This window comes from Perca fluviatilis, chromosome 14, assembly GCF_010015445.1.
Source record: "Perca fluviatilis chromosome 14, GENO_Pfluv_1.0, whole genome shotgun sequence".
In the NCBI taxonomy this organism is placed as follows: domain Eukaryota; kingdom Metazoa; phylum Chordata; class Actinopteri; order Perciformes; family Percidae; genus Perca; species Perca fluviatilis.
Window position 1 is genome coordinate 31996953 of NC_053125.1, and position 72089 is coordinate 32069041.

The 72089-nt window shown below is 39.6% G+C and overlaps 2 protein-coding genes and 2 long non-coding RNA genes across 7 annotated transcripts; all 4 read left to right on the forward strand.

The window, feature by feature from the left end:
• The first annotated feature begins 1308 nt into the window (after positions 1-1308).
• LOC120572827 (low affinity immunoglobulin gamma Fc region receptor II-like) lies at positions 1309-49488 on the forward strand. Of its 2 annotated transcripts, XM_039822299.1 has the most exons (7): positions 1381-1536; positions 21747-21859; positions 43618-43653; positions 47823-48086; positions 48166-48408; positions 48481-48621; positions 48734-49488. In XM_039822299.1, the coding sequence occupies exons 2-7, from the start codon at positions 21829-21831 to the stop codon at positions 48844-48846; spliced, it is 828 nt and encodes a 275-aa protein (XP_039678233.1). In that variant the 5' UTR covers positions 1381-1536; positions 21747-21828; the 3' UTR covers positions 48847-49488. The 2 variants fall into 2 exon arrangements, with proteins under 2 accessions (XP_039678232.1, XP_039678233.1); XM_039822298.1 differs by lacking the exon at positions 21747-21859 and having other exon boundaries at positions 1309-1536.
• Positions 13200-14084, forward strand: LOC120572978. Its single transcript, XR_005641551.1, has 3 exons — positions 13200-13318; positions 13828-13937; positions 14040-14084. It is a non-coding gene; the product is annotated as an uncharacterized LOC120572978 (long non-coding RNA).
• On the forward strand, positions 33672-38801 carry LOC120572969. Its single transcript, XR_005641538.1, has 3 exons — positions 33672-33902; positions 37747-37804; positions 38260-38801. It is a non-coding gene; the product is annotated as an uncharacterized LOC120572969 (long non-coding RNA).
• Positions 49489-53830: 4342 nt separating the features above from the next.
• On the forward strand, positions 53831-58484 carry LOC120572761 (G2/M phase-specific E3 ubiquitin-protein ligase-like). Of its 3 annotated transcripts, XM_039822181.1 has the most exons (13): positions 53831-53854; positions 53954-54049; positions 54650-54766; positions 54865-54916; positions 54995-55042; positions 55126-55251; positions 55339-55509; positions 55601-56043; positions 56192-56502; positions 56874-57052; positions 57293-57465; positions 57555-57769; positions 58133-58484. In XM_039822181.1, the coding sequence occupies exons 3-13, from the start codon at positions 54717-54719 to the stop codon at positions 58375-58377; spliced, it is 2013 nt and encodes a 670-aa protein (XP_039678115.1). In that variant the 5' UTR covers positions 53831-53854; positions 53954-54049; positions 54650-54716; the 3' UTR covers positions 58378-58484. The 3 variants fall into 3 exon arrangements, with proteins under 3 accessions (XP_039678115.1, XP_039678117.1, XP_039678116.1); XM_039822183.1 differs by lacking the exon at positions 57555-57769 and having other exon boundaries at positions 58133-58353; XM_039822182.1 differs by lacking the exon at positions 53831-53854 and having other exon boundaries at positions 53871-54049.
• Positions 58485-72089: the final 13605 nt, after the last annotated feature.

Here is a 72089-nt window from a genome sequence, read left to right on the forward strand (position 1 = left end):
AACTGTGACTATAAAGAAGGTGAAGCAGGAAAGAGGAAGCAGCAGCCATCTTTACTGGTCAGACAAAAGCACAGTCAGAGCACTGACTGACCTCAGTCTACTTCATTAACTCTTTCCTCTCTGCACTGTTACACTATTTGTTTTCTTATTAGGTTACGGAAGTACTTTGACTTGTTAGATGGTCATTGGTAAATTATATATGTATTAGATATGCAGCTATATTTGGTTCCTAACACTTAATTGTGTATGTAGATATATCTGTGTTCATCTTTATGTCTGATTCTGTCTTCTTGTAAGAGAGTTTGGGTTTCCTAGGATGGTGAAGACATGTCCCGCCTTACTCTGCCTCTGATTGGCTTACCCTGGTATGTTTACCCTAACAATAACCAATCTCACTCCTCATGCCTGAATATAACCAATCCAACCGATGAAGTACTAGCCAATCAGAGGCCGAGTGGGGCGGGACATTCCTTAGCCGTCCTAGGAAACAATTTTGCTTCCAGTAAAGTGTTCTGTGTGTGAGTCGGGGTTTTTGTACGTATGTGCGTTCACATGTTTTAAAAAAGAATCTAGTCTCAGTGAGTCACTCTGAAAGGATGCAGTTGTGACCTTCATGACTTCAGTCTCCTCTTCTCTCTCTGTGGACCATCTGGATAAAACAGTTGGAATCAGCTCTCAGTTCATCTTTATTTTATTTCTTTATTATGAAGCTGAAGACTGTATTATGTATGTAGTTGTGTCTGAATGGATGTGTGTGTTTTAGTTTAACATATTTGTCTTGTTAGAACCAGTTCAGCTTCATGGGTGTGTCTTTGGCAGAAGAACCTAAATGTGACTCGACATGTTTTGCATTCAGACAGAATAACTTTGGAACTGATCCAACATAAAACAGAAACATGTTTACTTGCAGACAACTGCTGATCTGACAGGAAACAGATGCACATAACTGTATGTAACATATAAATGAACTCTTTTCAGATATTGATGCATTAATGCAGTTCTGTTTCTGTCTGTCCACTGGGCCTTTTGTCCCTCCAGGGGTGGAGCTGATTTGATTACCCTGCTGACTTCCCGTAAATGAAAGCCTTTCCAGTGAAATGCTCCTCTGGAGAACAGGGTGAAAGCTGCCTCCTGCTGGCTGTCTGACTGCATTACATCATGCTTTCTTTCTTCTCAAAGCCTCAGCACATGATTGGCTCAATGTATGCATCATCAGGTCATCTTTAGTTATTAACACTGGATGCTTTATTGTATATTGCACATGTGTTTTCTTATGTATGTGAGAGAATGACTGTCCCAGGGTTGTAAAGGTAACATCTACCTTAACCCTCCTGTTATCCTCAAATGTACTAACATCTGTTATCAAGGATAACAGGAGGATTAATTAGCTCAGGCCCCACCCACCCAGCACGCTAGGTGACACAAATCAAACACACATGCTGCCATGTTACTTCACCAACAGGTGCATGCTGGTTGTGGCTAACATGCTAAATGCTAACATGCTGATGGATGACCCTCCACTTCACGTTCAGACAGGTGAGTTCAACAACACGCTCTCTGTGATGGATGGTACTGTTCAGAAGAAGGTTGCTAGGAAACGTAGCGTTGTGTGTGTGCCCATATGCACTAAGAACAGACACTCTTTCTGCTGTGTCTGCAGCAGTTGTGGAGTTTATATTGTTTATATATCTATGTTGTTGTCATGCGGCTTAAAGGTATTGAGTAGGATTTTCTTTTTCCGGGTGGATCATCAAAATAACTGGTCCTCCTAGTTGTCAATCAGTCTGGTGATATGTATATGTAAGGCCGTCGTACGTGCTCGTCGCTAGGTAGTTTTCGCTTTCTGCGCATGAGCACTTTCAGGTGTAGGCCTATATGTGTGGTGAGCTACGTTTCAGCCGTTAATGGAAGCGCGCCGTTCTCACCGTTTTCCAGCCCTGGCACAAGTCACGCACCGCGCACACACGGTAAACTAGTGATGGGACGTTTGACACCGAGGCACCGCAGCTTGTATCACTCCCACAAAGCACACTGGTTCGAAACCCAGTGTTGGAGCTTGTATCGAATTAAAATAAGCACGTGACTGATGACGTCCGAAGCTTCGAACGTCACTGAAACTCCGGATGGGTTTGCTGGATTCATGTCGCTGCGTGCGTACCAACGGCCCGTTAGACTTCACTGGAACAACGCAGGTTTATGAGTGTGGCTTGCAATTTATTTGATTAGCCTATTAATGGAAATTAGCCTACTTACATACCTGTACGTAATTCTACATAGCGGGAGAAGGTGGCATTGTTGCTGCAGTTTATTGAATCCATATTTAACCTAATTAAACATACTTACATTCAAATCTTGATCACAGTAGTTTATATATAGTTTATATATTATAATGGTATATCACATCATATAACATTCAAACATAGGTTTTATATTTTTAATTCCGTCATGTCATGTTCATGTCATTTAATTCAAGTTCAGTCATGTCATGCCATATGCATGTGTCCATTCTGTCTCTCCTATGTTCATGTTGAAAGCTTCGTTGGGCTGTGTCAAGTTGATAGCCGCTGTCATTTCTGCTGACCACCAGATGTCACCGTGTTGTCTTCGATGCTTTGATGCTTCGGATCATTTTGCGATACAATCAGGAAGAAGCTTCAGAGGCTTCACAAGGCTTCGTTCGCCCATCACTACGGTAAACATCTCAATTTGTGAAAAAGTGCAAATCTTTTGGAAAGTAGGCTTGTATGAGCCATGCCGACAGCAACTTGTAAACCGTGCACTCTCGTGCACACGTTTAATAGGCGTTCCCTCTCGGGAGCAGGCAGAGGGTTGCGCATGTGCATTTTTTCAAAAAGTACAGAGGGCGGTTCTTTTCTAAAATTCGGGAAAATCCTCCACAATACCTTTTTAATAATCTTAATAATAATGTTTGTAGCACCCACTGTGTGTGTGTCATTTTAGTTGAACTCTCTGAGTTTGGTCTCTGTTGTGTTTTCTGCTGCAGAGTGTTTCTGAAATGAATGAATGAATCGAAATGAATTATCTGTTGGTTTGGACACTCTGTGATGTGTGTGTGTGTTGACATGTTAAAGCACTTTATTTTGTCCCCCCAAACATTACTGTAATATAGTGACGGTTACATTTTAAAATACCTAAATGAAAGAGCCAGCCAACAGAGTGAACTGTGAGCTGAACTGAACATGTGTAAAGAAAGAGAAGGTGCTGTGCTGCCACCTGCTGGCTGTCTGACTCACCTGATATGATGCTTTCATCCTAAGGGAGTTTTACAATGTGCATGTCATTCCCACTCTCAGCAGTGATAGGGAGCTGCCGTTGAAGGTATATATGAAGCTAACATGATATTCAGGGGAAAATAGATTGTAGACGTACAGAAGCACAGATATCTTCTGGCCCGGGACTGAAAGAGTTAATAAAACATAGTTTTGTATCTGTGGTGATAATAGGCCTGTACTATGAATCCAGATCAACATGCCCTGGATTTATTTCAGTTACCCGGCTTCACCTAACATAACAGCCACGGTCCTGCATAAGCTGTGTAACAGCGGCGCACGTGTTCACATAAAAGAGGCGGTGTTTGCACCGTATGGCCAATCGCAAACATGGACAAAACTACTAGAACCGCATATTTTACACAAGAAGAGCAGACCACAATCTTACAAAAATACGAGGAATACCAACATAATCCAGGCAAAAAGACAACACAGTCGCTGCTGCCAAATCAAGGAGGGAAAGCTGGCAGAAAATAGCAGACGCTGTAAGTTACATAACTTATAGATATCACTGTCCCAGGAGCATGACCATAATTACACTTGTGCATTCCGTAATGTTAAACAGAGTTAAACTTTTGTTGCTGTATTATTTTATTTGCAACAGTGGCAAAAGATCATGGGAGCAAATAAAAAATAAATATAAAAACATAATTCAAACCGGTAAGTAGCAGTAGGCAATACTTGCACATATTTTAAGGCCAACAAGTACGAGGCTGAATTGCCTGAGTCAGTCTCTTTTTGTAGGATATTGGTATACATAGGGGCTATAGAACAATGAAATAGCTTGCAGCCAACAGGAAGGAAATGAGGCAGAAGAAGACTAGAGGGGGCCCTCCTCCACAGGGCTTCACTCCTGCTGAGGAGCTGGCCCTCTCCACCAATCAGGGTCGGCCCCTGGTGGAAGGGGGCATTTCTTGAGACCCTGGTGGCAGCAGCTCGGAAACCCAGGCATATGTACAGGGTATGTTTCAAGTAATCTACGTGACCAAGTTCATTCAACAATTATTTATGAATATTGTAGGAGTGAAATGTATTACTGTTGTCTGCAGTGACAGGATATACAGTGGTGTTGCTGCCACCACCCACTGTCGTCCCACTGTGCCATACAGAGGTAACATTAAAACTAATAGTCCTACACCAGTATGTTTGCCATATATGGTTGCTGAACATGGATCACATAGGCCATTTACTTTCTCAGGTGGAGGTCCTAGATGATCACACTGTGTCTGCCTGCTCAGAGAGAGCTTTGGGGGTACACGTTTGAGTTTTTTTTACCACTTGCAACACAGATGGTGAGAGTGTGTGAACGTGTGGCTGTGATTGTAGTGTCTGTAATGACTGACTAATGGTGGTGGTCAGAACATGAGACACAAGTCCTTACACTGACATTATTTTTCTGTGTTCCTAGGAAAGAGAAAAAATATGAGGAGATATTTTGGTCAATATTCTTTTCAACTTTGTGGTCTTTTTCTACGTTTTTGTGGCTTGTGCCAAAGATTTTTTGTTGTGCCTTTGAAACCTTTGTTTGGGTTTTCAACAATTTTTTTTGTTTTACAACTCTTATAGAAGTGAATAAAATATCCAAATTCAATGAAAGTAGTTAAATGATCATTCATTTAAATTGTGAAGAGCTGCAAGAGCATTGTAGGGTACCATCCATGTTGCTTTTTTTTGGTTTGAAATTTTTTGAATTTCATATGCAATAGTGAACATCATGGGGCCTATATTATTTTTAAAATAATATCCACGCACCAAGCTCCACGGGATCTTCTAAGAACGCTGATGCCATTATCATCAAGAATAAATGGGTCAGTGGGCTGTGCTTTTATACTGGTTGATGTCTAATCTCCAACATAACCTCACGAGTAGGTTAGGTGTTCAGCATAAGTTACCATGGCGATTTAACCTGGTAACAAGTGATCCACAGTTGTGATACACAAAACCCTGGGTTGAACCTGAAGTTACCTCGTTAACCCAAATCTTCCTTCGTAGTACAGGCCTCAGTAGGATTTTGGATTTGTTGCAGCGCCCCTGTTTTCTACCATTAAGTGAAGGAGGAAGTTCTCGCATCTATTTCTTTCTATCTTTCTTTTATTTGGAACAGAAAATATAAAAAAACAAGAAGTGTGTTGCAACATACAAAAGGAAAAATGTAATATGTAACAAGTTACAAACAAACGGACAAAGCAGACTTATTTTTCACACTCATTTTTCAGCTCTAAATAGTACCTCTATATATTATGTTTTCTTATATCTTTTGACGAGTAAGGACATAAAAATTGATTCATCCTCTGTATGCATCTGCATCATTTGTCTTTGATCATTAAGATTTACACTAATGTAGAAAAAAATTGTGTTAAAGCCTGAAAATCAGTCGGTGTTCATTGTGGGAGTGTTTTGATTTGGTTTACTGATCCACCGTTTGTGGATCTACTGATCGCCGTGGATTACTTTTTTTTCGTGTAATTGGATTACGGCAAAATACAGATCTTTTATCTTAATGTGTCGTAACGTTTTATGATGTGATTGCGCTTCGTTTCTGTGTTTGGAGAAGCACCTCAACAGACTGGAGGTCCAACACTGATTGTTCACTGTTACATTTTAGTTAAATTTAGGTGTCAGGGTATCCCGCCACCATCTGTCTATTGTGTTCCAAGACAGCCGTGCCGCGATTGGATTTCATAAGGGCAAATTGTTAAGTTGTTACAATGTAATTTAAAATCTGCTTTATTATTATTATCATGCTTATTGTGTTTCCACAACAATGTTAGTGAGTAAATCTACTGAAATGGCCACCACACCATAACAGAGGAGTGGGATGTATAAGATGAGAAAGCAGAGGTTAAATCATGTATGTCATGGCTGTAAAAAGTCATAGAGAAATTATCACCGGTAAGGGGAGGGTCAAGTCTATTTTTACCAAAGATCCCAAAACTTCTCCAGTGGCCCCTGAAATAAATAACGAACAGTCCCTAAAGAATGCAAATGGACTCCCAATTTGAGTCGTTTGTCCTTTTGTACCTATAGCTGCATGAGGCTCACTTATCTTTAATATCATGAATGTAGCGAGGTGTGAGGGTCTCTGGGGACCAGTGATTGGCCGGCTGGACTCCACTGGTTGGTCTGGTGTGATGGTGTTCAGGTCTACCTCAATGAGGAGTAGAGGACTTGTGGGTCTGCTGCAGTGTTGCCAACTCCTCAGTAAGGAAAGTCGCTATTGGCTGTCCTAAAAGTCGCTAGAAGTCGCTAGATGACGTCATACGCTCATTTGCATACAGCTTAGTGGTTGTGTCAGCAAGGTAGATAGAAAAAAAATAGAAATCTTTAGCCAAATAATCACAAATTCAATGCAGGAATTTATTTTACCTTATAATTATTACTTAGGTAGCCTATCTTTGAAGTGAAAAAAGAAAAAGAAAAAAATAAATTCTACAATGGGATTGGAGAAAGATTGATAAATAATTCTCAAAAAGGCTGGGTTGCCCAGGGCCAGGCCAGCTCAGGCGCATTCTCTCCGTCACGTCCCGCTGTCTCTCCTACACCGGCACCCGCCTGTGAGTGCTTTCAGATGGGGGAGGGGCCCACGGCGGCACTCGCTGCTCGTTGAGAAGAGTAAGAACAAGTCTCCAATAACACCACAAAAAGTCGCTAGATTTCTCGCAAAAAGTCGCTAAGGGGGTCTGAAAAGTCGCTAAATATAGCGACAAAGTCGCAAAGTTGGCAACACTGGTCTGCTGGAGGCTCTGACTTACTTTATTATTAGACCCCTCATACAAGGGCGTAAATCCCAGGGGGGTCGGGGGGGTCACGACCCCCCCCCATCTAAGGGTTGTCCCCCCATAGAAATATCATTAAAACAATGCTGAGTATTGTAAATAACATAATGATGTACACTTAAATATCTGTGTAAGCAGTAAAACAATACAAACCCCAAAAAGTGCTTTTTAAGTTTAAAAACATTTTGAGTCCCCCCTCCCTTGCCTCAGAGTGGTTTGGTCCACTGCATGCTTTAGGACAGGGGTCATCAACTAGATTTTTCCAAGGGCCAGAATTTTTCTACGCAGACACTCTGGGGGCCGGACTTTCAAATAAAGAAAATAAAATTAATTTAAACCTAATACGCCTATTTTTGTTCGCAATTTTCACTTTCTTACTGAATTAATGCTATATTTCTTTAGATGTATTAGTGTGAGCAAACTCCTAAAAAACATGGAAACTCCATAATGATAACTGGCTCTTTAACTAGAAAAAGATCTCAGACTAGGAGGCAGTTCACTGAGGAGTGATGGTTAAAGTCTGCAATTATGGAAACATTATTGTAGTATGCAGCATCCTGATTGGTGGAAAATGCTTGCAGAAAGAAACAGTGCTTGTCAGGTAAGAATGTCACTGTCAAAGAGGCTGAAGCATGGAGAAGTCCAGCTTTAATGATGAATGACTGATAAGCAGGCTATGCACTCGTCATGTATGCCTCATTTGCAATGAAAAGATGCTGTTGCAAAGTAATACAACCAGCATCATCATCATCATCAAGAATGAAGAACAGGAACATAACGATTGCGTCATTCACGTGCATATTAAGTAGCCACATGTATTTGTTTTGGTCTTATTATACCTCCATATATTTACCGCTCCAGCGGAGAGTTTGGTTTGTTCAGCCTCCACTGAGGTTTACAAGACTTTGTCCAAATTTCCAGATTCCCGGCAAACTAAGATAAACAGTTAGACTAAAAACCGACACACTCTTAGAAGGGTTGTGTTAAAAAATGACACAAAAGAAATGTTGTTACACATTTTACACATTTTGTGCAAATATCAACATAAAATGTGTAAAAAGCGTAAAAATATCTTAACACAGTGCATGTGTTGGACAATTTAACACAATTGATGTGTTATTTTCAGTCCAACAACAGCCTCACCAAAAACAAGTATCTCAGTAACTGTGTTGGTCCTGTTTTTAAATTAAATTGTAGGCCTGTTTTTATGTTACTCAATTAAATTGTAGGCCTATATCAACTATAAAAGCCAAATGACATGTCCAGTTATTGGTCTTTTCCTTACCCTCATCATAATCTTCATCAAATCACCAATAATATTTCAAGATTTATTTGGCCAACATGCATTAGTTTACAAAATTTGAAAAGAGGTGTATCCTAATGTAATTAAACTGATATTTCTCAATTGTGAGTATGGTATTAGTATAGAAACTAGGCCTATATAAATGATGGGCATTGATAACCCCTAACCACACAAAACATAGTTATAATTTAGACATAAACTAGCAAATAAAATCCTAAAAGTAGAAAAATGAAATAAATGAAAATACACAACAATTAAAATGCAGATAATGACAAAGCCACAACATGAATCTAATCCTGCCCAGCAACGGACGGTATTAGTGCAGCCGGAACAGAAAAAAAACTTTCTTCGCCACAGAGACGAAGACAAAGGAGACAAGATGGAGGCTGCATCGCCTGGTATGTTGTCAGACACGCCGGTAGGTATCCATTACTAGTTCATCTTAATGTAATTTTTCATGTAATGAAAAATATGTCAACGTTATGAAATATGGAATATATGAGGATTTTGGAGTAAGGACCATACAGTTGGTTAGGCAGAAGGTAATCGCTAAATTTAGCTAGCTAACGTTAGCTAGAGAGCCAATGCTAATGCGACCATTCTTGTTAAGTTAGAATTGTTTTTCTTGGTAACGTAACTGTTAGCTAGCTATTTTATTGACATATCAAGTCAATCTGATCATATTTAATTGAGTTTTTATTCAAAGTGTTGTTAATGTTAGTTGTTGGCTGGATTCTCCATTCCACGCAAATCTCATATTCAAGTAAGTTAACATTTAGCTACGCAGGGTTCAATTCCAAATTAGCTTTCTAGCGGGAGGGGCGGGAAAACTGCCATCTTTAGCGTTTCGGGCTTTCCTGATGGAGTTGTATGTATTTTTAAAGTCGATGGTCTCCTCTATAAAACACATCTGGTGTAATGTATTATGTAGGTTAGCTAGTTTCTGACATTTAACTGGCTGGCTGTTCCAAATGTCTCGAGCTAGCTAGCTAATTATACGCGTACCTTGGCTAAATACAGTAACTTAAAGTAATGTTAACTAGCTAATATTCCTGCGGCAGGCTTTAAAAAGCCACACCCGACTGGGGTGTGGCTGTTTAACGTTAACAGTTTAAACAGTTTAAAGTGTCACTGTTTAGTTTTTGCTGAAATCACACGGGTCCAGAGCATGACGCTGCCAGGGACTTCTCACCCAAGCTATAACGCTAACAAGTGTTAAGGTAAATTCGGCATGTATAACGTTATAATACACCAACTAACTAAATACTATTTTAAAGTAACTATCGCACGATAACCTTTACGTTTGTTCAGCATTAACTGTAACATAAAGTAACGTTACTTAAGTTACACCAAACGTCCATTGTGGTTTTAAAGTTTATTTTTGCTGTATTTATTATCAAAAAATTACACCACGTAAAATTAGTTTTGCGAAAGTGGCGCAAGTTACCAGCTCTATTTATAAAGTCGGCATGAAACGTGGTAACGTTAATATAATAACGTTAGGTTAGAAGTTAGCGGTTCAAAAGCGACTCATAACACAGCCATTAATGTGAACGTTAGCTAACGTCTGATAACATCAAGTTGCTGCAGTTGCTCTGCCGTTATCGGAAACCCCGTAACAAGTGGTGCACCTAACAGTTGAGTTGTTACTTTATTTCGCATCTATGAGCCATATGCCCGTTGTATGCTTGTAGCTCCGCTGTGTGTTATTTTAACCAGTAACGTTATTATGTTGAACGCTGGAAACAGTGTGTGTGTGTGTGTGTGTGTCTCGTTAGCCCCAAATATCTCATAAAGCTGGGGAATATTGCACGCTAGTCAATGGAGTGCCCATGCCTTGTGTTACTGCCACAAAACAGGAAGAATTTCTGAGTATGATGTCGCCTCTGCCTTCTCTTATCAGACTTATTAAGCTACCAGCAGTTCTGTGTGAGGTAAAAACTAAGCTTAAGCTACAGTTAGCAGTGTTCTGATATTTATATATTGCGCAGCTGATATGAAATATACATTGGATATAGATGTGAATGTCTGTGTTGACTTTGCAAATTACCTTGCTTATTTAGCTATGTATTACTTTTTCAGCTCACATATGACAACCTGGAATCTATCAAAGTCCTTGTTACCAGTTTTAAAGATGAGAAAGAGACTTGTAAAAAATTCTCTATGTTAACAGTGCCATGGATCTCTAGATCAAAGCCTCGCCCAGCAAACGGGCTGTGTGCTTGATAGATTATTAAAGTATAACACTGATTTCATGGAATATATTGATGTTGACACCAATGTAGACGTAAAGGACTTTGATAGATTCCATGTCTTCATGTCAGCAAGAGGACCCCAGATGGAAACCTGTCTTAGGGAGACTAATCAAAATCAGGTACACTTTGCAATACTACAGTTGCCAAAGGCATCTTTTAAATGCATCACATTGTAGAGGTAATGAATTAAGCATAAATAGATATTCTTTTAGAAATGTACAACTACATTGAGATGAGCATATATTGGGCAGCTGGGTAAGGTGTCGATGAATGACCAGTATGTACTAAAGATAAGAATTAGGCTTCTTGATTAAATGCTTGCCTCTAAGTTCTGTTGAATTTGTTTGTCAAGACCTTCAATATGACTGCAATAAAATGCATCTCTTGTTGCCTCTACTCAGCCTACCACTAACATGGAAGAACACAGTCAGCCCCTCCAGTCACTACTTCAGAAGAAAGCTCCACAGATTCTTACAGAGTATGAGACTACAGGTATCCTGTCAGTGCCATTGAGGAAGCTCCTTGTGAAGACGGTACAGAGATTTGGTGGAGAGGTGGGTTTGGAGGTATCTATTTTTCTTTAACTGTATTTTAATTTTGTAATTAAGTTTCTTGCTGTTTTTACCTTTTATATCTGGTCAATTTGTTTGATGTGTTTTATTGTCTTTGCTCTTGTAAAGGCACTTTGTAACATTGTTTTGAAACGTGGTCTAAAAATTTGATTATTATTGCACCATACCACACTTTGGCATGAATATCTAACTTTAAAAATATTTTTCACTGAAACAAAAACAACCATATACCTGTATCACTGAATGAGGAAGTGGCAATGTTTTTGTCCTATTTTACAGTTACCCTCTTAGTGCAGAGAAGTTGGCTGTAGCGAAAAGCATCATCACCACCTTCCCATCCCTGAGTGTCAGAGTAGAAGGACAAGGGGAAGGATTTGTAAGTAACTGGTTTTTAAGTACTAGTATTTTTATAATGTAATGCCTCCCCACTCTCTTCATCTAATTTAGAATAATAATACTCTGCTGCCAAGCTTCTAACAAACCAAATGCTGCACTCACATTCCTTTTTGATTTTTGACATCATTATACTGGTTCCCAGTTTGTTTTAGAATTGACTTTTTAAATAATATTAATTTCACCATAAGGCTCTAGAATACATTGTTGAACTTACTGTGCTTCAAGAGGTCATCAGAGCAGTGCAGTATCCTTTGTGAGTGTTTAGTAGGTGAAGATAATCGCATATCTATATTTTATGGTAACTTTAATCTCATGATTATTTTTTAGGGTTGATCTTACTGCTCTACAACATATATCTTCCATAGCCTAAAACCACAGCCTTTGTTCTGTTTAAAATAAAATTGCCTAGCAAATGTCTAATCTGTTTGTTTCCACCCACATTCCACTATGGAGAACTGAAAAATTGTTGTTCACTGATATCTTCCCTTTCATTCTCAGGAGCATTACTATGATCCAGTCTCTCACTGTGGATTCCTAGAGACTAAACCACGCAACCTTAGACGCAATCTTGAGCAAGGGCAGAGGCGTTACAGGAAGCGAAAAGTGACCAATGACTGCACTGGACCCGGAAGCCCGATACAACTGAGGATGGGCATGCCAGCAGCACAAATGAGTGGGCCACCTTGATTAAACGGTTTGCCCCTCAGCTGAGAACCTTTCAGCGATCAAGTCAGGCATGGAGAAAACATACACATGTCGCAGATCCTGGATTACTAAGGACTCCCCACTGTTGCCGAAATATTCAACGAAGTACCCACGGGGTTTTGGACATGCCAAGTCTGGTAGGTTGCTTCCTTCCTTGGTGACTGGCTTATTTAGTCCCACTCCTCTCAAATGGGATGAACTCACAAAATGATTGCATGGTTTCTGTGCAGCAAATATAAAACAAAAAGAAACTATTAAATTCCACAGTACCTGCAAAGGGTGACATTCACACCTAACTGTGCTTCACAAAACATCCGGGCTGGGGGGAGGAGGTCAGCGCCCTCTACAATTAAACTTCAACCCATTTAAATAGTAAAAATAAATTCAAAATCAATATATTAATAAATGACATGTTGATGTTTGAAAGTCCCGAGGTTTTGAAATAAATGCAGATATGTAAATGTAATTTAAAAAAACTATTTTCTAATATGTCACCTGTCAATACAGAATCAAATATTCTGGAGACTATTTTGCCGTCAATACACAACCGACGTTGTCTTTGCTGTAATCAAATCAAATCAGAATATATTTATGTTTCATTTTATCAATGGGAAACATCCATGTGTACAGACTGGGCTAGCAGCAGCAGCGCTAGCGTCAGACACCTTCTGGTGTGCAAAGAGATAGGTGTGCAGCACCACATGAATTCAAACGCACCTAATGACAGATGTTTTCAGCTTGCTACGCTACCAGCAAGTGGCCAAAATATAATATAAATACAGCTTTACTTTTCAGTTACCTGATTTAATGCTGTGAGTTTGTTAATATTTGGTAGGTTGATTGTAATGTTTTTTATTCTCCCTGTGTAAGCTGGACTCAGAGTTTGGCAAACCTATAGGCGGAAAGACGGACCTCTTTTTACGAAGATGGGAGGCCAACATCATTCCCAAACTCAAATCAGTGGCTGCCTTGGAACCAAGAGTGTCCTCTCTGTTGAAGGGTATTGAAGAGAAAACTGAAGGTATTTTTCCGTAAACACAAACTCCTAGAAGCCTTGAGTGTGATGCCAGAAAGTAAAAAAAAAAAAACATCAAATTGAGTTGTCTTGTTATTCTGTTCTTACTTGGCTAATTAACAAGTGAATGTTAAAAATATGTCGTTTAGCATTATTTCAAAAGGGGTTATATATTTTAAATTTTGTTCTTCTAATAAATATTTTTGGCTGCCTATATTATTAAATTGTTAGACACCCCTCCTATGGTAAATGGGTAATTTTATTATGTTCATTCATGTTGGCGTGGAGTGATCAATATGGAAAGTGAATTAAAGTCATATGTGCATTTTTCCAGCTTTGTCTGATAAGGAATTATTTTTTCACATAGAAGCCAAATGACATTCTCTCTACCAGTCTCTACCAGAGAGGGCACTAAAGAATTCTTAACGTGACATTAAAAGTAGAGACGACAAGTCATTTCAGTGGCACACTCCATTAATTGCATTTCTGTATTTTAATTTGTTTTTCATTGACAGATGACACGTGCTACACTTTCCTAGTGTTGCTAACACACCTGCTGCCCCCGGTTGGTGCCAGTCGTTGCAGTCTGAGATCTGCAATAACCCACCTGGTTGATTTTACACCAGTATGTATTTAGTAAAGTTCAGATTGCATTTACTCAAAGATAGCCTTTGTCGCAACGTTGCTGATCAATTAACTAACATATCTTTTCTTTACTTCTTTTAAGCCTGGAACAAGTATTGCATCACTTTGCGAGATCCTGCAGCACCATCCACAACTCACCAACCACAGCTGATATGCATCGGTGATCTGAAGTGTACAAACAAGCAGTATGTCATTGTTGCTAAGAATGACAAAGTAACCATTCCTCTGGATGATGGCCTGACGTGTTCTGTGGATAAGCTTTTTAAACTGTACTGGGTGTGTAATTTGTCATACCCAGCACCACTCAGCTCTGTCTTCACCTTCTTTGAGTGTGTCACGACCTGCCATTCTCTACACAAAGGAAAACCAAAGTACTGGAGCTGATTTCACAGCTTAAAGCATGCAAGTAAAGCAAAATGTTCACCTGTCCAAAATGTGGAGAATCTGTGTTCACAGAGGTAAGAAACCTCCTTTGGCATCTTCGTTGAGATACACGCTTGCTTATCCGATGGACAAAACATGACGATTATATGCAGCCAAGCCGCCTGCCCAAGGACATATCATAATTTACACTCATTTTCAAAACATCTCCATAGAGCTCATTCTACACAATCAACAACGTTGTCTCAGTTCAACCCATTTACCAGGGAGGAGCGCGTTGAACAATTTAGTTGAAACTGATGATCCTATTTCGATATTTTTTGAGATGTCCACTGATGCTGTAGCATCAGAGTCAAGGAAACGGTCTGATCTTGGTGACTGTGCAGCCTCTTTTGTGGCCCAAGATGTACGCTCGTCAAATGTGACTTTAACAGATGTGACAAGGAGTGTTAACTGTACAAAGGAGTTGCTTGAGAGAACTGTAGACAGTTTGCAACAGTCAACTTCTCTTTGTTGAGTAGTTTGGATGTACCACATGACAGTGAGGCTGTTCAAGCATTAATGGAGGAGTTTGAACATGCTAAACACATATTTAAAGATGTGGACACACAATATAAAATGAACAAGTACTTCACTGAGAAGTTTTCCCTTTGTTAAACCAAAAGAAATTTTCCTGGGTCACAGGTCTGATACCGTAAGAAAGGATGGTCAGATGAAACAGATTTTTGCAGCAGACACATGTCAGTACATATCCATCATTGAAACTTTAACGTTTCTATTCAAACATAATGATATGCAGGACTTGTTTCTACAGAATAAGAAGAGCACTGATGACAAGATGCTTGATTACTGTGATGGCTCTCAGTTCTCCTCACACCTGTTGTTTAATATGTCCCCTGATGCTCTTCAAATACAACTTTATTTTGATGACTTCGAAACAACAAATCCTTTGGGTTCCAAGACAAAAATACATAAGCTAGAGCTGTGTATTTTACCTTGAAGAATTTCCCAACAGAGTGTAATTCCTCAGCTTCGGAATATTCACCTGTGTCTCTTTTCAACTCAATTGACAGAGAGGTGTAGGGATTTGACAAGATTTTGCAACCACTTCTGGATGACCTAAGATTTCTTGAAAATTCTCGTCTAACAGTGGAGTTAAGAGGTAAAAGCCATCAACTCTATGGCACAGTTTGCCTGTTAACGGCAGATAATTTGGCCATGCATTCACTTTGTGGATACCTTGAAAGTTTTTCTGCAAACAAATTCTGTCAATTTTGCATGATTGGAAAAAAACCGCACAATTTAGATATGATGAGGATGAAGTTGAGCTGCGCACCAAAGACAGTTATCAGCACCATGTCAGCCTAAATGAACCAAGCACAACAGGTGTGAAAGGGGACTCCTGCTTGAATAAGCTTCAGTATTTTCATGTAACAGAGAACATAAGTGTTGATATCATGCGTGATATACTTGAAGGAGTAGCCCCTTTAGAGGTAAAATTAATGCTGCGCCACTTTATTTTTGAGGAGAAGCTGATTACTTTGGAACAGCTGAATGACCGAATTTCAAGTTTTCAGTATGGATATGGAAATGTAAAAACAAACCAAGTGTCATAATGAACTTGAGATCCAATGAGAATGCAGTTAAACAGACGGCATCTCAAATGTGGTGCCTTTTACTGGTCTTGCCCTTCTTATTAGGAGGTCTTGTACAGAGAAAAAGCAACATTGGCATTTATTTATTCTACTTAGGGAAATATGCAGCATCATCTTTGCCCCAGTTGTTACAAATGGGCTTGCTGTATACCTAAAAGAGCTGATAAAAGAGCACCATACTCTCTTCAGACTACTTTATGACAAAAATCTCATTCCAAAACATCATTTTATGATACATTATCCGAGGATGATGATTTTGTTTGGTCCTCTGTCTAAACTTTGGTGCATGCGATTTGAAGCCAAGCACAATCCATTTAAAAGACTAGCACATGCCGTTTGTAACTTTAAAAACGTGTCAAAGACATTGGCTTTCAAACATCAGGTTCAACAGATGTATCACTATAAGCATTGTGATAATATATCTAAGAAAATAGATGTGACCAATGCCTATCTTGTTAGTGTAGGGTCATTGAAAAAAGCTGATGTTTTGTTAGAAAACTTGAGGTTAACCCTTGAAACTGACCTTTCTTTGACCAGTACCATATTTGTGTCTCACAGTGTTGATGTGTATGGCCAGGCTTATAGAACTGGTTCTGTACTGCCACTGAGAACGGACCATAGAGAAGAACGTTTGTTCGGTGAAGTCATTCATATTTTGCCCCAGGCAGTAAATGAGTCGATTCTTATGTTTGTGAGGATCCTAAAAGTCAAGTACTTTGATGACCATTTTATGCCTATGCAGTGCAAAAGAACAAAGAATATGAACTGATAACATTGGCTGAAACTTCAGATTTTCGGCCTTTAGATATTATGACAAGCTTTGACAGCAGTGAGCTGTATTTGAACCCAAGATACAAAATTGTATAGCTTGGATGTTATGTTCACTACACTGTAAATATGTTTTGCCCTTTTTGGTGTAACCTTCCAATTGTTTAATGTTGAAAGCACTGAGATGACAAATGATGCCTATTAATTGTTTTTCAATGCCATGTATTCAACATTATATCAGAATAGACATGGTAAATGTAAGTGCATTGTTTTTATGGTTGTGGACATTTTAACAAGTATTCACAAAACGGTTAGTTAGGCACAAGCTATTTTGTTATATGAAGCACAGTTAGGTGTGCATGTCACCCTTTGCAGGTAACTGTGGAATTACATGTTTTTTGTAAGTTCATTCCATTTGAGAGGAGTGGGATTAATGGATATGGAGTCCCAAAAAAAAAATTGTCTTCACATATGAATTTAGTAATTCAAATAAATGTTTGGTTTAAGTGTAATGTATTACCGATACAGAAACAGATTGAATTACATGATTGTTTTAATGTAAAAGTCTAAATTGCAATCTGTAATAAACGTATACGAACAAATGTACATGTTTCTTTCTTGATTGCACATAAATTGTCTACACAATGTTTTTTAATCATACATTTGTAATTCCACATTAATCCATCAAAACACAAGTAAACACATCTTTGTGTAAAAATAACACATCTTTGTGTTGACCTTTTGACACAATAGATGTGTTAAAGAAACGGACAATGAGTTGTGTCAAATCTGACACAAGATGTGTTGTCCCTGAGCTGATTCAGCACAGTGTGTTAAAATTTAACTCATTATGTGTTGTTTTTAACACATCTGTTCTAAGAGTGCAGCTTTTGTTTTAGCTTGTTTGCAAAAATTCGGTATTTGCAGAGTAGAGCTGTGTTTGCTTAAAACAGCGCGGTGGACTGAGCAGATCGGAATATCGCTTTCTACATGTTGATGCCGGTCTACACAGGTGAGTGCATTGATAAGTATTGACTTTTTACTCACTAAGGTTTTATCGTAGCCTACTTACAGTAACGAGACTAGCGTGAGTTCATCTGCCCCAGCGGCCGTTGGTAGCCTAATCCTCTTTGTATCGTTCCCATTCAGGTGCTGCGTGTTTTAACACGCACACGTCTCGGCTCAGCGGTGTGTGTGTTTTAACGCACACACATCTCGGCTCATCTGTGTGTGTGGAGCTCGGGAATCGCTGTACAAAATCCCAGCATGTGAATAGTGCAGGGGGCTGGGTTTTTGCTCTAAATGTTTGAAATGATATATAACAGAACGCATTTTTTCCTCTTTACATTTTGTGAATTCATGATTATTCTGCGGGCCAGACTAAAAGCTTTGGCGGGCCGGATGTGGCCCGCGGGCCGCCAGTTGACGTTGGCTGCTTTAGGATCTGCGCTACACTCACGGTGACAGTCACATCGGTAGTGACAGGAATGTAGTAAGTAGACGGTTCAAAGCTGTCTTATTCACATTAAACATCAGATTAAGTTTTTCTTTTCTCATATAGAAATTATGCTGAGTAATTAATGAATTAGTCATGACTAAAAAGTTCACTATGTTAGTGTAATATAGTGTAACGTTACCTAGCTTGTTGGATAGAAATGCACCCACTACAACTAACGTTACCACGCTGATAAACCTTACGTTATGTGTGTGAACTTATATTAGGGTTAATTTTGGAGATCTACAGTTGTTCTTTGCTCAATATGAAATTAAGTGGCTGATCAGTTAAGTATATATCCTCTGTCCCAGACATAACCTAATATTTATGTGGAGGACGCAAGATCTTTTTTATTGAATCACGAGAAACACTGAAAAGAAGGATAATGGTACAGTCTCCATGCTACACTAATGATAGTAGCCTATTATAGGAGAACTCCGGGCAATTTTTCCGTTAATCTTGATTGCTATATGTATATGCGTCCGATACAAAAACAAAATGCCATCGGTGCTAGCAACACGGAGCTGCGCAGCTAACGTCGAAGCTCCCATCAGCTAACGACAGTTATGGGGGATAAGATAAGAAGTGCCTTTGTGCTCTTAACAGACACAAATGCAATTAAAATGTCCCTCAGAACAGAACAGTTACATGACAACAAGATGCATTTCGCAACTTAGCCATTGTTTAAATTCACCTACCTCTTAGCCGCAGCGTGCGTCTGGGATGAGTGGCACAGGTAATTAACATCACGCAGTACCATGTATATCTATTTTGGGTGCTGTCGTTGTGAGTATGAGTCTCTGCAGTGGTGAATTGTGGTAGTTTCCTTAGCCAGGCTAGCAGCCCTGACCGGCATCCTTCTCCTTCCTATAGCTCGCCCCTGCTGAGGCCGAAACAAACCAAGCTCCGCTGGTCTGGTGGAGGTCTTCCAGAAGACCGTTCAAGCCTTCGCCGGCGAAAAATTGTATTTTATTTCACCCTCACAAATAGGTAATTGGCACTATAGTGGTTATCACCGTATTAGTGACTATGTAACTACATGGAAACACGGACCAAATTATGTTTATGCCCTGTACAGTAAAAATAGTGTTTTAGACTGCTAGCGGTAGTCCGCTGACAGTCCCGCTGTGAATTCAGCTGTAGCGTGAAAAGGTAAATAACACACTGCAGGTTGGAGGGGCGTAGTGCGTGTGAAAAGTGACGATCGGAGGTGTTCACAAGGGAAGAAGCTTAGAGTAACGTAACTATGGAGAATACAGAAGACATTGAACACATCGAAGAGGCTTTTGAGTTTTTAGTTATGGTCATAACCACTACAGTGCTCAATTACCTATTTGTGAGGGTGAAATAAAATAAAATTTTTCGCCGCGAAGGCTTGAACGGTCTTCTGGAAGACCTCCACCAGACCAGCGGGCGCTTGATGGTTTGTTATCGGCCTCAGCAGGCGAGGGAGGCCACACTACCACACAATTCGCCACTGCAGAGACTCATATTCACCAACGACAGCACCCAAAATGGATATATATGCTACAAATACACATGGAACTGCTGCGTGATGATTATTACCGGAGCCTGGCTGAACACACTCACTCATCCCAGACGGCAGCTAGCAGCTAAGAGGGTAGGTGAATTTAAACAATGGCTAAGTTGCTAAATGCATCTTGTTGTCATGTAAGGGCCCTGTTCATGTTGCACAGACATTTTAATTGCATTTTGTGTCTGTTAAGAGGCACAAAGGCACTCTTTATCTTATGCCCCCATAACTGTCTTTAGCTGAGTGGGAGCTCTCGGCATTAGCTGCAGCAGCTCCGTGTTGCTAGCACCGATTCGGCTCGTTTTTTTTGCTATCGGCAGTACTCATATACATATAGCAATCAAGATCAACAGAAAAATTGCCCGGAGTTCTCCTTTAAGGCTTTCCTCAGTGTACGCATGTCTTCTACGAGTATAATTGTGGCTGTATTATTTGTGTCCCCTTCAAAAATTGCTCTTCAGAAATTTTATGTTTATTGTCCCCCCCTAGTGTTAGATCAGATTTACGCCCTTGCCCTCATACATGTGTAGCTAAGCAGTTCATTTACATTTTTTTTTAGCCATGTAAACAGCTTAGTCAGAATATATATATATATATATATATATATATATAATTTTTTTTTCCAAAATGAGGACAAATAAACTTTTGTAGTTATATCTTTTTATAGGAATAGCTCATTATATTTCCACATTTGGAGGGAAATCCTCTTATTCCATTTCTTTCAGTCTCATTTTCTGTAAGTACATGTGTGCATGTAAAAGTAGTCACTGTTGTTTTGGGTAGTGTGTACACGTGTACCGTGTATAACACCAGTGTGTAACAGTGACTGTAGAGTAACTGTCTCAGTGCTTGAATTATCTTTTTGTCTTTAAGGTGGTCTCTCTATCTCATAAAAAAAATTGGCTCACCCCACACATAGCCTAACAAGGCTATACAATTAAATAGCCTAGGCGTGAGTGGCGCTTTTTTGCAGTATATGTGCACGGTAGGCCTATGCTATAACTTGAGACATGCACACAACAGAGAGATTTTTTTTTTTTACAGAAAAAGATTTGTTTTAATTAATTTCAACATATTGTTGATTGTAATAGTCCATATTTCATTTTAATTTTGCAATATAAAGAAATATACTAAACAATTTAGTCTGAGTGTCATTCTCAATTTCACAGTGAAAGAAAAAGTAACTCATTTGAACCAGACCACCGTCTCTGATATCCTCAAACACAATAATGCATGTAGTCTTTAACACAGGGAAAATGCACTAACTGGCAGAAATGAATAAAGTCATTGCACAGCCAAACTCTGTTCTAGTCTTATAATGTACACATAGTGATAACAACACCTGTGTGTTCAGTCGTGTCATGTGTTGAACCGTGGAAATAAATAGACAAACAATTTTGGAATTTGCACTGATGTTGTCGGTAGCCTATTCACTGAATATTCCGCCATCAGAGAGTGCATTTTATTGCTGACAGGGGTTTCAAAATATCTGAGAACTTTTCTGGAGCTCTGAATGACAGGATAGCCACAGATATTTATATTTAAGATGTATTGGTGGTATTTACCTCAAAAGCATGGTGACTTTGTCGGACTTGTCAAAGTCTACTAGTTAAAGGGAACTACAGTTTAAATGTTCAGTTTTTCTTCTTCTTAACACTTGCTGCTGCTGTGAGAGGTGATAAGAAAACCCACTTCATGTGAAATGGACTTCACGCCCATGGAGCTGCTATAAGCAGACTTCACAAGTCACGATGTGAACATGTCAGGGTGTCACACAGACCATTAATTATTAACACTTACAATATAAATGTGAATCAAAATATAGAACTTAATACTTGCACATTATACTTACATTCATATAACCTCATGTTCATAAACCATCTCAAATTATGCATGCATGTGTATGTATGTATCTCTATGCATGAAAGTATGTATGCATACATGTAACACTGCCAGTCAAAGAGGAAGGAAGAAGAGTTTTACTTGATGCGGATATACACTGAAAAAAAGTCAAGACATCATTTCACCAACAGTTAGGATGGAGGACACATCTCTACTCTGGCTGCTCTGTAAGTAAACGGTGTTTCTGAAAAATATCAGATGGAAGAAATAGGGATCGACAGATACTGTTTTGCAAGGCCGATACCGATTATTAGTAGTTAATGTAACCGATATTTGGAACTGATTTGCATTTACAGTTATGAATGAAAATCTTTAAGTCAAAATTAAGATTTTGGAATGTTACAAACTCCAACACAAAACTTTGTTAAAAATGCTTTAAGCAATTATTTAATAAATGACAAACTTTGAACATAATCCCCAGTAACAAAGTCAGATAGTGTTGTGGGCGGGACATAAAGTCAGACTCAGTGGTGAGTGAATCCGAAGCAAAGGGACAGATACAGAGCTGTAGCGGAGCCAAAGTAGACCACTTTTTAATTCATTAATTTTATCGGTTATTAGGCAAATAAAACGCTGATACAGATCATCTGCAAACTTCCAAGAAACGTCCCGATAATCAGTCTATACCTAGAAAGAAATACAAAATGAAAGGAACTATATCTATAGTCTGGTTTTTACAGTTTACAATTATGATAATGTTATTTTGAAAGATTGTGTAAATGATTTAAAGCCTGTTTTTAGCGTGTTCTTTTCATTTATTATTTAAACTTTGAACCGAACCAAACTCCAACTAACCAAAGTATCCAAAATCTCTTCAGTTCTGATCTCACCGCTGAGCTGCCCAACAAACCAAGGCCCGTAAACAGTTTTCTTGTTTAAAGTACTTTTAGAATGTGTAGAGGGCTATTGTGAGTGTTCAAGTTGATATTTTTCAGCAGTTTATCATTGAGAAGCCAGATGCCTCATTTATCAAAGCAAGCGTAGAAGAAGTTGTCAATATGAAAGCTTTTTTAGAAAATATAACCAGACGGTCTATGCGTTGTCAAAAATAACTGAGGGTGCAGAGGGCTAAGTCAGGAAAACAGGTTAATGTTTCATTCAAACACTTTTCACAGTGTATGAAAGAGCGATCGTCACTAGGATTGGACGGATCGATACTTGCAAGCTACGCATTTGGTATCGATCCCTTTAAAAAAAAATATCGATTATAATATCATATTATACAAAAAATGGGTAGCTGGATCACTTCCAAACGTTTTCAAAGCTTTTGTATGAAGTTTGTGCCGAAAACAGCCCTGAAGCTGGCCCTGGTCACATGACTGTTGGCCACTTCCTTATCATCAATCAGACAGCGATCAGTGGGTCTTTAACGACAGTATCGCTTCACTGTACGGTAACACTGTACATATATATATAATCTGTGGTTTAGTCACCAGCAACAACACGTTTCTCAGTTGTGTTCGAGTAAGTTATGCACCGTAATAACGTTTAAAAAAAACAGCTGAAGACTCCTGAAGTGACGTAATACTTACCTCTCGGCATCTGTGAAAGTGTGTTGCATGTTGTACGTGAGAATTTATATAATAAAATTATAAATAAAAATACAAATAATGAAATAATTGTGTTTTTATGCTAAGCACTTTGATTTGATTTATATATATACATATATAAAAAAACTACAATTGAGTGTTTAGAAAACAGCCAAATGGCTTGTTAGACTAATTTGCTGTTGTTTTGACTTGTAGGCTACTGTTGTGAAAAACAAACTATGTACAAAGAGAAGCATTTTTTATATTATTTCCCATGCATCGTTATTTAAAAACGCAATTTTCTAATTTTGCGGTTGATTAATGTTAATGGCAAAGACTAAAGGGAAAAAAAACGAGGATATTTATGTGTGGGACTTAGTTTGATTTAAAATCACACTGCATAATTAGTTGTTTTGAATGAATGACTTTTTTTTGTCATTTTTGGCACACTTCTACCTCAGCCTATATACTGCACACAGACACTACTCACACATCTCATTCAACCATTTCACAAGTTGAGGAAAGGGTCGTGACATGGGTCAGAGGGTATCAGAGGTCATAAATCAGGGGTATTCAACTAAATTTTAAAAAGGTCCAGTTAGAGAAAATGTTTTGATAGGTCCGGAAGATCATAATGTCTAACAATTTAGTGTTATATATATTTAAATAGCCTAGTAGTTGTATCAACATCTGGATGTAATCAATAACTGACCGTCAAATCAAATTAATTAAGTACAATTCAAAAACTTGTTGACAATATTTATTGTCACGTTACATAGAACGGAACATATATGTATGACTGTAGATATGTATAATGTTCTCGCATTAACTAAATAAAACTAGGGCTGCATTTCAAAAGAATAGAAAATAATTAAATGTGAAAATTGTGCATTTTCAAAAAAAGTGCTTAACTTCAGAAAAATAATATAAAGGGAGGAAAAGTTTGAATTTCCCCTTTTCTGTTTCACATCTTGACTCAACAGTCTCAACCAATTTTACAAATAATGAATCTCAACAGATCTTAACAATTGAACAGTTTTAGAGTATCACTTTCTTCCCCTCATATCCCACTCCCCCATGTTTTTTAAACCTGGGCTTGAATGGAGTCAGGGCCATTCTCATACACATGTGAAGGTGAGCCTGGAACGATATTTAGTTTTAATTATGTTCATTGTGGAGAAAGCTGTCTCACAGTTGTATGTGGAGCCAAACATGGTCAAGATGTATAGGGTATTCCTCAGACCTGGGAAAGCAGTCTCAGGGACCATTTGAAGCCAGAAAGTGGAAGGGTCAGTTCTTACAAACTGCACTTTCAGTCAAAATGGTTGCTGAAGTTTACAATCAGCTTATCAATAAAATCAACAAAGGAAGACAAATCTCTCTGTCCCTGAACCTGTTCCTGCACTGCTGGGAAGGACTGCAGGTCTTCCTTGGACACTTCAAGTTTCCTCTGAAAGGAGCAGGGGCGGATCTACAGGGGGGCAAGGCCCTACAGTGGGGGGGCAGCTGCCCCCCCACTGTAGGGCCTTGCCCCCCCAGCTGCCCCCCTAACTTTGGCATTCAAAAAACTTTGCTAGTAAAAACAAACTGCCACTATGTGCACAGGCTTCTTAAAACATTGAAACAAACAATTAATTTATATTATTTCATAATAAATAATAATTGTAGATGTAATCTTAGCCCCCTGCCCCTCAAATACTTAGCTACGTCCCTGCATCAAACGTGCAGAGCGGCGCACAGTCTGGCTCGCACACAGCGAGTCTGCTGCGGTGTGCTGGCCCTGCATCCCGGCAAAGACTGGAGCGACCGAGGTTGATTAGTTTGATTTCAGTAAAGACAAGAAGAGCATAATACAAAATATTACAAACTGGTTTGAATTCATAACAGAGGGTCGCCGTTTCGGTGGCGTTACGTTACAACACACTACACAGTGCTTGCTGAGACCGATCATTTGTATATGATTAGTTAAGAGGTAGGCTACTATAAAATCCACTTCCTCTCACATATACGCGACATACGGCTGCACAAAATTAAACCAGGCAACATCCTTTATTGTCAAATTGGGAAAACCACAAATACAATGGGATTAAGAAGGCTAGTCTAAACATAACTGATGTGTGCATGTAATAAATCTCGTCTGATGTTATGTTTTTAGGCTACTGTTGCTACAGGGCCATACAGTGTAATGTAATACAAGAATAACAAGAGCTTTTCACATCTTGACTTTTGCAGGCCAGAGTAGCTGGAGATATTAGCTGAAGCCTAAAAGTGGGGATATTGTCAGCCAAGAAAATCCTGAGTAGTGCACAGGAGGAAGAGGAGGAGGGAAATGAAGAAGGAGAAGACAGTAAACTGGAGAGACCAGGCAGGTCAGAGCAGGAGAAGACCACAGAAGGAGATGCAGAAATGAGTAAAAGAGAAGAGGGAAAGGAAGAACTGACAGTGAGGGATGAAGAGGAGGCTGCAGCTTCAGAGAGAGGGACAGAGGCAGAGAGTGATCAGGAGGATGAAGATGACAGAGAGGAAGAGGAGGCTGCAGTTACCCCTGGACCATATGGTTGGTTTATATTCTCCTTACATATAAATTGCAGTACAGTAACATAACATGTCGTGACATGACGTGTTTTCAGTTTTGGGCTATTTCCATTCTGTTGTATATATTATAGGGTTAGATATGTAAATATTTACATATACAACAACAGTTCACTCTTCTCAAGACACTTTACAGATAGAGTAGGTCTAGACCAGTGATTTTCAACCACTGTGCCGCGGCACACTAGTGTGTGATCGTCCTGTGTGCCGTGGGAAATTATCCGATTTTACTTAATTGGTCCAACAAATTTTTTTATTGAGTGACTGCAAATCATTTTCCATTGTTGCGCATCTGTGCCTCAATATGATGACTGGCAGAGAAATTAAATACTATTCTGTGTCAGTAGGTGGCAGTAGCCTATAGCGCAATAATGACCTTGTTGATTTAAGACAATAGAATTACTGCCAGCAGGGCAGTAACTTCGAGCAGACAGCATTTGCTGTGATATATTAATGGCGAGCCGAAAGCGGTCGCGGTGCTGTTTACGTTACACTTCCTCAGAGCCGAGCAGGCACAGCAGTGGTCTCTGTGCCCTGGAGGCTGACTGATAGGCTGAGGTTGTAAGGCAAGGCAACTTTATTTCTACAGCACCTTTTGGTTGTGTCCCTAAAATTTTCAGTTGGGGGCCACTATGCTCCTAATGAAAAAAGTTAGTCTGGAGCCCTGCTGCCACCTTTCGCGCGCATCCCGCAGTGACAGGATGTAAGCAGTAGGGCCGAGATCATCGATGTAAACCTGCAAAAGCGATGGATACATAAAAAAAAAAAAAAAAAAATGCAGATTCTGATTATTAGGCTACAATGTGTCATTTTTGGTTGGTGGTGTGCCGCGGGATTTTTTTAATGTAAAAACTGTGCCGTGGCTCAAAAAAGGTTGAAAACCACTGGTCTAGACCACACTCTTTAAGTTACAAAGACCCAATAATTCTCCCAAGAGCAAGCATTTGGTGCAACAGTGGCGAGGAAAAACTTCCTTTTGGGCAGAAACATCAGACAGATCCAGGGTCTTGGTGGTCTCTGGTTAGATACAGATGGATACAGATATACAGTTACAGAGAATTATGATTCATAATGATGGTAATTATAGTAACAAAAAATAATGGAACTATGACTAGAAATAATAGTTGTAGCAGTTTAGGGCGTAGCAGTTTAGGGCATAGCAGGGCGTTGCGGGGCGTAGTAGGGAATAGCAGTTTACATATGGGGGTTCCCATGTACCGTCTTCCCCTGCCACCCTACCAAGATCTCTCGCTACCCCTTTGCCCCCCCATGTAAAAGTTTCTAGATCTGCCACTGGAAAGGAGCGAACAGCTATCATCAGTTCACAAATTGAATTGTCCTTGCCCTGTAGCCTCAAATTCAGTTCATTCAGATGTGACGTGATATCAACCAAAAAGGCCACATTATCCATCCATTTCTCATTTTCTAAAAAGAGAGAAAACTGTGTTGCCTTCTGACTGCTTAGCTCTGCCAAAAAAGATGCTAATTCCCTCCTGATGGACCAAAAGCGCTCTAGCACCCTGCCTTTGCTGAGCCATCTCACATTGTTGTGCAGCAAAAGATCATCAGCGTTAACATCAACTTCTCTGAGGAATTCCCTAAGCATGCAATGCTGGTAGGAGGAGGATGCCCTGACAAAATGTATCATTTTCATCGTTGTATTCATCACCTCAGCATACTCATCTGACAGGGAGGCACAGAGGACAGATTGATGAATGATGCAATGGTAAGATAAAATATCAGGATTGTCCCCTTTCAGTCTTGCTACAGCTCCTTTTTCTTTCCCTATCATAGAAGGGGCTCCATCTGTGGTTATTGAAACCACTTGTTTTGGCTCTATTCCTGTTTTTGTTAACATCTCCTTAATGGCCAGGTAGATATCCTCTCCTCTTGTACTGGTCTGAAGGGGAGTGAAAACTAACATGTCTTCACAGAATGTTTTCTGGTCTGTGTTGAAAAACCTGGCATACACTAACAGCTGAGCATTGTCACATATGTCAGTGGACTCATCCACAGCTAAGCCTACACATGGTGCCTTATGCATGGCTTCAACTAGCTGGGTTAGCACATCCTGAGTTAATATTTCACTTTTCTTCGTGGCAGATGATGCTGACATGGGAATTTGCTTTATTTTATCACAAAGCTCATTTTTTAGTTTTCCCTCAAGTAGTGTTTCAGCTACTGCAATCATGCATTCTTTGACAACCCTTCCATCTGTAAATGGCTTTTTGTGTTTACCCAAAATCCAAGAAACTCTGAGGAAAAACTCAAGAGCACGTTGTTGGGCAGTGAATGTGTGGCTCAGGATCCTGGTGGACTGGTCATATTGGGCTCTGAGACTACTTATTTTCTGTGATCTCAATTCAGATTTGAGTGGGTATTTTTGTTCAAAACCTTTATGTTTTGTCTCATAATGGCGTTTCACATTGGCACTTTTAATAAGTGCCACGGTTTCTGCGCATATGAGACACACTGGTTTAGTGCTCCCATTGGGAAGTATGAACAGAAATGAGTCTGTCCATTCTGGATTAAATGCTCTGTTTTCACTGTCCAATTTTCTTTTATTGGAGAGTGCCATTTGTTCCTTATTTTTCTCTGTTACCCTTTTTCTGCCTCACTCGTCTGTTTCGCTCCCTTTCTCCGTCTCACTCGTCTTTTCCTCAACGTTCTCCGGCACACTCATCTGTATCTCTCCCTTTCTCCGTCTCATTTGTCTGTTTCCGCTCCCTTTGTTTTCTACATGTATCGCTATCTTTTTAGTCCGACTTTCTTTTCCTGTGTAACTTGCATCTAACTCTCTCGTCTGTCTGCACTGTAGAGTACCAATGTTTACTGCCCGGAATGCAAAGACTTCATTGGCTGACTGGTATCACGTGGGATGGCTTAACTCACATGCAATTGGTCTGTGCGTTTCCTCATCTATGAAACCACTACCATAAAGACTACAAAAGCTGCACATATTAAAATAGAAGCCCCCCGTCAGGTTTTAATTAATAATCTTTTGTTTTGGTCCGGGTCCGTATGGGACGGCTTCTAGGTCCGGCTCTGGACCGCAGTCCGCCTGTTGGTGACCTATGATCTACAGTCTGTTAATTAAAATCAGCAACAGATCACATGTAGAGCATTTTAACAGCTACTCTGTCATAATAACATAAACTGGAGACTGTGTACAAGCTGATATATAGGTCTGATAACATTTTATTAAATCAGAATCGGACCACAGTGTTTCTGTCACTTCCTGTTCAGCCTGAATGCTGCTGGAATCAGCTGGAAACTGTCAGACTTGAGAGCAAGGGGGTAAGCTTTGCTTCAGAACTTGAACCTCCTATGGCGCCATTTTGATGCTACAAAGGCATCACCTCCCGTTAGCATCCCATTGACTGACATTCATTTTGGCGTCACTTTGACAGAGAATAACTTTACATCTGAAGCGTGTAAAGACTCTATTTGTCCGTTGTTTATTTCCAAAGAAACACCGACAATGTATAAAAGGCTCCATTACCTAGTACCTCACGTTATGGCTCCGTAGCAGACGCTTTTATAAAAATAGCAATAACGATTGTGTCACATAGTAGAGGAGTTACCGTATAGTATAGTATATATACAGTGCCTTGCGAAAGTATTCGGCCCCTTTGAACGTTTCGACCTTTTGCCACATTTCAGGCCTCAAACATAAAGATATAAAACTGTAATTTTTTGTGAAGAATCAACAACAAGTGGGACACAATCATGAAGTGGAACGAAATTTATTGGATATTTCAAACCTTTTAAACAAATAAAAACTGAAATATTGGGCGTGCAAAATTATTCAGCCCCCTTAAGTTAATACTTTGTAGCGCCACCCTTTGCTGCGATTACAGCTGTAAGTCGCTTGGGGTATGTCTCTATCAGTTTTGCACATCGAGACTGACATTTTTGCCCATTCCTCCTTGCAAAACAGCTCGAGCTCAGTGAGGTTGGATGGAGAGCGTTTGTGAACAGCAGTTTTCAGTTCTTTCCACAGATTCTCGATTGGATTCAGGTCTGGACTTTGACTTGGCCATTCTAACACCTGGATATGTTTATTTGTGAACCATTCCATTGTAGATTTTGCTTTATGTTTTGGATCATTGTCTTGTTGGAAGACAAATCTCCGGCCCCAGTCTCAGGTCTTTTGCAGACTCCATCAGGTTTTCTTCCAGAATGGTCCTGTATTTGGCTCCATCCATCTTCCCATCAATTTTAACCATCTTCCCTGTCCCTGCTGAAGAAAAGCAGGCCCAAACCATGATGCTGCCACCACCATGTTTGACAGTGGGGATGGTGTGTTCAGGGTGATGAGCTGTGTTGCTTTTTACGCCAAACATAACGTTTTGCATTGTTGCCAAAAAGTTCGATTTTGGTTTCATCTGACCACAGCACCTTCTTCCACATGTTTGGTGTGTCTCCCAGGTGGCTTTTGGCAAACTTTAAACGACACTTTTTATGGATATCTTTAAGAAATGGCTTTCTTCTTGCCACTCTTCCATAAAGGCCAGATTTGTGCAGTATACGACTGATTGCGAGTCTCCCACCTCAGCTGTAGATCTCTGCAGTTCATCCAGAGTGATCATGGGCCTCTTGGCTGCATCTCTGATCAGTCTTCTCATTATATGAGCTGAAAGTTTAGAGGGACGGCCGGGCTTCGTAGATTTGTAGTGGTCTGATACTCCTTCCATTTCAATATTATCGCTTGCACAGTGCTCCTTGGGATGTTTAAAGCTTGGGAAATCTTTTTGTATCCAAATCCGGCTTTAAACTTCTCCACAACAGTATCTCGGACCTGCCTGGTGTGTTCCTTTGTTCTTCATGATGCTCTCTGCGCTTTACACGGACCTCTGAGACTATCACAGAGCAGGTGCATTTATACGGAGACTTGATTACACACAGGTGGATTCTATTTATCATCATTAGTCATTTAGGTCAACATTGGATCATTCAGAGACCCTCACTGAACTTCTGGAGAGAGTTTGCTGCACTGAAAGTAAAGGGGCTGAATAATTTTGCACGCCAATTTTTCAGTTTTTATTTGTTAAAAAAGTTTGAAATAGCCAATGAATTTCGTTCCACTTCATAATTGGGACCCACTTGTTGTTGATTCTTCACAACAAATTACAGTTTTATATCTTTATGTTTGAGGCCTGAAATGTGGCAAAAGGTCGAAACGTCGTGCAAAGGGGACGAATACTTTCAAAGGCACTGTGTATATATATATATATATACTATATATATATATATATATATATATATATATATAGGTAAATAAAAATTGAATTGAATTGTTATATTATATATGTATTATACTATGTGTTATATACTGTATATGCAGCTATATTTGGTTCCTAATAGTTAAATGTGTATGTAGATGTCTCTGTGTTCAGCATTATGTCGGATTCTGTCTTCCTGTAAGTGTTTGTGTTTCCTGGGATGGTGAAGACATGTCCCACCTTACTCTGTCTCTGATTGGCTTACCCTGATATTCTCACCCTAACTCTAACCAATCTCACTCCTATGCCTAAATCTAACCAATCCTACTGAGAGAGGCAACAAGTACTAGCCAATCAGAGGCACCAAATATAGCTGCATATATAAAACATATATGAATAGTAACAATGACCAACAAACAAGTCAAAGTGTTTCTGTAGCTTAACAAGAGTATACATAGTGTGACGGTGAGGAAGAGTTAATAAAGTAGACTGAGGTCAGTTAGTGTCGGTACAAGATCCGTTCTGCACATGCGCAAAATGTTCGCGCATGTGCTGTTGTACAAGGATTTACGACACTGCACGATCTGTTCCACGCTTCCGGTCGACAGCCAAGCTAACGCTAGTTTAGCTAACAGCTAATTCAACTAACCGCTAGCTGAGACAGCATGTAAACTTTAAAAGACCCTCAAAATAAAACTTGAAAATAAACGATAACATATATAACAGCTGTTACGTCAGTTCTACTTTACTTGTGCTCATTTAAAATACAATCACTCAATATTTGTCTTTATTGTTATTACTCTAAAGTCTTAATTTAGCTGTAGCCTGCTTCTCCCATTAAGTTTGACTTAACGTTATTTTAGACTGAATCTAGCTGTCAGCTAGCAGTTAGCCAAATTAGCTGTTAGCTAAACTAACGTTAGCTTCCCGGTGGAGGCTAGCCATAGGCTAGCGTGGAACAGATTGTGCAGGTCGTATCCTCGGTAAAACAGGATAATCTTTTGCATTCGCAGAAAGGATCGTGCAGGCAGAACGGATCGTGTGTTTTTGTCTGATCAGTAAAGATGGCTGATGCTTCCTCTGCTGCTCTAACTGAACTCTTACTGCCTCATCTGATTTATAGTCAGTTCTTTTAACCGCAGGATGACTTGGAGTAAAAACTCCTGAACTTAAACACTATCACTTATGTTTTTGTTTAATCATTCCAGTAAGATTAATTATGAAGCTAGTTTCCAAAAAACACCCTAAAGCAACACTATCCTCAAATCATAGTCATAACATCTGCTTCTATAGATCATATTTACTGTTGAGTTCAGTTAAACATCAGACAGAAACAGTCAGATATTTAACTGAAGTGTAAATTTAGTTGTTTGCTGTGAAACTTCAACAGTCTCTTCAGACATACTGGATGATAAAGAGCTGCAGTTTCTCTCTACCAACATTAAAGAGGAACTGACACCACATCCTGACTCAGACTGAGAGGGTTTTAACTGTCTGAGTTTTGTCTCTTTTCTGCTGCAGAGTGTTTCTGAAATGAATTAACTGTTGGTTTGGACACTGTGGTGTGATGTGTGTGTTGACATGTTAATGCACTTTATTTTGTACCCTAAATGTTACTCTAATACCAGAGGTGGGTAGAGTAGCCAAAAATTGTACTCAAGTAAAAGTACTGTTACTTCAGAATAATATGACTCAAGTAAAAGTAACAAGTAGTCATCCAAATAATTACTTGAGTAAGAGTAAAAAAGTACTTGGTGAAAAAACTACTCAAGTACTGAGTAACTGTTGAGTAACGTCTGATTTATTTGTTAACACAAGCATTCAATCAGACGGACAAAAATACAAAATAATCATCTTTAGGCAAATTATAGTTCATCCAATCAATAAAATAAATTAAAATTCATTAAAAAATATCTTAAATTAAAATAATCCAGGTAAATTCAAGTACTTAAAAAATAAAATCAATAAAATAATAATACATAAAAATAATAATAAGCACAAGTTACACAAATTTCCAAACCTTTATACTTTTTACCAGGCTCTGCAAGGCAGAACTAGAACAAGTTAATGGAGCTGCTGTTTGGCACTTTTACTAAGGTAAACATGCTTTCAATATGACCACACACGAAGAAGAAGGTTTGAATTATGTTTTTATATGTTTTATTTGCTCTCACGATCGCTTCCACTGCCAGGGTTGCAACTGAAATAATAGGCTAAAGCAACGACGGAAAGCCCAAGTGTAATTATGGTCAGATCTTGTGCCTGACTGATGGGGAAGTGATATTGATGTTGTGATTTATGCACACCGTCGCCTGTTTTTTTTTCCAGCTGTCCTCCTGTTTTAGGAAGCAGCGACTGTATTGGGTTTTGCGTGTAAAACTGTGTGTTCTTCATATTTATGTAGAGTTATAGTTTGCTCTTCTTATGTAAAATATGTGGCTATTGGTCATGTTGTGCAAACATCACCTCTTTTATGTGAACAAGCGCCACTGGATTTGGAAACCCTGGGTTGGTTGAACTAGTTGATAACCACCGTCGTGACACAGCTGATGCGGGACCGCGGCTGTTAGGTTAGGTGAAGCCGGAAGACTGAAAGAGATCCAGGACATGTTGATCTGGATTTGTAGTACAGACCTCTGGGGTGTTCCTCCTCCTCTGTGTCTGCTGGCGGTTGATTCGAGAAGCCCCTGACTGCAGACCCGCAGACCTCAATGTGGGCGGAGTTAAACGTTTAGCCCCGCCCACTCTCCAACATTTGACCCCGCCGTCACCGTGATGCTTCCTGTTTGGTGTTATGTATTCCCGTATTCCTCCTGTCTCCTTCCACGCTTCGGACTGCCGCTTTCATATCATAAATAATGGAAGTAAGTGTGACTTTTATAATATTGTTCATGTAATTTTAGGTGTATCGTTACTTTATGTGAATTAGCTGCACATGAGCTAACGTATATTTAAACTAACGTACGTAACCACGTCTGTGGTGACCATGTCCACCTCACACACACAGACACACATGCGGCACCGAGTGGGGCTCTCCGATGCTCGGAGGCGATCCGTGGCCGGTGTTTCGGTTTAACTGGTTTTTGAATTAACTGGTGATAGAGGCAGATGTGGTGTAGGCGTGGCCTTTCAGGACCCATTCCCGACTAACCAGGAAATAAACATTCTTCGCCTCTATTTTTCATTCATTTGTCGGTGTCTTGTGAAACTTGACGATAGAAACGAGTTGCTGGGCATTAATTCTGGTCCCGACAGACATTCATGCAAACACTAGCCGTTGTCACTGCGAAATATCATCCGTTGTCTGGCGACTGTGTCTCGATCTTACTGCAAGCCACGGAGACACCCAGATCGACTTGTGAATTTACATTAGTAAACATTTCACCATTAAAACAACACTGTATCTAAAATGTAAGCAAACTGGGATATGACATATTGTAGAAAAAATATGTCTTAGTGTAAGTAATTAGCTGGGAAAGTTTCATGTTAATCTGTTATTTATTTTTACCCTATCACATAATGTCATGCAAAATGTGTGGGAATTTGTAATCTTTAAAGGCTCAGAAAACTCAACTGCAGTAGCACTTACACATACATGTCCGTTTAAGGATTATCCACACAAATACGACACATACTGTATGAACGAAAAAATAAAACCAAAAAACGCTGGGATTCCGAACCTTGGATGTCATGGACAAAAAACTGGGAGTAGAGGAGTTACACATCATCTATACCATTACACTACACACCGCGAAATGGTGTTGTGATTTCTATCTATATAGTGGACTCTTAGTCTACTAGAATTAACACAGGTTAACAAGGAGAAATATACGCCCATGTTAACTGGTGATATCACAAATTTAACATGGGCAAATGCAAACCTAGAAACTGTAAAGTATAGTTCATATTTGCCTCACATACCGAAAACTAACTGATGTACAACAAACAGGCATGACCCCACTTAACACTTTATTCCGTTTTGGGGGTAAAAATGAAACACGTCAGTCATAAGCCCTATTCGCACGGGATAAGTATTACCTGGGGACCTCTTGTAGTTTATAAATTACCCCCACACGTCTGTGTTTCGTCTGGCGCATTCACACGGGATAACTGAAGTCTGTATTTTACTCAAATTTACAGACATGATGTCAAAACTTTTCATTTATAATTGACAACGCAGTGCTAGACCCCAAATCACAGAGATGCCGATTCGCGGGACTAATATTATCACAGGACCTCCGTTTTCGGCGAAATATGGTAGGTCATTTGCGGGGGAATTATTACTTTACAAATTACAGACATGACCGATTCGCACGGGATTAAGATCACAGACAACCTCCGCGATTATTACAAATGACTGGAGGTCACCAGGTAATACTTATCCCGTGCGAATAGGGCTATAGTTGTGTTTTTATGTCTGTGTCGACCCAGAATCGCGCTTTTTGTCTTATGGAAGCCTATACACTATTGTTATGACCATATGGCCATTGTATTGTAGCAAAATGCTGATCCTCGTTTTCTCTCTCGCGACATAGTGTTATCTAGTCTCGGTTAAGTTATGAAGTGAGTTGCAGCAAAAGTGATTTGAAGTGAAGAACATATGAATCTTTTTTTCTCCGAGTTTGACTTTTATTTATCTCACACATAATTTGTTGGCCTACTTTGACAACACAAAATGGTCATGGTATATGATTACAAATCTAGGCTACTCGAGAGAGTTTGATATCATTCAGATTCAGATGGGTCATATGAATATGCGGCGGTTGAAGAGACAGTTTGTGCTGAGATAGACCTAAACATTAATAACAATGATAAATGATCACGTTTGCGCATGACTGACGTGTTTCATTTTTACCCCCAAAACGGAATAAAGTGTTAATGAGTACAGGCATAATGGATATTAAAAAATGTGGTTGTGAAGAGGCTGTAGCTTAACATAACACACAGAAATATAATTAAATGTCTATTTTAAATGCCTATCAAGTTAATCTGAGCGGATCACATTTTGCCACAGCTGACCGCTGTCTCCACGCTGCGTTCAGCTGGGTGTAAAAACCTCAAATGTAGTTTATGTTTTACTTACAGGCGGTATTTAAATATTAACAGATCTAATACACTTAATCCATGTTGTACTGTTATTGAATTAAGTTGTGATGCCGCTGCAAGAACGAAGACTGACAACGTAGGTGGCTGTGTCAATGCCTGTTCACAATTGGCTACTGCAAACGTCAGTGTGTTTTCCAAAACTTTTCCGTTATCTGTGTTATATTTGTAGCCTATCATTCCGTTATTAATCTGACTTCAAGTTGATTTGAGATGCTTTCATACAGGGATAAGTGAAACATACTTTCTGAGGTGTTCGCACTAATGTTTGTGGCGATAGCAACGACTGATGCCAGATTAAATTTGTGACACAACTTCTATCCCGTTGATTGTGTTTTATATTTAATTCTACGGACGTGCATCATTCTCATCACTATGGTAGTGTACACTACTACTCATTCATCATATTTGGACAGGACTCAGGACGGTCAAACTCCCATTTTATAGCGATTTGGATATTAGGCGCAGGTGTGGAAAGGTGAAATATCAGGTTTGTGCTGGTGTCTTTGTTGTTAGCTTGTTTGTTATCTATAATAGGCCTACCCTACCTATAGGCTGGACACCGTTTTATAACTAACTAAAGCGTGAATGTCACTAGATAATCTAAAAAAATCGGTGTCCGTGCATAGTTTACAGTCAGAGACCGTGGTAGAGACACACGACGTTACACTCGCCAGACAACGAGTGATATTTTCGTAACAAAAACGACTCATTTGTTCATGTATATCTGTCGGGTCCAAAACTACTGTCCCAGCAACCCGTTCATACCGTAATGTTTTCAAATGAATGTGAAAAAGAGGCGAATTCATCAGAATTGTTTACTGCAGCGGTGCAGCCCTGCCTGCAACACATATCACCAGTTAATTCAAAAACCAGTTAAACCGGAACACCGGCTCGGAGCCCTGCCGCTGGCGGATATGCGACAGCGAGGACCGGTTCCACGGCTTGGTCAGCGACATGAACTCGTAGCGGCCGGTGGAGCTTCAGAGCACCGGGCTTCCACCGCTGCGAAAGGGTTTTTTAGCTTTAGGAGTAGGCCTTTTATCTGTTAGTCCTACCGACGTAGACACTTTGGCGTTATGTAGTTGACCCGCAGTGGTGAATGGTCTGCAGTTCTTCTGGGCGGTCGTTGCCGTGTTCTGATTGTTCTCATCTCAGCTTCGCCGAGACAAAATAGGCATGCCATTTTAAAAATCTTTAATTTATTGTCAGAAATATCATGTTTTCAAAAGCATCACTTTCATCAAATTTTATGTGACTTATTTAGACTGCAAGCAGGGCGGTTCGGACAAACGAGCAGGCTTATGTGCCAGGGCTGAGCCCTGGCCCAATTTAACCCCTGCTAATATCAGAGTGCATTCGGCGATATGCACTGTAATGAGACTAATCCGAGTACAAGAAAAAGGTTTTTTTTTTTAGGCATATTGAAATTTCTCTGCCACAAGGAACGAGTGGGTATATGAAATTTGCGGAACTCTTAAGGTTAAGTTGAAGTTCCAACCTCTGGAAAGTTCCTAAATGTTCAAAGCATTGATTATATGTTGGTGTATAAATGGTTTTTAAACTTTACATTACATTTACTTTTCCAATACACTGTTTTCACAGAAATATCGCTCAGACCTTGTCCCCTGTACCCTGGAGGACTTGTGGTGCAGATGATAAGGTATTTCTGTATATAACTCTTATGAACTGTACAACTTGATCATCATTCTTTCATTACAAATTGTATATTGCTCATACCAAGCAAGGCTCATCCGACAACTGTGGCATGTTTTTTTTGATGGTAAGATGTTGGCTATTCAGTATATTTTACTGGTCATATTTGTGTAGAAAAGTTTTTCAACTTATTATTCTCGCACTTACGGTATACCGTAAGTGCGAGAATACATGCAAAGCACACTATTTTTGCTCATACTGTTTGTATTTCTTGACATGTTTAGTAAACTTTTTACACTGCATACACTGTTCATACATCTAAATCCTAGGAGATAGATGCTGATTTGATGACATGATGTGACTTCATGGCACCCTCTTCTAAATCCTCAAATATATTCCTGGGGATGTCATCAAAATGTATCAAACTAAACCTATTTTTTCTTCTTTTTTTTACTTTTACAGTATGCGTTTTATGTGGCGATGGAGGCACAGTGTGAATTCAGAAAGCAATGAGCTGCCGTTACTCCGTGGGGAGGTGATGAAGCCTGCTGTTCTCCAAATGGACCCTGCAAATTAGATAAATGCACTTCAGGACATCCTAGAAGAACAACTGGATGAGCACCAAGACGACATGGAAACATTCTTCAAACTTTGTGTTGTTGAACAACACTTAAAAATCAATGCCATGTTCCTCGAAGAGTGATATAATACGATCCGTACCTGAGATCCAGACCTGGGGCCTGTTTCACAAAACCAAGATAAAGGATTAAACCAGGATTTCCCAGTTATCCTGGATGAATTTAGCCTTGATTCGGTTTCACGAAAGCGCAGGCACATAAATCTTCATGGAGATTGTTTCTAGATTTTAGAATCCAATTTCTTCAGTGTCTTTATTTTCTACGTCCATATATACAAGGGAGCGAGGCATTTAATAAGTAGAGAAGGAAACTTGTCCTCTATAAAAAATTAAAAAAAAAACGCGAATGAATAGTAGTAGAATAATAGTGAATAATTGTCTAAAAATATACATTTATGAACTACTGCTCTTAACTGAAACCATTCAATGAGTCACTGTCATTTGCAAAAACGAACAGTTGTACACTTTGCATTAAAAGCGAGCAGTGGAAGTTAATATGACTTAGGAAATTTATATTTTAGCCCATCAGAGAGAGGGAGGAACAGAGTGAAAGAGATATTTACACATCATATTCTAGCGAAAATTGATCTTCATGGTAAATTTCCTGAGTAACATTATCTTCTGCTCACTTTTAAGGCAAAGAGTACAACTGTTAATTTGGGCAAATGATTATAACTGCTTACTTTTAAGGCAAAGAGTACAACTTTAAATTTGTGCAAATGATTATAATCATTGCATGTCATCATACTTCCACAAGAAGCTGCTGCTCACTCTGTATAAAGTATGAACAATGCGTATTCTCCATTTTGGCATCAGGAAATCTGTGATCGGCCTCGCGGTCTGTTGAGGAAAGCCGTGAATGCACATCTATCTGAATTACTTCAGCCTGACTCAACCTAGTCTCTCCTCCTCAGCTCCTAGTCTCTCCTCCTCAGCTCCTAGTCTCTCCTCCTCAGCCTGGCTTGGCCTTCGTGAAACGCACCAAGCCAGGATGCACAGATTAGACTAGGTCAAGCCTCGCTTTATCAGTTATCCTTGATTTATATTCTGCTTTTGTGAAACAGGCCCCAGTACATGATTGTTTTAGTTCTTATTGTCATTATTATTGTTGTTGTTATTCAACTTATTTTCATAATTATTGGTATTATTATTGTTATCATTATATTATCATTATCATCATTACTATCAATATTATTAATTTCATTATTATTAATAACATAATTTTTGTCATTATGTTCATCATTAATAACATTTTAGTATTTCATTAACATTTTTACTGTTTGCCTGGTTGTTTTATGTTAATGTTTGTTTGTTGTTCAATAATTTGTTGTTAAATAAAAAAAAGTCTAGTGATCCCTTTTCATTTTGATAACATTAAGAAAGTATCTCAGGTTACATTTGATTATGGTAAATACACATTCAAATATATTACTTTTTTCATCATTTAATGCATAATTAAGGTAATTTAATGTTTTAATAGGTAGTTAATCTGTTATTTTGTGAAATGTGTCAATATTTTATTTCATAATTAGTAAAACCAATAATTAATTTCATTGTGTTTAAATTGCTGCATTTCCCCACATTCATTAAGGTTTCTTCTCCCTTAACGGACACCGTATTAATTGAGTTGGGCAGTGGGCGGGGTTAAACGTTTAACTCCGCCCACATTGAGGTCTGCGGGTCTGCAGTCAGGGGTACATGGGTGATTCTGACATTTTTGTTTTGCTACGACTGTAAAGCTGACCCGTCCGTTCTCTTAATACATCCATGGTCCGGTCCCGCCGCTGAGATTGAGTACGGTGACGAGACTGCACAACTACGTTTGATTGGTGAAACACAGTCACGTGGTAGCTTTTAGCGGAAGTCTCTCTCTCTGTCAAAATAAAACACTAAAATAAGGCGTACGCGGGGGGATAAAAACAATGACACGTAGAATACCAAGAGGTAAAAAGAAAAGTAACGAGCTCATTGTAGCCAGATGTAGCGGAGTAAGAGTACAGTTTCTTCTTCACAAATCTACTCAAGTAAAAGTAAAAAGTATAGTGATTTAAAACTACTCCTAGAAGTATCATTTTTTCAAAAACTTACTCAAGTAAATGTAACGGAGTAAATGTAACTCGTTACTACCCACCTCTGTCTAATACAGTGTCGCTTGAATAAGAAAGACCTCTGAGCTGTTTCCTGCTGACCTGAACACACAAGAAAGAGAAGGTGCTGTGCTGCCACTTGCTGGCTGTCTGACTCAACTGATATGATGCGTTCTTCCAAAGAGAGTTTTACATCTCATTGTAAAATAGTCTGTTTTTCATGTGAACATTAGTGCAGGAATGTGCAGTTTTTGCCCATGGGTATAAAAACGTACAGTTTAAATACAAAACTATGTTTAAGAGGGAAGATAGTAATGATGTGTCAGTGCTTCAGATGATGGTTCTGATTTAAAAAAAAAAAAAAAAAAAGGTTTCATTTCTCTGGAACAGACATACATGTTGCTGCCCTTCGGCTTCAGATGACGGTTCACAGTTGGCTTTGACTTCATGTATTAACCTTCTAGCTGTGTTCTCATTAACGTGACCATCTGCTAGAAGAATTGGGATGTATCCATGGAAGTGTGTGCAGTCTCATGGCTTGTATCCTGTGAAAAACACATTTAAAGAATGCAAATGGACTCTCAATTTGAGATGTTTGTCTCGTTGTAGCTGCAGTTACCTCAGCTACCTCAGTGAGGAGTAGAGGACCTCTGGCTCTGCTGGAGACTCTGAACACAAACAGTCTTTACATCATTATTATTAGACACCTCATACATGATTGGCCGGTTCAGGTCTACCTCAGTGAGGAGTAGAGGACCTCTGGCTCTGCTGGAGACTCTGACTTACTTTATTATTAGCCACCTCATACATGTGTAGCTAAGCAGTTCATTTACATTTTTATTAGCCATGTAAACAGCATGGTGGGAATGTTTGTTTTTTTCCAGAATGAGGACAAAAACCAGAGTATTTTGTGCATGTAAACATAGTCAGTGTTTTGTCTTTTTGTAGTTATATCTTTTTATAGGAATAGCTCATTATATTTCCACATTTGGAGGGAAATCCTCTTATTCTCTTTCTTTCAGTCTCATTTTCTGTAAGTACATGTGTGCATGTAAAAGTAGTCACTGTTGTTTTGGGTAGTGTGTACACTGTGTAGCGTGTATAACACCAGTGTGTAACAGTGACGTGTAGAGTGACTGTCTGCAGTCGTTTGCAGAAGTAGTAATATACACGCTGTCTGCATGTCTTGACCAGAGCACGTTCAGTAAACATCATTGATAATGAAAGGTCAGTTGACCGTGTACTTTGTTTATGGAAACGTCCCAATGTTTCTTCATCACCATGAAGCCGCACCTCTCTGTTTGATTTGATGTCTTTGATCACAGAAGTGTCAAAGTCTACTAGTTAAAGGGAAATACAGTTTAAATGTTCACATTTTATTTCTTCTCAACACTTGTTTCTGCTGTGAGAGCTGATAAGAAAACCAAGTCATGTGAAATGGACTTCACACCCACAGAGCAGCTACAGTAGAAGCAGACTTGTTAACCGCAAGAGGAAGAAGTCACGATGTGAACATGTCAGTTTGGCACACAGACCATTCATTATTAACACTTAAAATATAAATGTGAATCAAAATCTAGATGAAATTCATTATCTGTAAAATGTTTGTCACAACATGGAAACCAAAAAAAGCATTTTAGTATTTACATGTAAGTGGATCATAACAGTATGTGTAAAGCCCAGTTCAGACCAAAGAACATTCAGGAAATGATCGCCGTGCTTGAAGCCAGCTGTTAAGCTACCGACGTCATACAGTCGACACGTCTTTGAAAGGAACTCTGGGAGATGAAGTCCCAGAGGCCCGCCTGAAATTACATGTAACGCCAAAGCTGCTGCTTGAAACAAGTTAACTCAAATCTTACGGAAAATAACTTTAAAGTAAATATTTTGCACATATTCTTATTTTGACCGTAACACACTATAACACAAAGGCAAATGACTTTATTGTGAAATACCTACTTAGCATTCTTGATGTGTAGTTTACACCGTTTATTTTAGTCCCTTTTCAGTGGTTTAACAGAGGCGAGGAGGTGTTGTGTTCACTTATTTGCAACTAAACTGCTGCCACCTACATAGAGATAGTTTTGTTTGTTTCAAGATTATTAGAAGCTGCCTTGGCCAAAATTTAGTACTTTCACAACATACTTACACCAATATAACCTCATGTTAATAAACCATCTCACGTTATGCATGCATGTGTATGTATGTATCTCTATGCATGAGAGTATGTATGCATGCATGTAACACTGCCAGTCAAAGAGGAAGGAAGAAGAGTTTTACTTGATGCGGATATACACTGAAATAAAAAGTCAAGACATCATTTCACCAACTGTCAGGATGGAGGAAACATCTCTACTCTGGCTGCTCTGTAAGTAAACTGAGTTTCTGAAAAATATCAGATGAAAGAAATAGGGATTGACCGATACTGTTTTTTTTTAAGGCCGATACCGATTATTAGTAGTTAATGTAACAAAGATTTGGAACTGATTTGCATTTACAGTTAAAATGAAAATCTTTAAGTCAAAATTAAGATTTTAGATTGTTACAAACTCCAACACAAAACCTTGTTTAAATGCTTTAACCCTTGTGCGGTCTTCCCGTCAACCTTGAAATAAAACAACCTTTTTTTCGACGTTTTTGACGCCCATTTTTTCACAGTTTGTATTTGCTTTTTCCAACGTTTTAAATTGTAAAAAAAAATGTCTTTACATTTTCAGCGCTTATTTCTACGTCCCATATTTTCTGATATAAAACAAAAATTGAAAATGGGTCAATTTGACCCAAAGTCAACACTTTTTAAGGGTTAAGCAATTATTTAATTAATTAGAAACGTTCAACATCACACCCACATTAAAATGATCTGCAAACTGCCAAAAAACGTCCCAATAATCAGTCAATACCTAGAAAGAAATACAAGATGAAAGGAAAGCTGATACTGGAAAACTGAACTGGTTTTTAGAGTTTACAATTATAATAATGTTATTTTGAAAGATTGTGTAAATGATTTAAAGCCTGTTTTAGTGTGTTCTTTTCATTTATTATTTAAACTTTGAACTGAACCAGACTCCAACTAACCAAAGTGTCTTATCTCTTCAGTTCTGACCTCACTGCTGAGCTGCCCAACAAACCAAGGTCAGTAACCTGTTTTCTTGATAGAAAAGGTTGTGTTTAGCCCTCTGGGGTCTAAAGGATTTTTGACAACATCTGGTCCGTCTGGTTTTATTTTCTAAAAAAGCTTGTAAAACATTTATTGAGATCACACACACAGCAATGCTACACAAGCATACATTGTCTAAAACAGTTCTCCTATATATTTGGAGTCATCCACTGCAAAAATAAACATAATGAACATTATAACTCATATAAAAGGACAACCAAAACTATTTACATTTCTTCAATAAATGCCCAAATGTATCCCACATATCTAAACAGTGATACCATTCTCCTCTGTAGAACGGGCTAGATCGGTAATAGACGATCTTTGATCACATCTAACTGTCCTGACTCGTGTGAATGATCTCTTCTCACAATGAACAATCTTCGTTCACCCTTGGATGCCCATATAAGGCGTAATGTGTGACGGACCTGCCTTCCATTGGATGACAAAACATAAACAACCTCTCTCGAAAAGCATCATGGGATTTCAATATGGCGGCTAGCATCGTAGCTAGCGGCAGCAATGACCGAAAAATGTATAAATTATGGACATCAAGTGGATAAAACTTTAATGTAAGAGTTTGGATTTATTGCTCGACAACCCCGAAAAAAAGTCACAAGTTCCAGACTGGATAGAAACAGCCTGTAAATGCTAGAAAGACACCAAAGACACCACCGTGACCGCCGGAGCATCAGCTCTCAGCTGGAAAAGATGGTATGACGCTATCTGTTATCGTTATGAAATGATTTAAATATGAATAAGAGATGCTGTTTTCTATCGGGTACGATAGGCACAAGCTGCCAGTGTTAAAGTACTTTTAGAATGTGTAGAGGGGTATTGTGAGTGTTCAAATAGAGGTTTTTGATCATTTAGAAGCCAGATGTCTCATGTATCAAAACATGCATAGAACAAGTTGTCAATGTGTGTTCAAAATATTTGTACGAACAAAAAGTTTGGTTTTTATCAAACCTGCACATGAACAATGATACATCTCTCCTACATCTACATCCACCGGCTTGTTCACACTTTGAAGCTCCCCAGAATACCAGATATAGTTAACCACATCCCTTTGAAACTCTCACACAATGAGGTTAAGATATTGGAGCATCCTGGAAGCAAACATGGAGGAAGGTTTCCCAGCTTAGATCAATTATTGATTGTGTAAAGAAATCAGCTGATTCCTTAAGTTTCCCAGATAATGAATGTGAAGCCTCAGAGGCCCCCCAGTCACCCTTTGTCCAAAGCAGTGATTGCCACAGTATGATATGATATATTTTTTATTAATATGTCATGCCACTAGCCCATATAACCCCATACAGGCCAGCTGACAGTCTTGCCTGGGCCCGGGACAAGATAAGCTTAGATGGGCCCCCCGCGCCCAGATCTCTCCTTTTTCCTTGCTCTTCCTCTCCCCTGCTCTTCCTCTCCTGTTCCTCTCCTCTCCTCTTCCTCTCCTGCTCCTCTCCTATGCTCTTCCTCTCCTATGCTCTTCCTCTCCTCTGATCTTCCTCTAATCTGATCTTCCTCTCCTCACATCTCTCACTGAAATTAATGTGATCAGTCTCTGATCCATCGTGCTCAGACTCTCCGCATCTCTCTCTCTCTCTCTCTCTCTCTCTCTCTCTCTCTCTCTCTCTCTCTCTCTCTCACCGGTAGCCTGACTCTGTCCCTCCGTTGCGAGGCAGCGGGCCCCTCCCGCATCACTCTCTCTGTCACCTGACTGCAGCTGGATCTCTCTCTGTCTCATCCTCTCTGACGGAGCTACCAAACTCAACTGTTTCTGTCAGAGAGAACGTGTTGTCTCAGGCTTTTATACAAGCTAATGGACGTTAACATGAGAGCTGGCCTGTTAGCTTACGTTACATGGCTCGTAAACGTTGGCTGCGCTGTTTCTTACCTTGCTCTACGTTGACAGTTCCAGCTTCACCGTCACCACCTTTTTTTTTTAAATATTTGTTTAGAAAATCTCTAAGGCCTCTATTTTCTTCTTCTCTTTTCTTTCCTTTTCTGAGCACCGGACTTGTGCTGACCGGACATTTTGAGCATACTGAACTTCAAATCTACTGAAAACAACATCAACTTTTGATAAGGGGCCAAACCATTTTTGTGTTGGGGGTGGGGGGGTTCTTGACCACTATTTCAAGGACAATTGGGAAGAAAACAAATAAAAAGCTTTTATGTAACTCAAATATTACATATTTTTTTCCACAAATAGGCCTATTTAAAAAAATGTTTTTCAATTATTCCATAATTTAATGAGGGCCCAGTTCTGGGCCCCCAGTTCTGGGCCCCCCCCTACTGTGGGCCCGGGACAACAGACCCGTTTGTCCCCCCCTATCGGCGGGCGTGACCCCATATAAAAGTAATTTCATTCACAGCTTCCGGTCCAATGTCCACACACAACATACTCTACTCTGCACAAAATAAAGAATAAATAAAACATTTACAGCAGCCACAATAATGTAACCACATACATTGTCAACTAGACATTTCGTACCAAAACTACAAAAATGAATTACCACGAATTCATGCATGACGTCATGCATGAAAAAGCATGACTTCATGTGTGTAGTACTTCATGAACTGTCAGTAATATACAAGGATTAATAGTATCTCATGCATGACTTAATGCAGCAACAATATGCTAATTCATGCATGGAATGAGGTATTTCATTCATCATGACTTCTGATTTATTAATGATATGCATGTCATCTTCAAAGGTAAATATGCAGTTAAAGTGACAGGCTAAAGAAACTGAATTGTAGTGTTGTAATCATGATTAACTAAACATGACTTCTTCATGTTTGTGGCACTAAATAAAGTGCTGACCAGCTCCATCTTTAACTTTGATAAGTAAGATATGATTAATGGTGGCATATGCAGTTATCATCTTTGTGAAAAAGGAGGACTTTGTAAAAAAAAAAAAAAAATTATCAAGACATTTCTTTTGTTCAGACACAAAAGTTAGTAAAAAGTCAAATTAAAAAATATCCTATTTTAGTGAACATTGTTCTCAAGCATTATTGTTTACGTGCTTTATGTTGTTTTAAATGAAGAAACTATAAAATGCATCTGCAGTATACTGTATTTTGTGTCAATTTAGTGACCTCAGTATCATTTTGCCAACGCACTCCTTTAATTCTTCATGCATTTCATTTTATGCCCCCATTAATCATATCTTATTTATCAATGTTAAAGATGAAGTCATGCATGAATTCATGATAATTCATGTACCATTATTATAAAGTGAAGACTTCAAAAGTGTTACCAAAAAAATGTAATAAATAAATAAATAAACATATGTCACTACCAGACAGAGAATCATCAATACAAAGCAGTCTTCATTTTAGTCCATGATTGTTCTAAAAGTATAAAACATTTTTAAGTTTTGTCCAAACAACCAAACATTTTTTATTTAACGTGTAATGCCACTTAAGTGGCCCTTCCTACACGGATTACATAACACCCATTAAAGTCATTTCATTCACAGCTTCGGGTCCAATGTCCACAACACAACATACTCTACTGTGGACAAAATAAAGAATAAAGAAAACATTTCACAGCAGCCACAACACAATAGTGGAAACCCCATATACACTGTCAACTAAACATTTCGTACCAAAACTAAAAAGACAAACAATTTTAATAGCTAAATATATGTCTCTACCAGACAGAAAATCATGGATACAAAGCAGTCTTCCTTTAGCTTGTTCTAAAAAGTAAAAAAAAATGTTTTATGTTCAAACAACCAAACTAACAGATGTATATCTTGCCTCATCTCTTTTACTTTAACTTTGTTAAATAATTGCAATCTTAAATCATGATAATATGGACAATACAAAGCAAAATTAACTTCATTTTAGATTTCATTGAGATCACATAAATAACAGTCTGTCTTGCTCACTGGTTTCAGTATGGAGAGGGAGTATTCCAGACCTGAACTGAGCACACACAGATCTTGTCACCTTGGACAGATTACATTTTACATATTTCTCAATACCAAACTAATTTTTCATCAAACTAAAGGTTCTAAGTTTTGGGTTGTTCTAGATCTCAGCAGCCCATTTCTCTTTAAACTGGTGAAAAACAGCAGTATTAATCAACAACTAGTTTTTTAACCATAATACATTCTTCTCCCTCCAGCCTCTCTGACTGTGAGTCCCAGCAGCTCTCAGCTGTTTAAAGATGAATCTGTCTCTCTGAGCTGTGAGGAGGACGACAGCTCTGCTGGATGGACTCTGAGGAGGAACACAACCATAAAACCCAGGACTCAGTGTGGAGATGGCTGGGGAAGACCTGCTGGTTCTTCCTGTAACATCAGCTACATGGACCCAGTGGACAGTGGAGTTTACTGGTGTGAGTCCAGAGAGGGAGCAACCAGTAACATCATCAACATCACTGTCACTGGTAAGATCAGACTGTGGAGTCAGTATTGATGAAGCTGTGTGTGAATGGATGACATGCTGTAGTTTGTCTCTGTGTTGAGGTGGACCAGTGATCCTGCAGAGTCCTGTCCTCCCTGTGATGGAGGGAGAAGACCTCACTCTGACCTGTAAAACAGAGACGTCCTCCAACCTCCCAGCTAGTTTCTATAAAGATGGATCCTTCATCAGGAATGAGCCTGCAGGTCACATGACCATCCACAATGTTTCCAGGTCTGCTGAAGGCCTCTACAAGTGTCACATCAGCAGTGTTGGAGAGTCTCCACCCAGCTGGGTCTCTGTCACAGGTGAGGAGGTTACCTTTGATTTCAGGAGTTCATCCATCCAGATATTCACCTGACAGCTGATTCTCTCTACAGAGAAACCTACAACCTCAGCTCCGCCCCTTGGCTCAGACCACCTCCCCCTTGTGATCAGACTGGTCTGTCACCTGGTGGTGTTCTGCCCGTTCTGCATCTCCACCATCATCATGGTGTCTTTATATCGACACAGGGCAGCAGGTAACACTGTGAATCATTCATTGACCTTATGATCATTCAATCCATCAATCTCACACCACCACTCTGGTGTTGATCAGTTAACAGCTTTCTGTCTAACCTGTTCTGACTCTAGGAAATGACCTGCCCGTCTCCGTGCTGATGACCCCACCCACCCAGGCTGAGGAGGGATTGGATGATGACCATGATGAGGTCATCACTGCTGTCACCACGGAGCATCACTTCTGAACTGATCTGAAAAGAAGCGCAAATGTTTCAAATCCTCATAAATCAGAAACAGTGGAAGCCTCAGAATGCTTCCCTGTGGATCTCCACTGGGAAGCATTTTGAGTTTGACCTGTAAATGGAGGATGTTAACTTAAGCCCAGTTCAGTCCAGAGAATGGCGATGAAAGAAGTTTAAACGTGCAGCTGCTTGTAATGCTCCAGTCTGCAACGTTTTGAAACCTTTTAGTTTACAACAGTGAGATGAGACGGTGTATCCTCTGCATTGAGATGACTCTGGGGCGCTCGTTGAGCCTCCGTATAAAATTCTGCCATTTCCAACAGCTGACAGTTTGAAACATAGTAAATAAAATGGGTCATTTCATTTCTATAGTTTGCAGCTTATTTGACCGTTCCAAAACCAGCCTCTGAAAACGTAACCAGCTGAGTCGCAGCGACACCATCAGCTTGTTTTAGTCGAGCTGAAACGGGCCGCTTCAGAAGTAAAGGTTTCTTCATGTGCCATCTTTGCTTGCATCTTTTTTGCTTTAGTAGCAGATAGTGGTTCAGGTTCTGCTGTAAGTTGTGTTGTTGTTCATGTCTTAGATGTCAAGTTTTAATCTCTTCATATCAAATGAAATAAAATGATGAGCATCTTTTCTCTCTGTGTTTTGTTCCAATGTGATCATAACTTCACTTCTCTCATACCAAACAGCCTGTTTCCTTGTAGCTGACATGTGACATAGTCGTATATAAAGAGGAAGGAGGAGGCCTTTACTGGCTGTCCAACTGCTGTTGAACCTCACCAACTCTGACATCACAATCCAACATGGCTGTTCCAAGCATCAACAGTAGTGAAAGCTGTGTGATTATACTGTTTATTTGCACTTCTGTTTTATATCTTGGTTCGTTGGCGCCTTGTTGAGTGACATTTTGCAGGTGAAGGCCAAGGAGGCACCTGACATTTTGGGTGCTTGGGCCTTAGCCCGGTTGGCTTGTTCAGTAATCCATGCCCACTGTTCAAGTGTTTAAATATTATCATTCACAACAAACACTAGACTTTCCTCTGAAACAACATTTAACATCTGCATTCATACAAAGAGTTACGGTGCAGATCCACTTGTCCGTGTGACGCTTCTGTCGCGTCGCGCCCCGCTCTATTCCTATGGGTGACGTCAAGCGACTTCAACGCTCCTGCAAAGCATTCCGGGAAGGCGGCGCTACATTTGAAAAAATGCTGTGCGTCAAAAAGCTCGCCGATGCCCAGCTTTATGCAAATGAATCGCGTTGAACGCGACGCGACTATCCAGTAGAAGTAGACGAAAATCTTTCAAACTGACCTCTGTTGATCTGAAATGAAGACATATTCAGCAACTGCACGGCCTATTTCTCGCTTAAAATGTTTTCAGAAACACATTTCGGTGAACTATTTTTGTAAAATACGAGATCGTATTCTCAACAAGCCGCCATGACACTCTGTTGAAATTCTCGAGTAGACACACCCACGTCACGCGTTCGTTCAATCAGCTGCTGGTTAGGGCGTGGAGCATCAACCATGGCTATATGACGTCGCGACACCACCCGACAGTCGTGTCGCAAAAGTGGATCTGTACCGTAACTCACAGCTACAGTATAACGGTACAGATCCACTTGTCCGTGTGATGCTTCTGTCGCGTCGCGCTCCACTCTATTCCTATGGGTGACGTCAAGCGACTTCAACGCTCCTGCAAAGCATTCCGGGAAGGCGGCGCTACATTTGAGAAAATGTAGCGCGTCAAAAAGCTGGCCGATGCCCAGCTTTATGCAAATGAATCCGTTGAACGCGACGTGACTATCCAGTAGAAGTAGAGCACAGAGGAGACGGGGAGAACATCACTTCTCCCTGACACAACATTCCCCGCTGGACCCGCCCATAGCTGTAAATTGAGGAACCCCCATCAACGTACAAATGAGGGGCAGGCATCGCGACACCACGCGACAGTCGTGTCGCAAAAGTGGATCTGTACCGTAACGGTGCAGATCCACTTTATCGCTCGCGGCGTGCTGTCGGCGTCGGCCGCTATCTTCCTATGGGTGACGTCAAGCGACTTCAACGCTCCTGCAAAGCATTCCGGGAAGGCAGCACTTATGGCAAGCCTTTTTAACATTTAACAGCTAGACTGGATATGTGTTGCAGATATCTGTAATTCAGTTTTGCCTAGTCAAAAAGAACATTTCAGATATCCGCAACTACATTCTTCGTATCCATAATTGTCATTTCAGATATCCACAAAGACATTCTTCCTAGGACAAATGACGTCACTTTTGACATTCATTTGTATGGGGTGTATCATTACAGATATCTACACAATTCAGTTGCGGATATCCACTATGTAAATTACGGATATCCGCAACTGAATTGTAGATATCTGTAATTCCAGTTTGAGATATCTACAATTTGATTCTGACTAGTCATAACTCCAGTTCAAGATATCTTTAATTCACCTCAATTCAAGATATCTACATGTTCATTTTGAGATATCTTAAATTAAGTTTTGACTAGGCGAAATTACGTTGTAGATATCTGTAACTGGAATTATGACTAGTCAAAATGGCGTTGTAGATATCTTAAACTGCAGTTAGGGATAGTCATAATTTAATTGTAGATATCTATTATAAAGTTATAGATATCTTGGAATTAATTTGATTAGAGATACGTTAAATTGGAGATATCTGTAACTTTCATTCTGCCTAGTCAAAATGTAATTACAGATATCTTGAATTCGAGTTTTGACTAAGCGAAATGACGTTGCAGATATCTGTATGTGTATGCAAATTAGGCCCGCATCCCACTTTAGGCGGAGCACCTGTTAACTGTTACCTTGTAATTAGAACTGATTAGCACCATCCGCGGCAGCCAGAGGCCGAAGGAGTTTTTAATCGTCTTTTAATGCTGCAGCCCGTGCAAGACAGGAGCTGCGCAGCGAGAAATAATGATTCAACGTTACTTTCCACAACAAGACGACTATTTGGCGCGCAAGTTCATCGAGTTCCGGGTAAGTTTTCTTTTAACATCAGAATTGCTAATGTGCTTGCAGAAGTTCGGGGTAGCTGTTTAATAATATGCTAACTAAAGCAAAACCGTTGCCAAAATGCATTCTAGGGTCTTTGTGAATGTAGCTACTCGAGTCAAACGTCTGTTTAAAATTATACTTAACTACGACAAAACTGCACTCTTTAAGATTGAAGGTTGTTTAGTTTTAGGATCAACGCTAGGGGCACTACTAGCACCAAAATCGCTATTTTTAAAATACTAGCTAGCTAGATGGTTAGCTAAGACCACTCGACACAACATAACACTTTGCTTGTATATTATAAGGGTCCCTACGCGCAACACTAGCATTGAGAACATTGTTCGGTGTCGCGAAGAGTTTGCTTAAAGAGCGTTTTTGTTAGCAGAGGACTTAGCTAGCTACCTCACGTTGTCTTCCGGTTGCTGCCATATGTAGCTAGCTAGCGATGTTCCAGCATTAAAAACGTTATTTTAAGTAAACTCTTCTGGAAACGCGAACAATGCTCTAGTTCAAGTGCAGCTTTTGTCGTCAATACCCTTTTAAACGAACGTTTGACTCGTGTACATTCACAAAAGACCCTAGGTTATATTTTGGCCGCGGTTTTGCTTTCCCAGCTTGTTTTGCTGGGTTTTACCTTGCTTCCTTACTGTAAAGTTATTTGTAGCATAATTTACTGGCCTGATGTACCAGCCTCATAAATATGCCTACAACGCTCAAAAATCATTTTAGCCAAGAATGACTGCTGACAGTTATGTATTTGTGTTTACAGGAGGATCTGGTGGACGCAAGGGAAAGCCCTATTTGGCAAAGCAAAACTTTTCCTCCCCCCCGCCCCATAATATTGGTTTCCCCCCAAAAAAAAAAAAACAGGAGGGACAAGCAAAATTAAAATAAGGAAAAGGGAAAATTGAATCACATAATAATTGAGTGTTATTTACTTTTACACCTTATCTAACCAACTTGCAAAGGAAGCTATGGAATGAGCTGCTTTGAATTGTGTTGGCTTGACCCTGTCTGGTCCCATTTGTTATACTGTCTCTATATTTGGAAACATTTGACTGTTAAAATACATTTAGCATTTGTTTTAAAGAAATATTATAGAGCAGTTTACTCTGATGCATTTTCATAAATTCCCATGTAGCCGTTTTAATAGTTAACACCTATGCAACACTTTCTCATGCCAAGGCATCACTTTGAAAGTGTCCAGGAATACCTTCCAATGAATCATTTTGCATCAACATTCTGAAGTTACTCAATGGTGGTTATGGTTAATGTGTGAGGATTTGGGTGGTGCATTCAGAGGCTAAGCTACACCATATATCGTATGTTTATGTTCTTTCACATTATGCTCAAATGTGTGATGTCCTTGTGAGTGAGACCAGGCTCTTTCTTCTCAGTCATAGGCAATTTTCTTAAGAGTGTAGGGTTTGTTTAGTTTTAAAGCTGTAAACTTATTAGAAACACAAATTATCTTAGATTAACTGTGGTAGTCGTACAGGTCTACTTTTGGGGTTTGGCAACACTACGATTATGTCTGAAAACAGTTTGGATTCCTTGATTTGTGAAATTTATTGTCTTTGAAACTGGCTACTTGAACATTATAGGAGTCAGGGCAAGATCTCTCAGGACTGCTGGGAGTCCTGAAAGATCTTGTATATAGCAACTAATCAATGTTACTTTGCCACTAGGAACAGATTATACTGATGTTTACATTTCCATTTTTAGGAAAACCTGTGCATGAGTCAACAGAGGCCGGACGTACAAACTCAAAGATTGGGTTAAACTGGAGATTATCTGAATTGAACAACTTTGTTTGCCAAAGCTACCCTCGCGTCAGTTTAAATTTGGTAGGCTTTGAATTGGCAAGGACAGGCAAAGGACGCAAGATCCAGAAATTACAAGTTAGTTCTGTGAAGGAATTAAAAGCAGTTGTTGGCAAAAGCAGACTTTACATACGTGCCACGAGCTACTGTCTTGCAGGTATGGAATTGTATACCCAGGGATTTATATCATACTACAATCATACATGTTCTCTGTAACATCTATGCCTATAACTGAAGTTACCGTCTCTACCCTCAGGTAACATCACCACCCTCTGCCATGTCCCAGAATTCATTCCCACCACTCGCAGCTCCACCAGTAGATGAGACCTCACCTCAAGTGGTTTCAGATCAGGTCCATATTAAAATGATTGCACATTTAATGTTTTATGCCCACTATGCACTTTGTTAGGGCGTCCTCGACTAAAGAAATTCTTAGTCGAGCCAACACTTATACAATTTTGTCGACTAATCAATTAGTTGATTTAATTGACAGAGCTGTGCGCTTTGAGAGGTGGTTAAGACTAGAAAAGCACAATATAAATGTAGTTGATTAACCATCTGTAAAACTGAGTTTCTCCACAATTAATCCTGCAAAAGCACCACTTTAAATCTTGTGTTTACCATAAATGTGCTTATAAGTTTCTTGGAAATGAGTAATTAAGCATGAATAAGCATAAAAAATGACAAGTCGACTAAGACCAAAACGACCGATTAGTCGACTAATCTACTAAGAGGTGGCAGCCCTACACTTTGTAGTGACATCTTAACACATTAGAAAAAGACAAGTGTGTGTGTGTGTGTGTGTATTCTGTCTGAGTAGTTACATTCCCTAGGATAACAGTTTTTTGTAATTTTTCTACCCATGTATATTTTCTAATGTATTTTGTTTCCACTATGAGTGAGTGTTCTCTTGCTGAAGGAGAAATAATTTGGATTTTCTGTGTACTACCAGGTGGCATCCACATCCTCTGCCATATCCATTAATTCATTCCCATCGCTCTCAATTGCTCTAGTACAAGATGAGACTGTGGCTGAGAGTACCCAAGCTCAAAGTGTGGTTGCAAATCAGGTACTCAATTTTGACAATGTATAGAATCTATTTTTTAAAGTATTTATTCATTTTGTGTGTACTATTTTGATGGTGATTTGATTTTTTTTTTAATTTAGGCTCTTCAAGAATGGCGAGCATAATACAAGTTTGTTGGTGGATCAGGAGAAGGTAATACTTAAAAGTTCTATTTATGATTTACATTCTCTTAAATAATTACTACATTTTAATGTAGTCTTGTTTTAATAGGAGAGGAAGAAACTAGCCTATCAGGCCTGTGAGGAAAGACGTCAAAAGGTTTGTTTATAATATATTAGTTTGATAAACTAGCTGAAGGTTATTTATTTATTTTATTTTAAATGAGAGAAATCACATTTCAGGCTATTGAGGGAAGACGTCAGCGACTGTCTGCATGTGAGGAACCCTCAGATGGGGCCTTGATCAAATTTAAATATCCAAATGGACACATCAATGGGAGGAAATTCAGCTTGTCAGAGCCAATCCAGGTGATGTGTGTTCAGCTTGAGAAATATCAAGTGTCTTCTCAGTGGGTTGTAAAACTGGACTGGTGTAACACTGTCACATCTTTTTAGATCTTGTTTGACTTTGTGGGACAAGATGATATTGCCAGTGAAATCTTTGTAGTGCAAGAAGCCACATCCTCAAGATCAATTGAGAGCAGTTCATCCGGGTCAATAATGGATCATGGCATTAAAGCATCCTCAACTCTATATGTACTTTGGTATTCAAATCAGGATGTACAGGTAAATGTGTGTTGAATTTTATTTCCTGTCTCAAATGAAAACGGAATGTGTTTTGGTTTGTGCAAGCTCATGTATTGTGCATGTTTTTCAGGAAATTCTCTCGGATCAACAAAATGATGGAGCTCATGCCCTAGACGATACATCTCGTGGTCACTCATTGCTGGCTGAGACCTCCTCCCAGCCAAGTCTCTCTGTGCCCTCTCTCCAGCCACTGCTGTGTGAGACTACCCAGCAAAGTCTCTCTGTGCCCTCTCTCCAGCCACTGCTGTGTGAGACCACCCAGCCAACTCTCTCTGTGCCCTCTCTCCAGCCACTGCTGTGTGAGACCTCCACCCGCTCACTGCTGTCTGAGCCCTCCTCCCAGCCACCACTCACTCTGTTCTCACAACCACAAGAAATCCTGACTCTTCATGATGAACCATCACTCCCTCCATCTGCCCAGGAACCAATCATTATTCTTGATGAACAAGATGAGACAGTTACACAAAATCAGTCTCATGTATCAACACATCACCTCAGAGGACCTGTGGATGAGTATGCTTTTCTCTTGACCTAATATTTTTGTTTATGTACATTTTTTTCATTTTCTATATCCTATTACATTTAATCAGGTGGTTAAAACTTATAAAATATGGTACATATTTGGCTTATTAATAAAATGCATGAACTTCTTTGGTTGCAGGATTGATCTACAAACCATATTGAAAAAAATGGTCAGCAAAGTTGACGGAAGCTTCTGTCCAACAAGCAACCAAATAAATGTGTGCAGGGATAATGTTTTACTGTGTAGCCTGCGGGCGTTCAAGCGTAGGTTCTTAAACCCTGAAGCAAAATTGGATGTTGTGTTTGTGGATGAAGATGACAATGGTGAAGGGGCAGTTGACGAAGGCGGCCCGACAAGAGAGTACCTAAGGCTGTTAATGAGGGCTGTCCACCAGTCCAATATCTTTGAGGGCCATGAGAAAGACCGGCAGTTGTCTCTTGATACTCAAGGTAGGGAAGCCCAAATTCTTAATTCTTCAACTGGCAGAATTTTAGAAGTGTATACACAGAAACTCATTTAAAAATGATTGCTCCCTTATTTCTCTGGTCTGATTTATTGTGTTCTTTTTTTGTGTTGGGAAGGTTTCATCTGTGTTGTATCATCTTGCTTTTATTTGTTTAATTTTGCCTTGATTTGTTAATTCTCAGGTAGGATTTTTCCATGATTTTTAATTTCTTTGTCTTTTTGTACTTGATGTTTCGAAAGGTGCAATACTTATTATTCGTTGTAGCACTAATATTAATCATAGCATTTTAAGGTATTGCATTTTTAAGAAGCATTACAACAGAGCAATATTTTACGGTTATGTCTTTAATTTTAGCTTTGCAGACTAAACTTTACACATGGGTGGCAAAAATGATTGCTGTGTGTGTCGTCCATGGAGGAGTCGGTCCACACTTCTTTTCCGAAAGGCTTTTCCATCAAATCTGTGGGATACCAACACCCCCCGCCACAGTGGATGAAGTTGGTGACCATACTTTCAGGGAACAGTTAATAAAAGTAAGCAGGAGAAAAGGTTATACATTGAATGTACAGTACTGTGACACAGCCCTGTTATTTTCTATTTATGAATCTCTTCAAACATGTTCAGATCCTCATGAACACGAGCGCTATATTGCTTAAACATCTCATTTTATAAAGGGAAGGTATCCTTGCACGCCAATTTTGGACTGACTAACTCACTCTTTCATTGTCTTCCATCTTCCGTCTTTTTCTGTATTTCTTTCGCTTTCTTTTTAGATACAGGAAGCAATAACAGTCCAAGAGGCGAACACTGCAATTGCAGAGGCAGCAGATAGTCTCAGCATTATAGGTTCCTTAAGACATGTTTCCAGCCTGAAGGAGAAGGACTCCCTTGTACAGTCAGCTGCAGACTTCTTCGTCAATGGAAGATTGGTGACTGCCCTGGACCAGTAAGTGCCTCAACTGTCTTCATCTTTCCGAAAAATGAACCTGTCATTGGCCCAGGACGACTCACACATTACGTCCCATGTTTTTATAGGTTTGCTGAGGGGTTAAAAACCCTTGGTTTACTGGAGGAGCTGAGGAAAAATCCAGCAGTGTTCTACAACATGTTTGTCAGTGAGAAGATTCCACTACAGGCGAAGGAACTATGCACTTTATTTGACGTGGACTTCTCTGTGCAGGGCAGCAACAGGAGAGACCGAGAAAACCAGACAATATGCTTTTGGCGTGACTGGTTAATTGAAATTGAAGGTGTACTATTTATTGTACAAGTTATAACATGGACTTCATAAGTACAATTATTAGTGGTTATTTTGTTGTCCTGGTTGGCAGGAAAATTAATGCTGTAGTTGAAGTGACATTGAAGTCTGGCTGTGTGAACATCGGTAGCTCCCTTAAACTTGTTCATATTGTGTTGTAATATTTTACCAAAAAAGTACTTGACTGAGGCTTTTTTTTGGTTGATATTCACCACAAAAAGTCCTGTCGGTATGCAACTTCCAAATTGCTCCAAAGTAACACATACAAAAGACTAGGGCTGGGCAAAAATAAAATCAACCTTAATGTGTTTAAGGGACCTAAATTACTATTTCTCTCCACTTTCTTGTGTTACAGAAGGAGAATGCAGTCCAGTCACCCTGGAGAAGGTATTGGAGTTTACAACTGGAGCCTCAACAGTGCCTCCGCTGGGATTTCCACACCGTCCACAAATTCAGTTCCTTCATGAGGGCAACAGAATCTTCCCAGAAGCAAATACTTGTGCTCTTCTACTCCGCCTGCCGCTGCACTCTGCCTATGAAGCCTTCAAACAATACATGATGGAGGGAATTTTGCAAGCTCCAACCTTTGGACTTGCATGATGTCACTGTGTGTAAAATTTGTTGATGGAAATTCAGTTTTCACTTGAGCTATATTTATGCTTAGAAGTTAGTTGATAGAATGCTGTGTTGAAGCAAGTCACAGGTTCAGATGGTAATTTTTTCTTTTTTTTTTTTTTTTAGATTTAGTAGTTTGTTTATTTTGCTTTAGTAACAGTTAACTTCAGTTTATAGGTTATTTAATATTGAGTTTTTCAGTTAACTCAAATGTATTGTGTATTTTTTTAATTTTTTTTTGCTTTTTCTTTCAAAAATATTTTTGAAGATCTAAATTGACATGATTTTCACAACAATGGCACACAAATGTGAATTAAATACAGCCTAAAGACCACCAATTACCTCATTTCCAGAATTAGGATATTGGCTCTGAAGTTGCCTCACATGTTCTAGTTCACCATCATCTATTGCAGACAGCATACTTCTAACAGGTATACCCATCAACTTTGACTTCTTGTACAGAAATGATGAGGAGCATCCCAGTATTTCAGCAGTTTGTGCAATTGTATGGCCTTGCTTCAGCAGAAATTCAATGTGTTCTCTGGTAACCTCACAGGCTGGTCGGCCTCTTCTCACTACAAAAAAGTGTTTAAGCAGCATTGTACTGTTTATTTTTTGTATATATCAGCATAGCAATTCACATGCATGCATTGGAATTGCGTATTGTTAATGAATAGGCAGGTTCAGATGGAGTTTTTTTTAGACTCAGTAATTCTGTTCATTTTGCATGAGTAACAGTTCACTTAAGTTGATAGGTTATTCAATATTGAGTTTTTCAGTTAACTCAAATGTATTGTGTATTTTTTTTATATTTTGAATGTTTTTTAAAAATATTTTAATTTTTACAAGACATTTATTGGGCTTATAGTTCATGGTTACTATGGTGACACTGTTGCGGTTGTCTAATGAAATAGATACTCCTTTATAAGCCTACTGTAAGGATTTATTGGGCTTGTAATTCAATGAATTTGATCAAATCACATAACTGCCAATATGTTTGGCTTATGTAGATGTTGACGAATACAGAGTGAATACAGACAAGGCAAACAAAAAGTCAGGCTGGTTGTAGTTCCGTCAGAGCTGGAAGCTGCTACCTGACCAGAGGAGGTTTGAGGTAAAGGAGGATGACCTGAAGAGTCTGGACAGACACTGAAGGGACAGAAGTCAGTACAAGCAAATGTGATATAATAAACTGTATAACATGGTGAAAAATGAAACTCTTACTGCGATTTGTTTATAAACAGTTTGTTCATTGTATCACATTCAGTTATACTGACTTCTGTTCCTACAGCGTCTGTCAGACTCCTGGTCATCAACCTCAACAGCTTACCGTTGTAACCTGTCCCTATCATGACTCGGTCTCTGTTCTGATTGATTGATGTTAAGGTATAAGAAGGTATTTTTGGCTGTTAAACCTCTCTCCTTAACTGTTAAAAAAAAATCCCCATTCAAGCCATTAAACATTCCATATTTTTTCATACATTACCAGCTTATTCATTTTTTTTATTCATCTTTTCAATCCCATTCATAAATATTTAGATCCTTCTCCACTTTTCCAAGTATTCATGGGTCAATGACGAATAAGGGTTGGCCAGATGAAAAAGATTCAAAAACTTTGAAAAAGCTTTTTTAAAGGCATCATTGAGTTTTGTTAAAATGTATATTTTGTGTTATTGTACATTTTATTTCATTTGAAATAGGATTTTCACCCTTTTTTTAACAGGTAGGACCAAATGGACCTAAAATGTCAAGTGGTGTAACCACAAAGGAATGATTAATATTTTATATTTCATCCACTACATTGTTTGTGAGTGCAGTCATACAAATTAACTCCTATTTCCAAATTTCAGCCAAAAATAGATTTTATTAGTCTTACTTCTAAATTTAAATTATATTTTTTATTGCAATATCAAGTGGTAGACGTGCTGGAAACATTTGTTTTCTAAATAATCTTTGACAAATTGTGTAAAAAGTCTTAAATTGTTTCTACAGTGGAGTGGAGTATTACATTTTATCAAACATTAATTTCCCTGCACATCAGTTTTTCAAGAAAAATACTGGTTATCCCATTTGACACAAACCAGTTACACCACCTGACGTGATGCTTGTAAGTGACACTAAACTATTGAACTTAGCGTTTAATTTAATTTCAATGACAAATATTTAAATATATAACTCATTAGATTAAATTAAACAACTAACATCTTAAAAAATTGTGTGTGTATGTGTGAACAGTATTTGTGTGTGAGAAAGAGGTAGATAGATCGGTAAAAGAGAGAGGGAGAAGCAAGTCTGTTTAGGGTTGTGCATGCCCTTTAACATGTTTACAGGTAAAGAGCTCATTATGCTTTTTGGGATGTCATAGGTGTACAAAGTGAAAAAGCCCAAAGTCCACCCCAAAGGGACTTACCATCTCCAACAGAAAACACTGTTCACAAACTGCTCCAAACTGCTCTGTTGTAGTCCAGCCTTCAGAGACAAACATGCGTCACTTTGTAACACGTTATAATGCTCGCCTAGCTGCTAGCATGGCACGCCCTCATACTCTGCTTCTGACTGGCTAGTAGTCCTTACCTAGGTACTGCGCATGTGCGACTCCCAACAAAGATGGAATAGAAGTGAGATGTCTCACTCTGTACCTAAAACAGAGTGCTAAACACACAGGGTGAAAAGAGGAGCTGCAGCAATATGCAGTACAACAAAAAATAATGGTGTTTTTTTTTTTAATTAAACCATGTAAAACTATTCTGGTACAACCTCTAAACGCAATTATTAACCTGAAAATGAGCATAATATGAGCTCTTTAACTTATTCTGGTGCATTTATCTGAATTCAATTTGATAAACTAAATTTTGTTCAATGGCATTTTTAATATTTAAGTAACATCTTATACTTCAATTAAATAATCCTTGAATGTTTTAGGTATTTCAAAGCTGCTGTTCTTGTAATACATTAGGGGTCACAGTTCAACTGGCTCATTCTATGTTATTTGTTAAGAAATGATTGTAACATTGCAAAGGAATGATATGGAAATTGTAATTTAAGGGTAAAACTTTTTTTAAACACTAAGGCCTTGCACTATAATGATTTAGCCTAGCCTAGCTAAATAAGCTATCTTAATTAAGTGTTGGATAAATTACTTCCACTTTTAAAAGATTCAAACAGTGAACACATACAAATAGTTCTAAATAGTAATTAAGTTCATATAACCTCTTGGACCAGTAACTGAACTAGTTATATTTGAAAAGATTGGCCAAAAATTGAGAGGCTTGTAATAGGAGTCAAATGGTGTAACCGGTTACACCATTTGACATTTCAATGTAAAATCAAATTGGTCAGGCATTATAATGGACACATATATCAGCATATGGCCTTGGTGTAAATAATCAAGCATAATTTTTACACTAAATACACATTTTTATTCAAAAGAATGTTTTTCAATGTTTTACTTGGGTCATACCATTTGACATGTGAACCAAAGAACTGAACTTAACCTAAAAATGTCTTATTAACTTATATTTATCAGTTATTAATCTTGTGATGCAGCAGTTATGCTGACCAGGGTCCTTTTCTCTGATGTAACTTTCTGTCATGTGGTCTTCTTGCTGATTTTAACAAAATGGCACCTTTAAATGTGGATGGGGCACCCACCACTTGACATTTCAGGAAGCTAGCATGACTGACAGGATTCTCTAAATTATAAAAATAAATATAAGCATAATTATAAAATATATTGTAAATATGTATAATAACCTTTAATTTAGGTTAATGCCCAGGTAGTTAATGGGATCTTTAATTAAGAAATTCGACCTTTTAAGCAAGATAAAAATGTTGGTACAAAGTTTTGACGGTTAGACCACTTAGACATTTTTGCCCTTAATCGCCAATTATTCTCTTAAAATGATTTTAAAACAAACTCTTTAAAATATGGCCTCTAAGAAAGTATGTATTAATGTAATTTGTTTGTCTGTTTTTTAAATGAAATGTATTTAAATTTAATTTCACCTTATAGACACAAAAAATGGGCGTCACGTCATTATTGAATACATTTTTTTAATGCATTTTCAAATGTTGTCTATAGATTCATATTACATTTAAACCTTAAGATGTTTTACATTTTTCATACATTAAAGAGATTTATTCAACATTTAAATCTCATTCCTACTAATTAGACACTTTTTCTACAAATCATAACAATGGGAGTAGAAAGGAACTATAAAAATATTGTCAGCTAACAACACTATAAATAAATAAAGAAACAACACAACACCAACAGTGCTGTTAGCTACTGCCAATGTCTGGACTGGCACCCACAAATCTAGCACACCTGGCATTAGCTCCATCAGCTGCAGCTGCACCACCCATACCGCCTTATTTTAAACTCTGAGGGCAAAAGATGCACTGGCATGTCCGAGTGATGTTTAACAAAACTCCTACTCAAAAGGATATTACAGAATGTAATTTAAGACATTTACCATTTTATTCATATATAATGCTATTGTGAACCCAAGACTTTTAAAAAACTAATTTCAAGCACCAAAACAATTAAGTTTAGGTTTGCTTCACAAGAGATTTGAGAAATATTTCCGCTTTACGACAAATTATCTCTTCACACGATCTGGAACAATTTTGGGCATCACTATACAGAAAGCTGAGTTTATTCTGAATATTTTGATATGAAACACATGGGGTCTACGGAGCCCCGGAAGTGACATTGAGGAAAAAAATAACAACAATAAAAACGAAGAAAAAAAATAAATAAACATGTACTGGGGGCAAACGCTAAACTCGAGATCTCGACTTTCAAAGTGATCCAGATGTCAGCAGGAGGCGCAGATTTCCGTGGCCGGCGACAGGAACACAGATTCGCCTCGTTGCTGCACCGGTCCCCACTAATCCAGATGTCAGCAGGAGGCGGGGATTTCCGTGGCCGGCGACAGCGTCTCTTCCCCGCCGGACAGGAACACAGCTTCGCCTCGTTGCTGCTGCTGTCCCCCGGTCATGTTTCGTCGTCCACAGTCCGAGTCCTGCCAGACTCCCTTTAAGAAACCTGTGATTTAAACTTCAGCAGGCTGTGACAATCCGCTCCGCTCAATCCTGGTACTCCCAGGCTTCCCTCTCTCTGTCTGTGTGTCTGTGTCTCTGTCTGTCTGTCTGTCTGTGTCTGTGTGTCTCTCTGTCTGTGTGTCTCTGTCTCTCTGTATGTCTGTGTGTCTCTGTCTGTGTCTGTGTGTCTCTGTCTGTGTCTGTCTTTGTCTGTGTGTCTCTGTGTGTCTGTCTCTCTGTGTGTCTCTGTCTGTGTGTCTCTGTCTGTCTGTCTGTGTCTGTGTGTCTCTCTGTCTGTGTGTCTCTGTCTCTCTGTATGTCTGTGTGTCTCTGTCTGTGTCTGTGTGTCTCTGTCTGTGTCTGTCTTTGTCTGTGTGTCTCTGTGTGTCTGTCTCTCTGTGTGTCTCTGTCTGTGTGTCTCTGTCTGTCTCTGTCTGTGTCTGTGTGTCTCTCTGTCTGTGTGTCTCTGTCTCTCTGTATGTCTGTGTCTCTGTCTGTCTGTGTGTCTCTGTCTGTGTCTCTCTGTCTGTCTGTGTCTCTGTCTGTCTCTGTCTGTGTGTCTGTGTCTGTGTGTCTCTGTCTCTCTGTCTGTCTGTGTGTCTCTGTCTGTGTCTGTCTGTCTGTCTGTCTGTCTCTCTGTCTGTCTGTGTGTCTCTGTCTGTGTCTCTGTCTGTCTCTGTCTGTCTGTGTGTCTGTGTCTCTGTCTGTGTGTCTCTGTCTCTCTGTCTGTCTGTGTCTCTGTCTGTGTCTGTCTGTCTGTCTCTGTCTCTCTGTCTGTGTGTCTCTGTCTGTCTGTGTGTCTCTGTCTGTCTCTCTGTCTGTCTGTGTGTCTCTGTCTGTGTCTGTCTGTCTGTCTGTCTGTCTCTCTGTCTGTCTGTGTGTCTCTGTCTGTGTCTCTGTCTGTCTCTGTCTGTCTGTGTGTCTGTGTCTCTGTCTGTGTGTCTCTGTCTCTCTGTCTGTCTGTGTCTCTGTCTGTGTCTGTCTGTCTGTCTCTGTCTCTCTGTCTGTGTGTCTCTGTCTGTCTGTGTGTCTCTGTCTGTGTCTCTGTCTGTCTGTCTGTCGAGGCCCAGCCGTACTGTTGGATCAGCTGGAGTGAAGGGAAGCCTGGGAGTACCAGGATTGAGCGGAGCGGATTGTCACAGCCTGCTGAAGTTTAAATCACAGGTTTCTTAAAGGGAGTCTGGCAGGACTCGGACTGTGGACGACGAAACATGACCGGGGGACAGCAGCAGCAACGAGGCGAAGCTGTGTTCCTGTCCGGCGGGGAAGAGACGCTGTCGCCGGCCACGGAAATCCCCGCCTCCTGCTGACATCTGGATTAGTGGGGACCGGTGCAGCAACGAGGCGAATCTGTGTTCCTGTCGCCGGCCACGGAAATCTGCGCCTCCTGCTGACATCTGGATCACTTTGAAAGTCGAGATCTCGAGTTTAGCGTTTGCCCCCAGTACATGTTTATTTTTTTTTCCTCCATGTCACCTCCGGGGCTCCGTAGGTATCAGTTATATGCAAATACCCTTAAAAGACGAATTCATGAAGATATATAGAAATGCCCTCAGTCCTCAGAGGATTAAAGCTGATTAAACTAAAAATGTCTTTCCGTCCTGGATAATATATGCAGCCAAGAAACTTTTGTCTCTGGGCTTGGAATTGGACTATACCTGAGTTTGCAAAATACTGACAATTGCAGTACAACAAGCCTGATATTTCATCTTTAGATCAGAAATGTGTTGGATTGCATTGTGTACAGATGTCTGTTGTTGCTGAGTGAGGATGAGTTGAGGTGGCTCTACATTAACAGCTGGGAACTCTTCCTCATCAAGTGAAGGCAGTGTTTGAATTCCATACTGCGCTAGGATGGCATCAATGTTTTGGTCGCTGTAGGGATTTTCCCCAAACACATTGTTGACAGCTGTGCTGTCTGTTGCAATGTTTTTGAGCATGCCCTCTATCCAGAGTTGAGTTGGTGTGCAATTATTTTCAGTTCGCAACGGATGGAGGTTCCAGGCCTGTCTAAACTGCTCCAGTCTTTTTTGAATCTCAGGAAGATAAACAATATGCAGTGAAAGTCTGTGGACATCATCATCTGGGTTTAGAACCTCTGAATCCTCTAAGGAGTAGAACATAAGATAAAAGTGCTGCAACACATGCAAAAATACATCACGCCAAAGGCGTTCAATTCTCTGATTGTGAACGGATTGTCCGGTTATGAAACCTCTGTGTTCAAGTCCTTGAACTAGATGCATGAATAAAGCCACAAGGATGTTTTCACCACCATGGTCAGATCTGACTCTTGACGGTAGGGCATAGAGGCATGTTGCTTTCAAAAACTGAGAAAGCACTGTTGTGGCACGATTGTCTGTGCTGCAGTTGAGGTAAGTAATCAGACGGGAGTATCCATCAATTGCACCATGAATCACAAAGCCCCATCTAGAAAGGTTGAAAAACAAATATTACTTTAAAATGATAATACTATTGACAGTAGTCTGGAAACAATATAGCTGTAAAGTCCAGTTTTTCACTTGCTGAAGGTCTTTTCAAAATATAAAAAGTATGACTGGTAATAATAACCTGATCAGACGCATGTTCCCATCAATGTGCCACAAACTATTGGGGTAAGGTACATGATAAACACGTCTTGCAACTGTCTGGCTCCATCTCCTTGCAGTAGCAGTAGGATTTACCCGTGTCAACATCTCACGCACCCTGGACCGTGTAACAAGCACACCCTGTGCGCGCAACAGAGCTCTTATCATCTGAAACAGATTTTTGAATAGATCTAAATTGACATGATTTTCACAAAACAATGGCACACAAATGTGAATTAAATACAGCCTAAAGACCACCAATTACCTCATTTCCAGAATTAGGATATTGGCTCTAAAGTTGCCTCACATGTTGTTCTAGTTCACCATCATCTATTGCAGACAGCATACTTCTAACAGGTATACCCATCAACTTTGACTTCTTGTACAGAAATGATGAGGAGCATCCCAGTATTTCAGCAGTTTTTGCAATTGTATGGCCTTGCTTCAGCAGAAATTCAATGTGTTCTCTGGTAACATCAAGGGCTGGTCGGCCTCTTCTCCCTACAAAAAGAAAAAGTCAACTAAGTTTAAGTGTTTAAGCAGCATTACTGTTTATTTTTTGTATATATCAGCATACCAATTCTCATACATGCATTGGAATTGCATATTGTTAATGAATAAGCCAGCAAGCTACACTGGAAATAGAGAGACTTGTCTTATTGCAAAAATACAGTGTTTATTGCTGAGAGCAGTGGACATAACGGTGTAAGACCAATACATTAAATGATTGCATAAATAAGCACATGGATACGTAGCCTACAGTAAATCGATAAATATAAAGAATTATTGCTAAACATAATTCCTTTGTATTAGGATATCAATTTTGTTTTAACATGATGCAACTGGGACAGGCTTTTTATTTTTTGTTTACTAGCCTTCCGGTAAAAGATCATTTTATGGTTTGTGTTTTTGCAGGCAGACTGCTAGCTCTGTTTACCTTGTCGTTGTGTTTCGGAAGTAAACGACAGGCTGACTGCCTGCAAAAAAACAGGTTATTGTTTTCCTACACCATTTGAGTCTGGTAAGAACCCAACTCACGTTCCGGAGCTCTTAATCATAGACAGTATGAGCTCTTAAAAAATTCTGAGTGTTAAAAGCCCCAAAAGCTGTTACAAATATTGCCCCCATAGGTTAACGTTGTAGTTAGCCGTAGCTAGCCGGCTAGGTCGGATCATTTCCCCATACGTTAATGCATATAATAATGCATGAATGCAGTGATAAAGAGACTCACCTGAACTAATGCACCTGACAGAGAAACGTCGGTCTTCCCCAGCACGGTAATTTGCGTCTATTAGAGTTTTCAGTTGAGCCAAACTGCTTTTGAGTTCGTTGTTTGTGTCTGGTGACAGCAAATGCTCAATTCTTCCGAGATTTCTTTCACAGTTTTCAATAGAACGACGTTCTCTCTCTCCACAAATCCCCTGTGTGAGGGCTCGTTCAATTTCATGCCATTTTCTGGTGTTTTTTTTCGATTACAGCCAACGCCATGACTGCTCCTTCATCCATTCACTTTGATTATGGCGGGGAGGGGAAATTACGTATTTATGGATATCTAAAATAGAGCAACGTCATGCACAATAATTTGCACTAGTCATAATGACGTTTGAGATATCTTTAACTTTAATTCTGTCTAGTCAAAACTGAATTACAGATATCCGCAATTGTCATTTAAGATGTGTGACGAGTTGAATGTCGTTTCCAATGACGTCATTGCAGATATCTGTAATTCAGTTTTGCCTAGTCAAAACTGAATTACAGATATCTCTAACTGTCGTTTCGACTAGTCACAATTACGTTACAGATATCTTGAATGACAATTCCAACTATCCAAAATGTAATTACGACTAGTCAGAAAGACGTTGTTGATATCTACAATGTTAATTCCGGATAGTCAAACTTAGCTTTTAAATGTTAAAAGTGCTTGCCATAAGCGCTACATTTGAAAAAATGCTGTGCGTCAAAAAGCTGGCCGATGCCCAGCTTTATGCAAATGAATCGCGTTGAACGCGACGCGACTATCCAATAGAAGTAGACGAAAATCTTTCAAACTGACCTTTGTTGATCTGAAATGAAGACATATTCAGCAACTGCACGGCCTATTTCTCGCATAAAATGTTTTCAGAAACACATTTCGGTGAACTATTTTTGTAAAATACGAGATCGTATTCTCAACGAGCCGCCATGACACTCTGTTGAAATTCTCGAGTAGACACACCCACGTCACGCGTTCGTTCAATCAGCTGCTGGTTAGGGGCGTGGAGCATCAACCATGGCTATATGACGTCGCGACACCACCCGACAGTCGTGTCGCAAAAGTGGATCTGTACCGTAAGTTTAACTGAGGGCAACAAAGTAATAAAGCCAGGTGCACAAGTGTCCTTTCATGAACTTGTAACCTTGGAACTAACAGCCAATATAAAACCTGTCCTTTTCACAAACCACTACAAGATGGCGCCCTGGTGTAATGGGAGGAACCTGATGTTTACAGGTGACACTACAACAGTGGAACAAGAAATTAACTTCCAAAGCTGGAACCCAGACACCACTGCACATCTCACTTTATTAAACCACAACACAGACCAAACCGTCACAAAATACCAAACTTGATCCTCTTCCATTTTCCCCATCACAATAAAAGCTCTGTTTACTGTAACTTCCTATTAACCTTCAACTGAGAGGTTACACAATAAAATACCTTACATACCTCCCCTCCTCCGAAAAGAAATGTCCCCGTTTAACAGCCAGAATATGAAGAACAAGAAACAACAGCAAAACACCATAAACACACAAAAAAATAAAAATAAAGATATATACCAACTGTAACAGTATGCAAATCGCAGTCACCTCAAATACCGATTCAACATGGACAATTAAAAACAATAGGTGACAAAGTCCCTGAAACAAACTGGCGGTCTCACAGTCCGTCCAAAGCGAAACAGACTGTCGTGGCTCAATGGGCTGGTATCCTGAACCAACACCTGAACAGTCTCTGCGCCCCCAGTTGCTCCTCAGGTCCGCAGTCCCCATCTGTATTCCCTCGACCAACAACGGAAGCATGAAGAGGAGAGGAAGCCCGGAGGTCAAGAGACGAAGCAGCCGGCATCTGTCTAACAGTGTAGGGTTTGAGTCTATCATAATGAACAACCTGCTCTTGTCCACTGGGGCTTAAAGGACTGCCAATCCAGTAAGTGGGCCAGGTTCCCCCCTGAGAGCCCATATGAATAATTACTACTGCCACTGATTTTATGTGTCTGGACAGTTGTTACTATAACCTATTTTGTTGGCAACACATTGCCATTAAGTAACCACAAAAATACAATACAAGGTCTAACAGTGTAGTCTAACTAACAACTAGCAACCAAGCTTAATTTAATCCACTAGGCCTATATGTGATATTTCAATCATAAAAGTTCATATGGGCTGTATAGGGGTTTCCAGTAGACTATGATGTATGAAACCAATTAGATTTAATTTACTTGATAATTGGCGATGCGGGAATGGCTTTCCGGGTAATTTCAGCCCACTTGAACCCCTGGACAGAAATGAAGTAAACACAGAACTGTGCACGGCAAAGGCTCTAGCAGTATTTAAGACATTATTGGCTAGTAACAGTATGCAATTAGAACAAGATGTTGAAATATTGTTAAAGTAATAAATAGGTTGCATAGGTTACATAACTTGTACCACACAGCCTGTATACATTACATTGTTACTTAATAACCTAACATGCTGAATGATGTTATAGTTAAAGAATAACCACTTATAAAGTTGAAGCAAATCAGATCACCATCTGGTTTATAAAATGCCATACTTTATATTTATCTTTTCCTAAAAAGAACAGATGTACAGCACTCACAATTGTATCGAATAAATACTAGCATAGACTCACCATGCATGACAAGGAGACCAAAAAGTGGACCTGTGTAACTTCCTGTGAAAATGAAGTTGCAACAGTAACATGTAATTACTTTGATTGCCAGTTACTGTAAATTAGTCAATCACTGCTATGCAAGGCACAGTTATTTTCTATATCAAAATTCATACACAATGGTAACTAATATTATAGCATATCTTAAGTCGTCTATGATGAGTGTATGAAATGACGGAGATAGAGACCAGCGTATAATGTGTAGCCGTGCTTGTTTACTGGCTGCTTATTCTACAGTATGTTACAAGTCACTCCACAGATAAGCAACTTGATAGCGCCCCTACTGGCTAACATGGGACCCTACACATCATATCCCCCTTCTTTTAGGTAGAACATCAGTACACATAACAAATGTAAACATATTATATCTCCATATCATTAAAGCACTTCGACTATTAGCTTCTTAAAGGTGCTCTAAGCGATGTTGTGTGACGGCACATCTTGTTGACGTTCGATGTATTGTCAAACAAAACAAGACTAGCCCGCCCCTCCCTCTTCCTCGGTGCAGGTTGGCACAATTTGTTGTTTTTTTACAGTGTGTTCAGGGGACAGGCAGCTAGCAGATAGTGAGGAGAGGTTTACTGTATGTGACAAAAAATGTTGTAGCCTAAAAACGGGTGACATCGCTTAGAGCACCTTTAAGGCTATGTTTAAATGGAAACGATCTGAAGGGAAAACGCAAAACTGCCGTTTTGTTCTCACTTTTTATTGCCGCGTTTAGACGAGTGACTTGGGGGGGGAAATCTGCGTGCGTATGGTGACGCAAAAGTGTGTGAAACTTGATATGCACACCAGGCGGCTGAAGCCTGGGTGGCGTGCAAGGATCCTCCGCCAGACTGCGTGCTCATGGAGGGGTGCGGGACATGAGGGACAAAGTAACGGGTCTGCCCGGCCAGCAGGTTCACAGAGCACGGGTTCAGGAAGCCGCGGAGGCCGCCAGGGCCACCGCCGTCAGGTGGTGCATGGCGTAGGACAGATCCCCGACGACCAGCCGGTCAATGCTCAGTCCGTTGGAGGCCGGAAACGATGAGTTGTTGCTGCCCATGTGTGATGCAGCGACAGGAAGTGCGACATGGGCCAGTACCAGTGTTGGGAGTAACGGCGTTTAAGTATAACGGCGTTACTAACAGCGTTATTTTTTCAGTAACGTAGTAATCTAATTAATTACTTTTCCCATCGTTGCAACGCCGTTATCGTTACTGAGAATGTAAAGTGGCGCGTTACTACCATTTGGTTGAATGAAGCGCAAGGTGTCAGGCTTTGGCAGCACACCAGCTGCCTGGAGAGAGCGGGGGGGGGGGGGTATGATGACACCGTTGCAAATGCGATGATGATTGGCTGGTTGGGCGGTGCCCTGCTCACGCCGTCTCACTCTCACTGCACGCTCTGACTACCACTAACAGTAAACACAAGACAGCGACAATGGCGACGAGCCAGGGAAATTCAAAGGTAGCGTTCTCCAACTGGAAGTACCGGCACTACTTCTCGCTCATTGAAATTAAAGGCAAGAATGTTTATGTAACATGCACGCTATGCCCAGGAAAAAAAAAGACTTTATTCACGTCTGCCTTATGAAGCCCCTCACATCAACACATGCTAACAGGACACTTGTTGCTACTGCTAACCCAAGCCCAAATGCAGCTAGCGGGAGCTCCAGCGAAGGAGATGGATCCACTCTGTTAAAAGAGTCGGATAGTGTTCTGTTTATTGTGCAGTAGGCCTGATATACATTTAATGGCCAGATTTTCCTTTGTTTCTTTTTACCCAAGTTTACATGAGTGTGTCTTAATTTTGCACTTGAATTTTATTTTCAATATTTGTTTTTATTTCTATGCATATCATATAGCATGCTGCAATCTAATGAGTTCAAATAAATACCACATGTTCGAAAATACTGTATATAGTGTTTTTATTCTCCAATCAGTTATCATAAACATCTTTGATGTTAACTAATTACTTTTACAATGTGGTAACTGAGTTACTAACTCAATTACTATTTGGGAGAAGTAATTTCTAACTGTAACTAATTACCTTTTTAGGGTAAGATGACCAACACTGGCCAGTACAGGGAGCTGGCGTGGTCCATGAAGGTGAGCCTGGAGGTGAGGCGTGCGTCCCACTTGAAGGCCAGCTTGGCT

Bases quoted from the DNA above. Each gene is read 5' to 3' on its own strand.
- LOC120572761 (XM_039822181.1), top strand. From the start codon at position 54,717: ATGAGACTGTGGCTGAGAGTACCCAAGCTCAAAGTGTGGTTGCAAATC. The intron at 54,767-54,864 runs GTACTCAATTTT...TTTTTAATTTAG, and splicing joins AAAGTGTGGTTGCAAATCAG to GCTCTTCAAGAATGGCGAGC. The intron at 56,044-56,191 runs GTATGCTTTTCT...CTTTGGTTGCAG, and splicing joins CTCAGAGGACCTGTGGATGA to GATTGATCTACAAACCATAT.
- LOC120572827 (XM_039822298.1), top strand. From the start codon at position 1,437: ATGCTGCCATGTTACTTCACCAACAGGTGCATGCTGGTTGTGGCTAAC. The intron at 1,537-43,617 runs GTGAGTTCAACA...TTATCTCTTCAG, and splicing joins TCCACTTCACGTTCAGACAG to TTCTGACCTCACTGCTGAGC. The intron at 43,654-47,822 runs GTCAGTAACCTG...TTCTCCCTCCAG, and splicing joins GAGCTGCCCAACAAACCAAG to CCTCTCTGACTGTGAGTCCC.